This window comes from Lactuca saligna, chromosome 7, assembly GCF_052625555.1.
Source record: "Lactuca saligna cultivar CGN05327 chromosome 7, ASM5262555v1, whole genome shotgun sequence".
Classification (NCBI taxonomy): domain Eukaryota; kingdom Viridiplantae; phylum Streptophyta; class Magnoliopsida; order Asterales; family Asteraceae; genus Lactuca; species Lactuca saligna.
Window position 1 is genome coordinate 168074065 of NC_136423.1, and position 72089 is coordinate 168146153.

The 72089-nt window shown below is 36.8% G+C and overlaps 2 protein-coding genes and 1 long non-coding RNA gene across 3 annotated transcripts in view; 1 reads left to right on the plus strand and 2 right to left on the minus strand.

Annotated features, from left to right (window-relative positions):
* LOC145006232 (uncharacterized) overlaps positions 1-959 on the plus strand; it is a 2712-nt gene extending 1753 nt beyond the window's left edge. The window contains exon 3 of the long non-coding RNA XR_013662842.1: positions 766-959. This is a non-coding gene — a long non-coding RNA (uncharacterized LOC145006232). The remainder of the gene's footprint in view (positions 1-765) is intronic.
* Positions 960-10120: 9161 nt separating this feature from the next.
* Positions 10121-13577, minus strand: LOC145007436 (uncharacterized). The gene is made up of 5 exons (XM_078966373.1): positions 12938-13577; positions 12747-12884; positions 11417-12634; positions 11027-11265; positions 10121-10954 (listed from the first exon to the last, which is right to left on the minus strand). Exons 1-5 carry the CDS (start codon positions 13575-13577, stop codon positions 10121-10123), a joined length of 3069 nt encoding a protein of 1022 aa, XP_078822499.1.
* A 28280-nt stretch (positions 13578-41857) lies between these two features.
* Positions 41858-47066, minus strand: LOC145007438 (uncharacterized). The gene is made up of 11 exons (XM_078966374.1): positions 47000-47066; positions 46755-46904; positions 46424-46555; positions 46082-46339; positions 45948-45976; positions 45595-45848; positions 44989-45410; positions 44675-44890; positions 44484-44621; positions 43162-44371; positions 41858-43019 (listed from the first exon to the last, which is right to left on the minus strand). The coding sequence occupies exons 1-11, from the start codon at positions 47064-47066 to the stop codon at positions 41858-41860; spliced, it is 4038 nt and encodes a 1345-aa protein (XP_078822500.1).
* Positions 47067-72089: the final 25023 nt, after the last annotated feature.

A 72089-nucleotide genomic window follows, 5' to 3' on the forward strand; every position in this document is an offset into this window, starting at 1 on the left:
CATTATTATTGCAATACATGTAAATAATAAGTGAATCACATATGAATTACATGTGATTCACATGCGCATTACAAATAAATTACATGTGAATTACATGTGATTCACATGTAAATCACAAGTGAAACACATATGAATTACATGTGAATTACATGTGATGCATATGCAAATCACATAATGAATTACATGTGATTCACATGTAAATCATATATGAATTACATGCGATTCACATGTAAATCACATATAATTCACATATGAATTACATGTAAACCACATATGAATTACATGTGATTCACATGTAAATCACATGTAATTCATATGTGATTTACATGTAATTCATATGTAAATTACATGTGATTTACATGTGAAACGCATGTAATTCATATATGATTTATATGTGAATCACATGTAATTCATATGTGATTTACATGTGAATTACATGTGATTCACCTTTAAATTTAAATCACATGTAAATCACATATGTAATTTATATGTGAATTACATGTAATTCATATGTGAATTACATGTGATTCACCTTTAAATCACATATAATTCACATGTAATTCATATATGAATTACATGAGATTCACATGTAAATCACATGTAATTCAAATATTAATTAAATGAGATTCACATTAAATCACGTATAATTCACATATACATCATATGTAATTCATACGTGAATTGCATGTGATTCATATCTTAATCACATAAGTATTTTCGTAAGTGTTTTTGTATCAATCAATTTTTTTTTTAATTTTCTTGTAGATTTAGAAGAAATTGTGGTGAATATTGAAGATGTGAAGATGATAAGTTGATGAAAAATATGGAAATATTGACACAAAAACATAAAAACGCTTTGAAATTTTGTACAATTTTTTTTTAATATATTTTTTTTGTATCGAATAAAATACTTATTCTATTGTGTTTATAGATTAATAAACAAAATGAGTTTTTTATAATGTACTTACGAATATTATAGTATAAAAAATATGAATATATGCATTTGAAAAAATATGCATATATGCACCTAAATTTTTTTTTTTTTTTTTTAAATTGCAGTTTTTTTATATGCAGTTTTTTTTTTTTTGAAAAAACATAACTTTATTTAAAAAACTTGCAGTTTTTTTTATTAAAAAATGCAGTTTTTCTTAAAAAAAATTGCAGTTTTTTTTTAAATGCAGTTTCTTTAAAAAAATTGCAGTATTTTTGAAAAAACAATGCAGTTTTTTTAATAAATTGCAATTTTTTTAAAAAAAATATTGTTTTCAATTTTTTTTTCAAAAATACATGTTTTATATAAAAAAAATTAAAAAATATGCATTTAAAAAAAAAAAAAAATTACTATTTTAAAAAAAATCTGAAATTTGATTTATGATGTAAATTTTTAGACATTTATATTAATATATTAAATAACACAAAAAAATTAAACATTAAATGAGATTGGTAAGATGACGATCATGTCCTTAACGAATTGCTTTTGATCAAACGCTCCACTTTTAGTTCTCGGGTTCTTGGAAAACTTTGAGTTCTCAACCGATCTCAACCCTATATATATATATACTAGGTGTAAAACCCGTGGGACCCACGGTTGATTGATTTAAATAGAATCATAATTTTGATTACATAATATACGAAGATACCATAGTTAAGAAAAAAAAAAAGATAAATACATAATAATAGTATATTTATTTTATTAAGATTGGTATTTGTAAGTATTTAAAATTTATAAATTTTAAGCAATAATGAATTTTTAATTATAAAAATTTATTTAAAGTAATGTAATTAACATGCATAAAGGAAAAACAATGAAATATTATAAGTTACTTAACATGAATAAATCAAATAGAATATATTAATATAATTTTATCAAGTTATATAATTTAATTAATTAATACTAAAAATAAATAAAAGATGATACAAAATAATTGATTATAAATTACCAAAAACTTCCTTATAAACAACATTGGAAGTTTTATTGTTTAGGTTACCATCCTTATCTAAAATTAACAATTTTAATCCCACTCTGCTTTGAACTCTAGATAAATCAACATATAATTGCCCATGTGAAAAAACAGGATCTTTGAGGTACAAGCCAACCTTGGATAACGATTGTCCTTGACTCTTATTAATAGTCATAGCAAAACATACAGCCAATGGAAACTGTCTTCTTTTGAATTTGAATGGAATTTTTTTTTCTGATGGCGTTAAAGATATTCTTGGAATAAAAGTCCGATTTCCAATATTAGTTCCAGATAAGATACGTGCCTCGATAACACGTTTGCCCAATTATATCACTTGGAGTCTTGTTCCATTACATAAGCCATTTTTTAATCAATATTTCTTAGTAACATAACCGGAACACCGATTTTAAAAACTAACTTATGATTTGGTAGACCCGAAACTTTGAGACCATTTAAAACATCAGGTGAGTATAAATCTTGTAACACCGTAAATTTCAAGGCAAAATTTTCATTTAATTAATCAAATTATTATTAAATCACTTGTTTAAAATCTCATACACATTTGAATTACAAAAACATAGTTCCATTTTCACTTAGTAGAAAACCAGGATCCTCCAGAATACAACTCTTTCTTTGGTGTGTACAATCGAGCCGGTGCCATCCCGCGTTACTGAAAGAACATGAAACAACATAACATAAAACAGTGTAAGCACGAAGCTTAGTGAGTTCCCCAATATACACCTTACGCACATACGCCTTTCCAGGCCCTGACCTTCCGGTCCACTGCACAATGCCTTCCGGCCCATGAGATAATCGCCTTCCGGCCCATAACGTGTTGCCTTCCGGCCCATAGTACATATTGCCTTCCGGCCCATAACATATTGCCTTCCGGCCCATAACATATTGCCTTTCGGCCCAAAACATATACGGCACATAATACATTTACTCTAACACATAAAGCACATATATAATATATCATACCTGACCTTTCTGTCACATAACACTTTGCCTTCCGGCCCATATAAACATGCATATCACGCGTAGCAACTAACTTTCCATTTATAGCATATATACATAACACATAACATGTTCGACCTTCCGGTCACACAATCAAACCCTTCCGGGTACAGTATAGTGAGAAGACTCACCTCGCGGATACTGGAAGTTAGCAACTCCTGAAATCCCTTGCACTTGATCCGCCGAGCTACAAGCTCCCTATAACATCATATATCTCTTATTAATACTTCTATCTTCCACGTTAACTGACCCTAAGAAATCACACAGGTCAACTCTGGTCAACGGTCCACGGTCATCTCGACTGGACTCGGCGAGTACCCTGGCGACTCGGTGAGTCTAGTCGTCCTCACAAATTCCTGGATGTTCCCTTTCTACTCGTCGAGTATCTCTCTTGACTCGACGAGTTCCTCGTGGAAGAATCGCGGGGCCACCCCGACTCCACTCGCCGAGTCTGAAGAACAACTCGGCGAGTCCCAGTGAATCTTCAAGCTACTCGCCGAGTCTGCTCATCTGACTCGGCGAGTCCATGCCATGCAGTCGATCAAACTGCTTCCTGAGATAAATATTGTCCCGAAATACACAGGCATGGGACCCTCTGGACCTCTAAAGGTCCTAATACAAGGCTATAGTCGTTTGGGAAACAAGGGTAACCATCAATCTAACCACAAAAGGGTTCCATAAACCCTAAATCCATGCACACATTCACAATACAGGAAATAATCCGAAAGGTTACCTGAATCACGTACTCTCTGTGTCCCCAAGCCTCAAAACGTGATTCCCTTGCTGTCTCATTAGCCAAAACCTTCTCCTTCTTGGACAATAACTTCTTCAAATCACCAATGATCTTCAATCCTTGCTCTGGATGCCCACAATCGATTTAGGGTTCTTCTCAGTCGGCCAAAAGACAGACAATGACGGCATAAGATCCCTTATATACGTCCCAAACTAAACGGCTAGGGTTTTCCGCTGAACAGCGTCGACTCGCCGAGTCCATAACTGGACTCGTCGAGTCCAGTCGCGAACCCGCGACCAGATCTGCGATCCTACTCGGCGAGTCAAGCTCCAACTCGCCGAGTCCCCCCTTTAAGACACCCCAAAATGTGATTTAACAATACTTTGAGATTTCGGGTTGTTACAATTCTCCCCCACTAGAATCAGACTTCGCCCTCGAAGTCTCACTCTGAAAATAGACCTGGATGCTACTCCCGCATCTCACGTTCCGGCTCCCCTAGTCACTACCGATCTCTTCCGAGGTTGCCACTGAACCAATACCAGAGGTACCTCCTTGTTCCTCGGAACCTTGATCTTCCGATCCCTGACGGCCACTGGCCTCCCAGCGTAACACATGCTCACATCCACCTAATTGTTCTCTAGTGGAACCACTGCTGACTCATCGGCTATACACTTTTTCAAATGCGACATATGAAAAGTGTCATGGATCCATCCCAATTCTGTTGGCAGCTCCAAACGGTAGGCCACCCGTCCTACCCTCGCATTTTCACTAAAAGGCCCAACATATCGGGGCCCCAATTTGCCCCTCTTCCTAAATCGAATCACCCCTTTCCAAGGAGAGACCGTCAGAAGTACGAAGTCGCCGACCTGAAACACATGCTCGTAACGGCGTCTGTCTGCATAACCTTCCTGTCAACTCTAGACGATCATTAACCTCTTATTAACCTGCTGCATCTGCACTGTCGACTAAAGCACGGTCTCAGTACTGTCCACCACTCCCTGCAACCGAGAATTACCCAAGATGCAACTTTGCTCTAAATCTCAATGATCACTCGACCCATAAGGGTTATGAAACCCTGAATCACCGGGTCCCCGATCCAAAGCCCACTATATCCATTACGGAACGAATGAGAGACCCATTCTCACTCTCAGAGCAAATCTCACGAGTTCTCCTCTTGCAATCGTATACACATGTTGCACTAGCCCCCAACATACCTTTCTCTTCCCTTACCTAGTGAAATCCGCTTGACGACCTTGTCACTACTCCATATATCGCACCCGTTCTGGATCTGCTCGCAGGGACTCTCGGGTCCATGCGTTACCTCTCCTCAGCAAATGTGGATCCGACACCACCTCCTATGCAACAGCTCAAAAGGGCGGCATACTAATGCACTAATGCTGGCTGTTGATATGGGACAACTCAACCAAGGATAATTACGTACCGCGGCTTCCTCCGAAATCTAATGCACATGCTCGAAGCATGCCTTCGAGTGTCTGGATCGTTTACTCTCTCTAAAGTGTCCTCCGATGTCATCATGGTAAGCTCATTTCCATATTCCTCTTCAAGACTGAGTACCAGATCAGCTTTTGGCTCCACGACTGAGCCCCCAACGGTCACCCATATCATGATCCAAATATCCCACTAACTTTCTCCCCGTGACCACTATCCCGACCCAGTGACACGTAAGTCACAAAATCCTCTTTTCCTCATGCGAGAAAATATAATCCAACCCAGAATCGTCTCGACTCCAATCTCTGGCTTCTGTTGCGCGTATTCCTTGCGTATCTCACCTCATCCCCCGATAGAGACGGAGACCCCATCTCGCCCCTGACCCAATATCCAAGCTCCAAAGACTCCATACCGAGGCTACCCAAACTCGAAACTCTTCCACTTCATACACTGCTCGAAAATATTCCAACATCAGAATTCTCTTGCCATCTAGTGAGTACTGCGACTCCACGCAGTATCACAACACCTTCAGAATAGTGGGTACTTCGGCTCCCCGCAGTATCACAACGCCCTCTGTCTTGTGAGTACTGCGACTCGAATACCCATCACAGACTATGTAGGCAATCAACATAACAACCGCCCATTTTGCGAAAATCCGCTCTCCCAAACAATCTCCCTGCATGCCCATACTCGAAGGCTCCCACTAGATCTGCAGATACTTGATATGCCACACGTCGATTCAATTCAGGCTTCACGAATAACTCCGAAATAAAGATATCATACCCGGATATCTCAGAATACTTCAACCGAACATCACAAGATCCTGCCCCAAGCATCATGTAGATACAATAATACATCTCCTTGGAACCCCATAAATGGATCTACATTTTTCCCACATCACAACTTTGGTGCATATAATTTCTCGATTGGAATACGAGGAAACGCTGACGCTACGAAATATGCTGATAATTCTCCGAAACCCTTCTTCCGACGCTCAAAATCCAAACAAGGATGCGCATACCGACCTACACATTCTCTATCTACTTGTAACGACACCAAACACTTGTCATGGATACATTCGTTCTCCTCCTCGAGTACTTCCCGCATTAACTCACTCTGACCCTCTTCCTCGATCACCGACACCTCTGGTCTCATGGTTTCTTATGACATATCTCTATACTTCACTTATAACCACTCTTGACAAATCCTTGCTTTCTTACATACTGCACCCGGTTCTCCCCCACTAGGGTTCGAACCATCACCAATTAGCACACACCCAACCCACAACTACTTTTCACCAGCGAAATCGTACCTGCTCCAGGAAAGTGTTACGCAACGCCCGATAATTCCCCCTTAAGAAGTCAATCAACCCCTATACTCTGAACCTCTGATGAATTCCTCAAGAACTTCTCATCACGACTGCTTCTAATCGTTCCAAATCTCATACCAATCCAACACTAAGCATCTCAACTGCTCAATAACATCCCTGGCTCATAGACTGCACCGCAATCATCGTTCCTCTCACCTCAACTCATCAACTAATGCTCCAACACCGGAATTGTCCCAAGGACAGGGACCCAATCTCAACATAGACGAAAACTCTCTGCACTGCAAAACTTGGCTGAATTCCCCGCTGCTACCACTATAACGCATCCTACTATTCTCACTTAGGTGTGGCGTGGTCTTCGACTACCTCAGTCCCAACTGACTGTCTGCTCACGATAAATCACTGCCTCGTGGCACACCTGCTACCTGATACCCTGAGGGAAAACATTGTCGATAACTACCTGCAGGGTGTACTCCCAAATCCACAACTGACACATCAAGCCCCTCCTGTATTGCTCACGAACATAAATGGCACCACCCTCCTAGAAGATGGCCTCTCCCTTATCGCCTGATTGTTTGACTCACCCGAAGTTTTCCTCTGTCTTTAACTTCTTACCAAAATACTCTGATAGACACTCGCCTTTCCCCTCGGGGAACGCCTCCCCATACTCAATCATGGTCTACAGGCCTAAAACCCATAGCGTCCGATCTCTACCTCATCGATCATGACCCGATAGCAATATAGTCACAAGCATCATCCGCTACGAACCCTGGTACTCATCCCATGACGTCCCTTCTCAATCTGTTCCGGTGTATGGTACCCGAACCATAACATTACTCCTCAATCTGCTCCAATGTATGGTACTCGAACCATAACATCTATCCTCAATCTGTTCCGATGTATGATACCCTGACCATAACATCACTCCGCAATCCGCTCCGATGTATGGTACTCGAACCACAACATCTATCCTCAATCTGTTCCGATGTATGGTACCCTGACCATAACATCACTCCGCAATCCGCTCCGATGTATGGTACTCGAACCACAACATCTATCCTCAATCTGTTCCGATGTATGGTACCCTGACCATAACATCACTCTGCATTCTGTTCCTTAGGACCTTCAGAATGCTCCTTGTATCAAGTATGGGTCCTCTGCTTTTAGTAGTACGGGCCCATACTACCTTCCACATCTACCCATACTTTCCACACGGACCATCCCAGAGTTCCTAAGTAGCTGATCGACCTACTCTTTTACCAATCCATCGTGCGTACTCGCTCCCCAGCGAAATCCTCTACTCTACCAGCGCACTCATCTAGCTAGGTTTACTCCCTAGTCCCTTCCGCTGTCCTCCCACTTCTTTTCTATCAGCTGCTGAAGAGCTCCTAATGATGCCAACCATCTACCTCCTGAGTATCGTCATACTCACTTAGTAGCTGACTCCCATTATCGAGAATTCCACAAAGCACAAAGCAAGCAGCATTCGAGCATCGAAGAATACATAGGACTCCCTATCTATGATAGCTCCACCTTCTCGGCTCATCCTCGGAAGTACCACTGAACTCTGTAGCTCTACCCCTCGTGCGTCCTAACTGGATACTCTCACTCATCACATATTCAAAAGCATAACGCACATATGACAACAAATCCTAGGCTAAGGCATCACAAATCAGGCCATTCTAGTCCTAACATATGAAATACCTAGCCTGTCTCTAGCATGCAATAATATCTCATAAAGTGCATAATAGATATTTCATAACACAAAAGAAAGGGTATTTTGGGAAATCACTGTTTGGCTCTGGCTGATTGTACACACTGCTCTTTCTTGCATTCTCTTTGAACTCTTATCCACTTTTAGAAAACTATTTATTTGAAAACTTTTTCTTATTTCCTCAGTTTGAGTCCAGATTTACCCGAAGGCGCATCCGAATCCCTCAAACCAAGGCTCTGATACCAATTTGTACCACCGTAAATTTCAAGGCAAAATTTTCATTTAATTAATCAAATTATTATTAAATCACTTGTTTAAAATCTCATACACATTTGAATTACAAAAACATAGTTCCATTTTCACTTAGTAGAAAACCAGGATCCTCCAGAATACAACTCTTTCTTTGGTGTGTACAATCGAGCCGGTGCCATCCCGCGTTACTGAAAGAACCTGAAACAACATAACATAAAACACTGTAAGCACGAAGCTTAGTGAGTTCCCCAATATACACCTTACGCACATACGCCTTTCCAGGCCCTGACCTTCCGGTCCACTTCACAATGCCTTCCGGCCCATGAGATAATCGCCTTCCGGCCCATAACGTGTTGCCTTCCGGCCCATAGTACATATTGCCTTCCGGCCCATAACATATTGCCTTCCGGCCCATAACATATTGCCTTTCGGCCCAAAACATATACGGCACATAATACATTTACTCTAACACATAAAGCACATATATCATATATCATACCTGACCTTTCTGTCACATAACACTTTGCCTTCCGGCCCATATAAACATGCATATCACGCGTAGCAACTAACTTTCCATTTATAGCATATATACATAACACATAACATGTTCGACCTTCCGGTCACACAATCAAACCCTTCCGGGTACAGTATAGTGAGAAGACTCACCTCGCGGATACTGGAAGTTAGCAACTCCTAAAATCCCTTGCACTTGATCCGCCGAGCTACAAGCTCCCTATAACATCATATATCTCTTATTAATACTTCTATCTTCCACGTTAACTGACCCTAAGAAATCACACAGGTCAACTCTGGTCAACGGTCCACGGTCATCTCGACTAGACTCGGCGAGTACCCTGGCGACTCGGCGAGTCTAGTCGTCCTCACAAATTCCTGGATGTTCCCTTTCTACTCATCGAGTATCTCTCTTGACTCGACGAGTTCCTCGTGGAAGAATCGCGGGGCCACCCCGACTCCATTCGCCAAGTCTGAAGAACAACTCGGCGTGTCCCAGTGAATCTTCAAGCTACTCGCCGAGTCTGCTCATCTGACTCGGCGAGTCCATGCCATGCAGTCGATCAAACTGCTTCCTGAGATAAATATTGTCCCGAAATACACAGGCGTGGGACCCTCTGGACCTCTAAAGGTCCTAATACAAGGCTATAGTCGTTTGGGAAACAAGGGTAACCATCAATCTAACCACAAAAGGGTTCCATAAACCCTAAATCCATGCACACATTCACAATACAGGAAATAATCCGAAAGGTTACCTGAATCACGTACTCTCTGTGTCCCCAAGCCTCAAAACGTGATTCCCTTGCTGTCCCATTAGCCAAAACCTTCTCCTTCTTGGACAATAACTTCTTCAAATCACCAATGATCTTCAATCCTTGCTCTGGATGCCCACAACCGATTTAGGGTTCTTCTCAGTCGGCCAAAAGACAGACAATGACGGCATAAGATCCCTTATATACGTCCCAAACTGAACGGCTAGGGTTTTCCGCTGAACAGCGTCGACTCGCCGAGTCTATAACTGGACTCGTCGAGTCCAGTCGCGAACCCACGACCAGATCTGCGATCCTACTCGGCGAGTCAAGCTCCAACTCGCCGAGTCCCCCCTTTAAGACACCCCAAAATGTGATTTAACAATACTTTGAGATTTCGGGCTGTTACAAATCTGCATCAAACTGATCATGGACAAATTCAGATTGGCATATACTATCTGAACTTAAATATCCAACCTCATCTCCTGGAAACTTCAATAGCAAACGGTCATTTATTTCCTGAACCACTTCATTCTTTGGAGCTAGTATTGCTCTTTCTTGAAAATAACTTGTATTGTTGTAATTATCCAAAATCGAAGGATATACAAACTCAATTAACGAACCTATAGGATCCTTTGGATCACTAATGAGAATATCATCTGGAATATCAATAACCGTTTCGCTGTCATTCTGACCACCAAGTTTTCCTTCTCCTATATCCAATAGCCATTCTGCAAAATCTTTTATTTTTTCTACAGCAGACTGATCCCTTCCAACCGTTAGCCTCATGTTTTTTGTTAACTTATGGATTTTGCAATGTTGCCATAAATATGAAGAACTTAAAGAAGCGTTAACAATGTTTTGTCTGCTACCACCCGGAATAACAGGCAAAATTTGTCTGAAATCTCCTCCAAAAACAATAACTTTCCCTCCAAATGGAATATTCAACTCGGTAGAATTTTTAGACCTCAATACATCTTTTAAACTTCGATCTAAAGCTTTAAATGCATGCTTATGGACCATAGGTGCTTCATCCCAAATTATCAAAGATGTTTTTCTCAATAAGCTAGCGAGCTCACTACTTCGATTTATTTTACATACAGAATCCTCAGTAAGTTCAAATGGAATTATAAATCGAGAGTGAGATGTTCTACCTCCGGGCAATAATAACGAAGCAATTCCACTTGAAGCAACATTTAAAACGATATGACCATCACATCTAATTGCTGCAGATATTGTCTTCCATAAAAAAGTTTTAACTGTTCCACCATAACCATAAACAAAGAAGACACCTCCTTTATTTTTTTTAACTGCACCCATGATATCAAGGAAAATGTCACGTTGATCATTTGTTAATGCAAGAAACATATGGTCAAACTCAGTCTTTACAATGGAAATGTCATAATCTAGCTCCTCGGTGATAAGTCGATTGTTTGAAGAAGAAACAGAATCAACGTCCGGGTAAGGCATGTTTTTATAATTTTTCAGAGTGTTGTTGTTACGAAGTAAAATCTGTTCTATCTCGTACAGAGTTAAGTTCATAAGCCGATCTTCACTAAGAGTTAAGCTTGGAGGACAAAATATCAAATTAATTACATATATTATTACCAATGTTTACTTATAATTAAAAATTTATCAAATGTATGTTAGAAAATAAATATTTTAATTTTTAAATAAATAATAATAATAAAATTTTAATACCTGATAACTTTAATCTCTGTCGTTGATTATAAAGAATTCCATCCGCCAAATATTCCCATGTATTTTCCCAAACAACTTCTGGTTTAGACATACTGTTACACATCAACAATGTGGCAAATAAGAATCGTAGATAAAAACCAGTTCCAGAATGACTTGCTTCTTTAATTGCATCGATGTATTCTTTGTCATCATCCAAAAGCCCAAGAGCATAACAAGCATCTCTAAAAGACAAATATTCTTCACCATTTACTGTGCGAATCTCTTCAAATGATCTCGGACCTTTCACCTTATTTAAAAGAATCCTTAAGAAATAAGCTTCCTCTAGATTAGGTGAAACCGAATGAATTCTACCAATGCACTTTCCTACTTCCCTAGGCTTCCAAAACCTATTCTTACGATTCCAAACAAACTTTGTAGGAAACTCAACATACGTAAGTTTTCGTGCATCACTTGAAATTACATTACACTCCATCCAAGATGTGAACATTGAAGTAGCAACAGAAGGTTTGTCCAAAACATCATCAATATCATCGTCTTCCCCATATACAATCTGCTGTTGACCAGGAAGATGAAAAGGTAGTCTAACCACAGAAGGATATCTGTAATGAACATCATATGTAAAAATTCTCCATGATGCTTCACATGCAGATAAATATCTACAATCGTAATATTCATTTATTTCATCGACAGCATCATGATTATCACAATCATTGTTGCTTCGTACAACGGCAATTGTAGCTCTATCTGGTCCTTTGTTTATGTATTTGAATAAATACTTTATAGATGATCCCTGATTGCACCATTCAACATTAATATGTGTCTGATATCTTTTCAATAGATATTTGTTGTAGGGGACAACATTTCTATTATCCAACTTGACACCTGATTTTTCAACAAAATGACCATTGTTTCTTCTCCTATATAAGGGAAAACCATCCTGATCAACAGATGTATGATTGCAGAATTGCTTTGGAAAGTTTTTAGAGCACTTTTTGTCCACCATGCATGGGCAATTGATATTTTCAGCTCCACATGGACCATGAATCATGAACTCATTCACAAGTGAATACAATTCAGGATCTTCATCTTTGTTTGGTATTTCGGCGGATATTATGGGATTGATTAATTCAACAGTGGGTAGCTTGTAGTCAGAATGCATGAATAGACATATATGACTATGTGGCAAACCTCTTTTTTGAAATTCAATTATATAAACAACTGCAAAATATTTTGCACAAAAAAATATGGTTAGACCATAAGCAAAATGTTAAAAATATGAAATAAAAAGCATTTAATCTCATGAATTATGAAATAAGTTAATTTTAAATACCTGCTTGAACTATGCCGAAGATATGATTCTTCCTTAAGTCTTTAATAAATGCATCAAGCTTGATCTTGAACAACCTACATAGTATATCAGGTCTGTCTTCTGGTTGAAGTGAAGTATCCTTAAGAAACCTTTTCACCTCTGGCCATTTGGGATTACACGTAAAGGTTATGAAGAAATCAGGATATCCATACCTTTACATAACGACATGGCATCCAAATAGTTTTGAAGCATATAGCGTGCACCACCAGTAAATGATGAAGGTAATATCACACGTTGTCCGACGTTGGAGATACTTGTAGCTCCTTGAGCTTTTTGCTTACGTAAATTCTCATAAGACTCGTATCTAAGAACATGTTGTTTTCTGCGTATGTAATGCAATCTCTCACTTTCAATCATAGTATACGCATCTACCATAAATTGTTGAAACAACCTTTTTGAATTAAGAATCAGTGAGAACGAATGATCCCTGTCTTGAATTCTAAAAGCAAAAAATTCTCTCATTGTACATGTCGCCCGCTTGCTGTTGGTTGTATCTGTAATTCCTCTATGAAGAATGTCAACACTATAACCATCATCCCTATATGGAAATAGTAGTGGATATTGGAGAGGAAGGTAAGAAGGATGCAATTCACTGATACGTTGTAGAAAACCCGATTTTGTTTGAACAACGATATCCCTATTTTCAATCGAATCTGAAATGTCACCTACAATTAAATCTGCAACCTCAGAAGCAGTTGGTAGGTTATATGTTCTTCCATCACGATTCCTTTTCCCGATAATTCTTAACTTCATATCAACGTGAGGATTTTTCTGAAAAGCATCTCTTACCATTCTATAAGAGCTAACCAAGACTTTATTTGAATCTAGCATGACCTTCAATTCTTCAATAATTTCATTATCAAATGATGTAGATTGTTGGTTTTCCCCACTATATGAAAGGAAAATATAAATAACATCAGCAATATATATATATATATATATATATATATATATATATATATATATATATATATTAAAATAGAGTATGAATAAGAAAAATGAAAATTTACCGAAAACATCTCTGCCTATATGAATTTTTAATTATCAGTATCATAAATGTATAACCGAGAGACTTTTGCTGGTAAAGGACTTCCAATACTATGATAATTTTGGCCACCAAGTCTGAAAATGTATGGAGCATTTCCTTTGTTGATTGAAGTATCAATCTTACCACCCATCGATGTAAAAGAAAACATTGAATTGTAACGTCGTATATTTTTCCTGAAGTTTTTGCTTTTACAATCGTTTGATTGAAACATTCTTTCATAAGTTGGTGGTGCCTTTTTTAAATCTGGTAGTTGAACCTTGCCATAACCACAACATAATGAAAAATTTGTGCTCTTTTTTTGTTTGCCTCTAATGGATTCATTTGTCCATAACTTTGCACGACATGTTTGGCATACAACAATCTGATCACCATGATCCAAATATTCTGTAAAAAAATTAAGTGTTATTAATATAATACTAACTTTATAAATATATACCATATAGGAATTGATTTGTAAAAAATAATAAAAATGGATATATTTTTGTTTACCTTTGGAAATACCAACGATTAAGTTTTCAGATACGACCTCATGTATATTTTCTACATCTGCTGTCAGGTCAATTAATGGAATAGGAGATAAATGTTTCGATTTCCTTTTTAATTTATGACATCCTGGATTTAACATGATCGATGATGAAGATTGACATATTGTAGATGCAGTTCTGGATGTCATATCTTTTGAAAGCACAGAGTAGTTACTTTTATTTGCTAACGTTGAAGTGGGGTAATTATTGAAACCAATGTTAGCTGAAACAAATAATAGTATATTAAAAAAAGATTATAAATTTATTAGAGAATGCATCATAGTAAATTTAAAAAGAAAATTATTACCATGTGTAATGTTAGATAACGGAGTTCTAACATTTATGTATAAAGGAGAAAATTGTAAGGGCGTATTTTCATTTCCTCGAGATCTATATGAATGAACATTTTCATTTTGAAGACCAACGCTCTTAAATTGATCTGCAAAAAAATATATTATAAAAAATTGAAGACATGACGTAAAAAACAAAATAAGAAGGTAAAATTATATAAGATTATAGGTAAGAAGGTAAAATTATATAAGATTATAGGGTAATAACATAAAAAGATGAGAATTTATGTATTGTATTTTTCAGTTAAAAGAAGTGTAAAACGTGGTTGATTTTAATAAGAAAATTACAGCTATCCATGTTTTTAAAGACATGTGGAGTTGATGGATTTAGAATGCTGAATCTTATATTTGTTGTCTTCAATCGCTTATTATCCAAATATAATTTTCTCCGTCTTCTATTCTCTTTTGCTTGCAAGTAGTAGATATGGTTGTTTTTTTCTGCATAAGAAATATAAGCATATGATATAAAGTTAACAATAGGTAGATAATTGTATTGATATAGAATATTAATAATAGTGAAGAAATAAATGTACCTTTGTAACCTTTGTTAAAAAATATTCCAGATGATGAAGATTCAACGTACAACAAAGCAGATAACATATTTGTTTTTTCTTGTCATGTTAATACGGGTTGGTGTCATAATAGTACATATTTTTATGTTATTAAAAAATATACAAAGAACTTAAAAAATATGTAAAAATAAAATTAAAAAATGGTAAATGATAAACATACCGTTGTTAATTGAAGAAAGAACATTAGTAGCGGTTGAAGATTGTTGGATTGATGTAGCAGACAAATTAACGTGTTGTCTATTTTCTAAGTAAAAAGTATTTAATTTTCTAGTCTTTTTAGAATTAACCGACTTCATGATCTGCTTGCGTTCTGAACAATTAACACAATTCAGTTAAAAAAATAAATGCTATGCACATAATTCATAAAACAACACAACCGGATTTATTATTTAAAATTAGACAAAAGTCATTGAAAAAATAAATAAAGTAAATATAATATAAGTGGGACCGTAGTTGTAATGTAGTTACAATCTAATATTTTTATGTCAATAAAACCTAAATATAAAATAATGACAATACCACTAAATCATTTGTCTTAAAAATGATTTGTACATCAATATTATATACATCAATACCACTAATTTTTTTTTTAAATTATAAATTGTAATATAGAAATGCAGTTTAGTATTGTCATTATAGTCATAGATTTATTATAGGTTAATAATTTTTTTACTTTATACACTTTGAAATGTATAATTTATCATTAATATCCCCTATTTTCAAAAATTGGCAGCCACGTATGAAACATCCCTAACCTCCCAAACCTAACATACGAATCTACATTTCTCCATTTCCAGGTATTCGAAAAAGAAAGAAATGACGAATGGATGGGTACAATTAAACGTAGCCCTAAACATATCTATCCAATTGACTACAAATCTCGTTTGTGGCGTACAAAAAATGAAATGGAGCTATCATTCAGAATGTGTATGTAGGTCAGAACCTTGACGATTAAACAACATAGAACGATTTGTGTCGATATTCTCGAAAATCAGGAAATGAGAAGGATGCGATTAGTTACATATTATCGGGTGTTTTGAAATGGAATGTGGAACGATTCGGAAGAGGATATCGTCACTAGAGACTTACATCAATTAATAGTCGATGAAGGAAGTGACGAAGGTAAGAGATGTGGAAGAGAAACTTACAACCAAAGTCGATGTCGAACTTAGAGACTTACATCAATAAATAGTCGATGTCGAACTCAGAGACTGAAGAAACGAAAAATTGGGGGTTGAAGACAGCAAGATTGAAGGTAAGAGATGGTCAATAGTTTGTGAATCTTAGGTTTTATTAATAGAACATACATTATTGGGAAGAAATTTACCTGGTTTTGTTTTTGCAGAACTCTTGTTTATAAAGATATTAGCGAAAACTGAAGAACTTCAAAAGAATACCTCAAAATCGATTAAGAATGGAAACACAATCAGGTATTTTTCAATTTGCTAAAAGTTTTGAATTTCGTATTGTGTGAGTATTATTTTAAAATTTTGAAATTTGAATTTTCTAAACATTAGGCTTAATTTTGTGCAAAATTATTCACTGATTTATATTAATACGAGTAAATAAAAAAATACCTTGAAGTTTCATTTTTTGTGATATTTGTTAATATTATTTAATTTAGATTGGATTTTAAAATTTTATTTGTACAAAAATAATTTCATATTAAAAAAAAAACCACCGTGTGTTGAAAACAATATTTATATTTAGTATTATGCATAATTCTTGTATTTGGAAACTAAAACTTATTAATTTGTTTATTGTACCTTGCATTTTCTTATTTAGTCAAAACAAAAGAAACTAAAAAACTATTTATTATGTTATCATATTTGATTAAAAAGTAGATAAGATATCTGAAAAGTAATTATATGATTGATAAAGATTACAAACCATTGACCTGATGTTTCTCTTAGATGGATTGTTTTGCCCTTTTGGTTTTGCTATAAGTTGGAATGTTTTTCCCTTTTGTGTTGGGTGGCTTCATTTATGTTGTTTACTATTTCAATTTGTTGTCTTTTTCTTGCTAGACCCTGGTATACTTGGTTTGGGATGTCTGCTGATTCTTGCTTCCTTCATATGAGGTTTATTGGCCTTTTTGCCCTTGTTGATGCTCCTGGTATGTTTTATGTCGCTTTATAGTTGATTGCCTTTTTTTTTTGGTTCATTCCTATTAGTCCGTTGCCCTTTATGTGGCTTTATATGAGAAGTAGGCCGCTATATTATGAAATAAGTTATTTGGTAAAACGGTCCATATATAAGGGCAGAATTGTCGTTTTCTATTAAAAATAAATAATGATAGTTTTTTAGTATACGACATAAACAGAAAAACAAACAATGATAGGAACAAGGCAAGATTAATAGGAAAGGGCATAATTGTTGGATTAGTGTCTAAGTCCATAACTATTTTGGTATGTACTTGACCCGATGGTGCATGGTCCTTTTGGGTTGCCTTCACCAAAGCAACTTGATAGGATGATTTATGGAGAGTAAGGATTAAATATGATTTATTAATATATTATGGGAATAATATATTAAAGGAGAAATCATATTGTTTAATTAATATTAGTCAATAGTTAATTGGTAATTAGTTTTGTGACTAAAAGAGATTAATTAAACTTAAGGGACTGGAATTGTAATTATAGGATAATTGCAATTTGGGCCATGGATTGCCTTGCATTAAGGGATGGACGAATTCTAATGGGAAACCCATAAAGAAATCGTCCATAGGCTTGATAAAAGGAGTCTATGGGTTGCTTAGGGCTTAAGCATCCAAATTAAGGTTTCCTTGTTAGATAACCCTAATAGCCCAACTATATATAAAGACCCCTTAAGGCTAAAAAACGTAGCTAAGGTTCTTGTAAGGGTTTACACACATTTTTGGGAGCCTCCAACCTCTCTCCTCTTCATCCTCTTGCTTATGGTGTTTGTGAACCATTAGAGGAGTGACACTTGTGACTCTAAGCATTCCAAAGTCAATACAAGGAGATTTGGGATTGTTATTGCTACATAACAATCAAGGTAACACTATAAACTTATTCTCATGTTAATATGATTATATGTATGCTAGAATTAGTGTTTATAGTCTTGGATTCAAAGCATGTACAATAGAGAAACCTAGATCCAAGCATTAGGGTTTGTATGAGCACATAGGATGTCTTATGACCAAAACCCATCAGTGGTATCAGAGCCTAGATTGGTTTCAATTGTATTGATGCATTGTATAACTGAAAAATTTGATTTTTTGGATTCTAGAGGCTGGACTCGCCGAGTCCATGGCTGAACTCGCCGAGTCCATGGCTGAACTCGCCGAGTCCATGCAGACTCGACGAGTCCATGCCTGACTCGACGAGTCAACTCGTCAGATAATGTTTATCTCGGGATTTCTTGCTGTTTTTGCATATGGATAGTTACCTTATCATGTTAGATCAATATAAATCCGATTTTATGATATATATGACTATATTCTTGATCAAATTAAAGATAATTATCAATTAATAAGATAATTGTTTCCTTATAAGATAATTGATTAATTATTTTGCAAGAAATCATTAAATAAATCAAATATGGATAATTATGTGATTAAATGTTAATTTAAAATTATTTGTTATTTGATCCTTGTTGTTATGAAAGGTTTCATATTTTCCCCTTTAGGTTTTATAGTTTAAATTTGAACCCAAAAGTTTTGGATTTTTTGAAATTTAAATAGTTAAAACCCAAATGTTTTGAAAAAAGGTTTCAAAACTTGCCCTCAAGTTTTGGAATTTAAAAGTTGATTAAAAGGTTTAATTAGAAATGTTAAATTCTAAAAACTCTAGTAATGTTTTGAAAAGTTCAAATCACACCCTTATGGTTTTATTAATTAATTAAGGAGTATAATTAAAAGAGGTTTAATAAATCCATGAAAGTTTAGGTTAACCTTTTAATTGAATTAAAAGTGTAATTGTTAAAGTTAACCATATAGTATTTTAAAAGTATAAAATACACTCTATACTATATATAACATTAAAAGTCTAACATTATATATATGTATGAGTAAAAGTCAGTCTTGCCGTTAGTAGGCCTCATTCACGAAACTGGTCTATAAGGGGTGTTTAAGGAAATTGCCTATAAAATGGCGATTGAATGGGTATCCACTCTTACCCACCGCACTCTTGACTAGTGGAGGGTCGTTAGCCGAACGGGTAGGATAGGACGAAACCTTCCATTATAAGTATAATGAAATACAAAGTAACTAAATGTTTTTCAAATTCCCAATCTTAGTTACTTAGGCAAAAGTGAATTGATGCAATTCCATGAAATTACACTTTGTGCCCTTGCGAAGACGTTAGTGGAGCGTGTGTGGTTTACCGGCATACTAAATGGTTCTAAGCAAAGGTAGCAAAGGGTGACTCAATGTTTGTCATAGTTCGGTGGAGCGTGTGTGGTTTACCGGCACATCGAATAGGTGATTGTAACATGTGAGGGCACCATGTAATTTGCATGGTTATTCACACCCGCTTTGTGATCCTCGGCATCCCAGTCACAAACAAGAGGGGCATATCGAGATTTAAACATGCCATTGAAATGTTCAATGAATCTCAAAGGATCTAGGAGTTTTCATAGATTTAAAACTTAAATTTCTTTTTCGTTTTTCATGGTGGAAATTAGTGAATCATCATTCACTTACCTTCAAATGTTCTGCAATTTGGGTTACGGCATCCCTCTCCCGAGTTGTAGGATATTGTGTTGGGTCCTAGCCTTGGAATTTCATTTGGGTGATTTACCAGGGACTCAATCAATCAGCCTTGAATTCGTTTTTCTCCCGATGTCAAAGTTCGACAACTATGGTCTTCTCAAATCCCGTGGAACAAGCTTTCCACATGAAGATGATATTCCACGATTCGATCGAGGAAAGAGAAATCATGCTTCACTTCCTCCTCCTCCAATTATTCTCCCTAACCCACAAGATTGTAAAATTGAAAGGTTCAATATCACTCATGCCCTTTTGGCAAGTAAACGTAATAAGGGAAAGTCCGTGTGTGCACACGTCCTAGGGATGAAGTCACACATTGATAGGTTAAGAATGATGGGATCCGTTGTCGTTGAAAAGATGGCTGTTGATTGGGTTCTTCAATCACTTCCTAACTCATATAGTGAGTTCGTAAGAGAGTACTATATGATGAACCGCGATGTGACCCTTATAGATCTCACCTATATGCTTATTGCTGCTGAATCAGCAATGGTTTGGCGCAACAGAAAAGCAAAGTTGATTGGTGAATCTGCCTTCGAGACCTCTATGGATATAGACAATGGCAATGAAAGACATGCAATGATCGAAAAGTTTGATCGTAAGAGAAAGGCGATGTCTGAAGTAGTTCCATGTGTTGTTCCAAAAGGAGTCAATTTGCTTTTATTGCCAAGAGAAAGGGCATTGGAGACGAAGCTGCCCTATTTACCTAAGAGATCTAAGAGATGGGAGAGTCGAAACGTATGGCTCTAATTTAGGTAAAATCCATTGACTAACTCTTTTAAGCTTCATTCTAGATTCTGAATACATAATGTGATAAGATTACAATTGATGTTTAGAAGGATCAAAGAAAAGAAAAGAAGCTTAAGGGAAGAAGTGAGCAGAATCTAACCGTGAAGGAATGGATTTCGATTGCGTTTCTCGAAGATTAGATTCTTGAGCTACTACTTAGAGTTAGAATTAGATTGCTAAGAAAGATGTATTCGCATAAGTTTTTCAATGAGTTGCATTGTGAAGGACAAATTTTTCCGCAATAAAATAAATTTTGATTTTAAATTTTATTTATTTATCCTTACAATGACGTGTATGAAAAATTGATGTTAAAATTATTAGCAATAATGGATTTGTTTGTTATTGTGTTATGGAAAGTCAAGAATTTACCAAATAGGGAGAGTTTCTCATCGCCCAAGTTTCAATTGGACAGAAACTTGGAATCATGCAACTTCGTTGCATGATGAATGAGAAATTTCATATTTGATAATTAGACTAATTCGTTGACAAAGTGTCAAGTGAAGGACTAGGAGATCGAGTACACAAAGTTGTGTGTTGATCAAGTTCACCATAAGAGTAACAAAGATATTCGTCATGATTTACTAAAGGTTTAGTAAATATGATTATACTTATAAGATTAAGTGTAATTTTGAATTGATTAAAGGGTTTAGATCAATAGCAAAACGAATAAGAAGAATCAAGTAGGCAGAAAGATAAGAGTTTCTCCATTCTAAGAAGAAGGGAGAGTAGCTTTTATGCTTTATGATAGGTCTCAATGATTAATAACCATATCTCAATTGATCCTCTAAGTGAGTCTTGGTACAATTGTATGTCCAAGAAGAGGAATCAAAGATTGAAGAAATGGTCAAATCAAGAAGTCAATCATACTTCATTCCAAAACAAGTCTTAAAGTCAAGATTGTGACATTGAGTGAATAGTATTAAGAAGGTTTATAACATTCATCAATTGTGGAAAGTTGTGATGTCTTGAATAAGAAAAAAGACCAACTAGGACCAATTTGTGAAGTGTTTTGATAAAAACTACACTAACTCTTGAATATTTGTTTGTCAAGAAATGTTTATTGACAAAAGAATCTTATATGTCAAGGAGTCAGTGGGAGTCTTAATGGTCTTGAAAAGTTTCAAGAACAAATCAAATAAACCTTATCGATCATCACTAGCGCACGAGTTGAGGTTTACAACTTATCGTGAAGACATTATTTTGTTTCTGTACCAATCCAATCGAGTTAATTATGCATGTGAGTCCTATGAGTTCTCATTTGAATGCGTAAAAGGCAAGGACCTTGATCAATGAAAGGTACATTGATAGGAAAAAGGTAAGATGCTTAACTACTTGGAAGACGTGGTGGGCAGCTGTGCTTCCATAAGGCAAGAAATCAAGATTAAGAAAGTTCGATCCATATGAGTTTGAATTTTTCGTAAACTTTGGTTTTAACAAATTCGCATGGATAGGAACACATACACCGTTTAAATCTAAGTGTCATAAGATTTCCTCCTTCATGAAAATGATTGTGAGAAAATGCTTTCACTAAGAAAGATTTTAAAAGATAGTGATTGTAAAATTGCATTCTCAAATTCGATCATGGTTACGGCATCCCTTTCCATAATTTGAATTGTGAGGTTTGGCAATTAGTCTTAATTGTTAAGACACACATATGAACTATCTAAGGCAAAGGTGTATAAGTTCAAGAAGCCTTGATAAAAGATTATCAAAGCACTAAGTATTAGAAACATGAACTTAAGAAATTCAATAAGTATTGTTTTTCTGAAAGTTAAGATGTTTATGAATACATGTCGCAGCTAGTGGGAGCATAAGTGTTATGTTTTATAATAATCATCATGATAGTGGGAGCATAAATGTTATGATTGTATGATTATTAAGGCACGTATTGCATAGTTGGCAATATTAATTATAGAAAACAAGAGTCATACTTTGCAAAGTTGTAAGAGTTGAAAGGTTGTTTTGCTATAATTAAGGGAGAGAATATTATGCTTCATTTCAAATCTAAAGGATTAGGTTGCGAAATGTTGATAAATTTAGTCAAAGGTACATAGTGTGTTCTTAAAATTTCGATTGTGATTACGGCATTCCTCTTCGCAATTCTAATTTTGAGAACATAGCAAATAAAACATTGTGCGTCGTGTCCCATACGCTTCGGGTATAGGATCGATTGCAAATGCTTGACCATTCTAAAATTTTCCAAATGTCTAGTGCATTTAGAGGGAAAAGGGACTAGAATTGGTTTTGACTAAAATAATTAAACAACTATCAAAGGACAATCCAAAGTTCGACGAGGATTGGTCGCTTGTGAGTAGTTGGAAGTATAGTATTGGAAATTATGGAAGTGTTTCCATATTGGATGGACAATATCGACATCATTACGAATAGATAAGATTCTATTAAGAATGAGTTGTCATATGGAAAATATGGAAGTGTGTCCATGTTAGGAAGTAAATATTGAAAATCTATGTCTAGATTAGAAACTTTTATGCAAAAGGATGTTCAAAGGAATGTACTTTGAGTGAGAGACATCATATCTAAGGAATTGTCTTGTAACAATCTCCGATAGAGGAATTTGTAATATCATTGGCAATTGTCTTTGTGACTTTGGTGCAGTGACATTACAAAAGGATCGTTGCATAAAGTGTTAGAATCTAGTATGTTCTATAAGTAACAAGAATTTGATATTCTTACACTTAAGAAAATGGATTTGGAGTTGTAAAATGAGAATGATTGGAAATGTGTTCAATTTGTCTATTTCACAAAAGTAAGAAGCATAGGTAAACATTGTGTGCATGCTAGGAGCATGGGACAAGTGTTGGAATTCAAATGCGAAGCTGATTACCCGAAACGACAAATAATGAGTAATCGATATGGTGATAAATAAAACGTGTTTTGTTTATACTCAAAGGTTTGAGGCCATATGGGATTAGTATTATTCTTGTGTTTCACCTTGCATGTTTCGACTTCCAGAATAATTGAGTTTATTAAGAATAATCGAATTATTCAAACGGGCCACAGTCGTTCATATGCTGGAAGTAGATATGAATGAAGATTGTCGTGAATTGGTGTGTGGATTGTCTAAAAGAGTATTAGACATAAGCAAATGTTTGCTGCAACGTTCATGAGTGCTTACGAATATGATTTGAGCATTGGATTAAACCCACGCTCACTTGGATCACTCCATGAATTGTATTACGAGTGATTAGTGAGACGATAACATCTTATATTCTTGAAACCGAGATGTGTGAGTTGTATCTTGCGAATCGGTTGCACATTGATAATATGTAAATGCACCAGTAACTTGGTGTTATAAAACATATTGTTGTGTGTGATTTGGTTAGTGAGTGCAAGCGAGCATTGTATCAAAGTTTATCCGTTCCTTTTATCCAAAGTAGGATAAAAGCGATATATTTGGTCCCCTCGATGGTTTAGTGATGACATACGTAAATGCTCGGCCGGGCTAGGGCTAATTTGATTTGTTCAATTAGTCTGTCGTCATAAATCAGAAATCGAGAAGTAGTACAAAGAGAATGATTAAAAATCATACGATATCTAGAATGGAGGAATATATGATCCCTTATCTAAGGACACGCGTATCTGATATGATCAGAGTTGACAGCGGCTTTGGAAAGCTACGATTGCAGATCAGGATCTGAAGTCATACGCAGAATAGTTGTTAGACGTATCCAAGTGGGAGACTGTTGGATTAGTGTCTAAGTCCATAACTATTTTAGTATGTACTTGACCCGATGGTGCATGGTCCTTTTGGGTTGCCTTCACCAAAGCAACTTGATAGGATGATTTATGGAGAGTAAGGATTAAATATGATTTATTAATATATTATGGGAATAATATATTAAAGGAGAAATCATATTGTTTAATTAATATTAGTCAATAGTTAATTGGTAATTAGTTTTGTGACTAAAAGAGACTAATTAAACTTAAGGGACTGGAATTGTAATTATAGGATAATTGAAATTTGGGCCATGGATTGCCTTGCATTAAGGGATGGACGAATTCTAATGGGAAACCCATAAAGAAATCGTCCATAGGCTTGATAAAAGGAGTCTATGGGTTGCTTAGGGCTTAAGCATCCAAATTAAGGTTTCCTTGTTAGATAACCCTAATAGCCCAACTATATATAAAGACTCCTTAAGGCTCAAAAACGTAGCTAAGGTTCTTGTAAGGGTTTACACACGTTTTTGGGAGCCTCCAACCTCTCTCCTCTTCATCCTCTTGCTTATGGTGTTTGTGAACCATTAGAGGAGTGACACTTGTGACTCTAAGCATTCCAAAGTCAATACAAGGAGATTTGGGATTGTTATTGCTACATAACAATCAAGGTAACACTATAAACTTATTCTCATGTTAATATGATTATATGTATGCTAGAATTAGGGTTTATAGTCTTGGATTCAAAGCATGTACAATAGAGAAACCTAGATCCAAGCATTAGGGTTTGTATGAGCACATAGGATGTCTTATGACCAAAACCCATCAATAATTACACTTTTCTATTAAATACAAAGAATAACAGATTATTATTTTTCTTTTTATATTTTATACGAATTTGAAGTTTTTGCCATTTAGCTAAAAAACTGCAATAATGAAAAGTAAATAGCTATGGAATAGGAAAATTGTTTTAATCATGAATTTTTCCAAATTATGATCAAATACCAGAAAGGGAGATCCAAAACTCTTAGCAAATTCCTTCTTTCTGGACATGGTCACCTGATGCAAATTGCAATAAATAACAATGTTCTTACAAAAATATAATTACCATTTTAAGTCATTTTCCCATATTTAAAATATTTATTTACCTCAAAAAATATTTGTATTCATATAATAGTTTTGTTAGTTTGTCATATAATATTTTCTTTAAAAAACATTTGATAAAAGAAAAAAAAATGTTAAGCGCTTATTTTAGAAAAAATGACAAGTTTTTGTTTGTTTGATATATCTTCAAGCTGCATACCCAATAGATGGATGGACCTGAGTTGCTGCATTATCTCATGTACAGTGTGAGGTACTAATACACCTTCCAAAGCTGCTTAACTTGAAGAACCTTTCCAAAACTATGTTATAGCTACCAATATAAACCCTATCCTTCATGAAGTAAGAAAAAATTGAATGTGAGTATAATTAAGTTTATCTTCTTAACATATGCTAATTTTATTTTGTCTAACTATAGGCTTATTATAACTGGGATATGACCATATGTTATACAACAAAACTATATGGTGGCACAAAGGAAGTTGAGGAAATATAGAAATTAGCAACATATAATGCTTTTTTCTTCAAAAAAGTTTCACACATTTTGGTTTTGCTTGTGTAAAATACTATCTTATTGTTACGTCTATTTTCTTTTTTATTTTTTCTTAATTAAGCATTATATTACTATTGCTATCGGTAGTCTATCCAAATTTTTAGAAGTCTTTGATTAGTGATTACAATATTTAATTATCAATATTTTATTCTTACCCGTGGTTTCCACAAATAATAACAGATTTTTATTTTTATTTTTATATTGTATACGAATTTGAAGTTTTGCCATTTGGCTAAAAAACTGCAATAATGATGTTTCTGTTAGATGGACTGTTTTGCCCTTTTGGTTCATTCCTATAAGTTGGAATGTTTTTCCCTTTTGTGTTGGATGGCTTCATTTATGTTGTTTACTACTTGATTTTGTTGTCTTTTTCTTGCTAGACCCTGGTATACTTGGTTTCGGATGAATCTTGCTTCCTTCATATGAGGTTTATTGGCCTTTTTGCCCTTGTTGATGCTCCTGGTATGTTTTATGTCGCTTTATAGTTGATTGCCTTTTTTTTGGTTCATTCCTATTGGTCCATTGCCCTTTATGTCGCTTTTTATGAAAAGTAGGGCGCTATATTATGATATAAGTTATTTGGTAAAACGGTCCATATATAAGGGCAAAATTGTCCTTTTCTATTAAAAAGAAATAATGATAGTTTTTTTAGTATACGACATAAACAGAAAAACAAACAATTGCAATGTAAAAACTATTCGTTATGCCCTTGTACAAAAGTACATTGCTTGTTGTGAATTTAAATTTAACTATTTTTAAACATATTATTTTCCAAGATTAATTTTAGTGTAATTGTGATACAAACAAATTTTAAAGCGAAAGTGTCAAATAAGTAAAAATGTACTGTTAAACCACTTCAAATAAACAAAACAAACGTATAAAAACAAACGAAAGTCCCCAAAATACCTGAACGAAACAACGAAATAGTCTTTAAAACAAAACCAAACTTAATAATTGTTTTTAAAAATCATAATCAACTCAGTTCTCCACTTTTGGCACCCAAACTGGAGTATCTTCACCAAAAGATTCTGTATTTGATTTTATAGAATTTGCATCACCATCATCTTCTAGATCATAAACGTCATCACCATAACAACTCACTTTTCCACTTTTGGAACTAAAAGTGGGTTTACCTCTCCCATTGATTTTCTTTTAGATTTTATTGAACTCAAATCACCTCGACCATCAACATCATAAATGTCATGGAGGTTGCGCTTCAAATCACCTGATATTTTCAATGGACTTGTTGCGGATGATTTATCAATTGTTGAGGGAGTAAAATTCTCATCCGTTTGTGATATGACATCCTAAATTAAAAAAACATAAGTTGACAAGCGATCTAATTAAATATAAATAAAAGTTAATATGAGAATATAACATACCTTTTGAACATTTTGAACGACCTCATCTGATTCCAGGGGTACTTCATTTAAGGACACTGGTTGAACACTCTAGAAAATAATATGGAAATATGTAAAACGTTATGTATGTAAATAAAAAATAAATATAAATATTGAACATTAAAACATTATTTACCATAAGTTCTAGTTTACTTTCCAATTCTAAAACAACGGACTCATCTTCTGTAAGTTTGACAACGGTATAGATATTGTTATAGTTGGTGACATTGTAGGATGTAACATCTACAAGAAACGCAAATTTGCGGTTTTTCAAGACGTTCATATGATTTGGATATAGTTCCAAACTGTCACCAGCCTGTAAGAAGATTGTTTAATATATTAAAACAAATAAAATGTTATTTGATAGAAAAATATGAATAAAAAACTATACCTCTTCATGTATTTTTTTCAACTTGAGTGCACTTATATCCAACAATCTTTTTGCTTCCCTATCAAAAAGAGTGGATCCGACGGTGCCAGTATGATCTTGTACGTTGATTGGAATTATATACCTAAAAAATATTAGATTAGTTTATTATTTTTGTTGAATGATTGAAATGATCAATATAAATGGAGGTATGTGTATACTTTATAACAGTATGAAAATTCGAATCGTTGCAAGCTGCATTTTTACACTTAATTACAACACTATCTTCCATCTTGCCGGGGGCGGTTGTCACACCCCGAAAACCGAAGGCGGAAACATTTTCGGGGTTGACTCCATGTTGAGTATCAAATCCAATGCACATAGTAAGTAAAGTAGAACAACCATTACATTACATATAGAAAAGTTTTACAATTGTTTCAAAAGTAAAGTGTACAGTTGTGATACATAGTATATATATATATATATATATATATATATATATATATATATATATATATATATATATATGAACAAAATGAAACCGGTCTTCTGAGCACTCCGTCTTCGAGCAAAAAGGATCTTCGGTACCTGTTCTAACGTTGACCTGAGAACACAAGCGGTTTGAAAATCAGCATAACGCTGGTGAGTTCATAAGCGGTTTTTGTTTTGTGAAAATGTTTGTAATCCTTTCTGTTTCTGAAAAAGTTACGCACACCAAGAAAATCCCATATTTTCATAAAATAGTTGATTGTTGTTTCATAATATGTAAAGTAAAGTTATACACTGAAAACATGTTTACCCTTGTGAAAATGTACATTTATCTTATCTGTTTTCTTATACTGTTCTGGTTATGTACCAATGGATTCCCAGGAAAGTCCCATACTTTCCTGTTTGTATATTACCAATTGTAAAAGATGTAAGGTTAACCCGTTTGTTACACTTTTCTAGTTATGTATATGTTCCCCAGGAAAGCCCCATGCTTTCCTGAATGTTGGTTACCATTGTAAAAGATGTATACTGAAATCTGGTTATCTTGTGAAGTGTATAAAGCTGTTCATTATTACTATAAGTAAATCTTTATTATCCTAATTGCGAGTTCCATAACCATACGATAGACTAAACCTGTGGCAATAAGTAGTCCAAATCCTTATGACTTTCGTCACCCTTGAACCATTTCGGTTCGGCTGTAGCTAGCAGCCAGGTGTGGGGTAGTCAGCCCCGTATAGATCTATACACTCAAGTCACGCTCTCTAAATCCCAGAGATTCTGGTTACGGGTGTGTCCTCCACTCGCATATCTTTGTGGAGTGTTCGCCGAGGACGTGTCTCCAATCATACAGGAATAACAAATTTACTAGTAATAATATTATAATCCTCCACTCGCGTATCTGTGTGGAGTGTTACCGAGGATAAGACAGTGTACAAGTTTTATATTCATATGTTCTAATGTCATGATTTTAACTGATAAAATGTGGAAAACCATTTGTGAAATATATCAAACATAATAGTTTATAAACCCATTTCACAAATAATATGTTTACGTGAGCTGCATGTTCAAACGGTTATCAGTTGTACCAATCAGTGTTAAAAGCATATAATATGTACAACACACATATGAAAACAAGTTTTGGAGTACAAGTAATCGCTTGTACTTTGCTTGTGTTCCCCCTGAAAACAGTGAAAACAGTGAAAAATGGTAGGGGTATGAACTCACCAGACTCGGGAATGCGATGGTTTCGGACACTAGACGTTGGTTCGGTGCTTGATTACTCGTGATGTCCCTATGTAAAATGTAATAATGTCCATATATAACTAATTAGATTTACAATCACTAATCTTATGGAACATTACACTCCAACGAGGTTAAACACCTCAAAACGAGTGTTTGGAGTGACCCGGGTGACATCTACGGACGTGTATTGGTACTAGGGACTTGGGATTTGAGTTTACTCCCCAAGAGTAAACATTTAATGGAGTTTACAGACACAAAACACACACATACTTGAGTTTACGGCCGTAAACTCATGTTGGTGTGATTTTGAGTGTTTAATGGTTTATTTGGACATGGGGATTGTTGGAATGGATTTCTAAAATGCCTTGGAATTGATTAAATGAACTTATACCATTTAAAAGGGAGTTTATGACCCTAAACTTGGAGTTTACGGCCATAAACTCTACTATGGTCAAGAATAATTCATTTGAGGTACAAAGAACAATCACATGTGATTCTAGTTAATTTTCCAAGCCTTGTTATGAATTTAGGGCACTATTCAACATATTTTTAGGAGTTTACGGCCCATAAGTGTTCTATGGCCGTAAACTCTCATATGTAGGGTATTTGATGTGTTTAAGGTCCCCAAACTATTTTTAGATGGTCCTAGGATTTACCACAAGGCTATTGGTTAAGTTTCAAGGCATTCTAACATGTAAAAATGAGTTTATCCCCCATGTTTGAGGAGTTTACGGCCCAAGCACATGTCTTGGCCTTAAACTCTTGTTTTTCCCTCAAAATGTATGTTTAGGGTGTTCCATGTCCAGGTTTGTAAGCCTCAAAGTCATATCTAAGTCCCAACAATGATTTGGAAGGGTTAAATGGCTCAAAAACCCCATTATTGTGTGTTTACGGCCCAAGCTTATTCCTTGGCCATAAACACATGTTCCAGGTCCTAATTCTCATTTTAATTCCGGATTTGAAGGCCTAAGAGGTTGAATAACAAGCTAGGAAGGTTACCTCTATGATTTGGAGCCTTAAATCTTTGATTTTGGACCTTAATTTAGAGTGAGGAGAGAGGTTAGAGAGAGAGTAGTGAGATGAAGCCAAAAGCTTCAAATGAAGGCTTAGAACACATTATATAGTGTCGAAGTTTTGGACACGGAGGAATTCTACCCGATACCGGCATAAGGCGAGGATTGTGGTCGTACCCGATTGAGTTGCCGTAATCCGATGTGATTGATTCTAGAAATATTCCGATTACTAATATGGGGTGTTAAAATGATTCTTAATTGTATTAAGACACCCATTAAGTCATTTTAGATACGTACAAGTTAATGACTTAATTAAATAAGAAAATCGGAATCGAATTTGAAAACGACGATTGGTTGCTTGAATTGAACTACGAAAGAGTTACAAGAAGTGGTACAGAAATTTCAGGTTGTTACATTATCCCCTGTTAGGGGGAATTTCGTCCCGAAATTCAAGACAAGATACAAGCCAAATACAAATCATGGATCTAGAAAGAGTTGTGGATACTTCTGTCTCATCGAATCTTCCCTCTCCCAAGTGAACTCCGGTCCTCGCTTGGCATTCCAGCGAACCTTCACTAAGGGGATGCGACTTTGTTTTGTATGTTTAACTTCTCGATCCATGATTTCAATCGGGTCCTCCACAAAGTTGAGCTTTTCATCGATCTCGATCTCGTCTAACGGAATCACTAGGGTTTCATCGGATAGGCACTTCTTGTGATTTGAAACATGGAAGACGAGATGGATGTTGCTGAGCTCGTGAGGTAAACGAAGTTTATAGGCTACCGGACCAATCCTGGCGAGGATCTCGAAAGGTCCAATGTACCTTGGATTAAGTTTCCCACGCTTACCAAAGCGTACAGTGCCTTTCCAGGGCGAGACCTTCAATAGGACATGGTCTCCAACCTGGAATTCCAGTGGTTTCCGACAGTTATCAGCGTAACTCTTCTGGCGATCGCGTGAGGCTTTCAGTCGTTCTCGGATTTGGATGATCTTCTCGGTGGTTTCACGGATGATCTCAGGACCAGTGAGAGCACTGTCGGGGACTCGAATCTTGGCTAACTGTGTATCCCCCACCTCGGCCTAGCACAGAGGGGATCTGCACTTGCGACCGTATAGGGCTTCAAACGGGGCAGCCGTAATGCTGGTGTGATAACTGTTGTTGTACGAGAATTCGATCAAGGATAGATGTGCGTCCCACGACTTTCCAAAGTTAATGACACATGCCCTAAGCATGTCCTCCAGAGTTTGGATTGTTCTTTCACTTTGTCCATCTGTCTGAGGATGATATGCCGTGCTCATATCTAGTTTGGTTCCAAGAGCTTTCTGAAGAGACTGCCAAAATCGGGAGGTAAACCTGCTATCTCGATCAGAGATAATGGATGCAGGTACACTGTGCAGTCGGACTACCTCTTGGATATAAATCCGCGTGAGTCTTTCCATCTTGTATGATTCTTGGATTGGAACGAAGTGAGCTGAATTTGTCAAACGATCGACAATCATCCAAATAGTATCGTATCCACTCGAGCACTTGGGTAGTTTGGTGATGAAATCCATGGTAATCATCTCCCATTTCCATTTGGGTATCTCGAGTTGCTGGAGCAGACCCGAGGGTTTCTGGTGTTCAACTTTTACCTTGGCACAAGTCAGACATTTGCCCACAAACATAGCTATTTCAGCCTTCATGTTTGGCCACCAATATTGTTTCTTGAGATCTAAGTACATCTTGTCAGAGCCCGGGTGAACAGAGTATCTGGTTCTGTGCGCTTCCTCCATAACTATCTCTTTGAATCCTCCGAACTTGGGAATCCAGATTCGATCCATGAAACAGTGGACTCCGTCACCTCTGATCTCAAGTTTCTTTTCTATTCCTCTTAAGGCTTCAATTGACATGTTCTCGGGTTTGAGGGCTTCTAGCTGGGCTTCTCGGATTTGTATGGGTAGTTTGGAATGAATGGTCATCGTCTGGTTCTTCACTTTACGGCCTGCATTCTCCTTTCGGCTAAGGGCATCTGCTACTACATTGGCCTTGCTAGGATGGTAACGGATTTCACACTCATAATCACTGAGTAGTTCTACCCATCGCTGTTGTCTCATGTTCAAGTCTTTCTGATCAAAGATGTGTTGCAGGCTCTTGTGATCAGTGAAGATCGTGCACTTGGTTCCGTAGAGGTAATGTCTCCAAATCTTCAATGCAAAGACTACGGCTCTTAGTTCCAAGTCGTGTGTGGTATAGTTGACCTCGTGTGCTTGCAACTATCTAGAAGCATAAGCAATTACTTTACCCCTTTGCATAAGCACACAGCCTAAGCCTTGATTAGACGCATCGCAGTAGACAACGAGGTCGTCTGTCCCTTCGTGTAGGGACAGACCAGGCGCGTTGCACAAGGCTTTCTTCAGCGTATGAAATCAGATTTGGTCAAAAAAGGAGTTTTAGATATTTATTTGGAAATAAATCCTTCATGAACATATTTGAAAGCTTTTAACAACATACTTTGATGATCTAGCATCTAAGCTTGAAGATCATCACATGCATGTTGGTTTAAAGATCATGCATGAGTTTGAAATGTTCAAAAATCATTTTTGATCAAACGCTCCACTTTTAGTTCTCGGGTTCTTGGAAAACTTTGAGTTCTCAACCGATCTCAACCCTATATATATATACTAGGTGTAAAACCCGTGGGACCCACGGTTGATTGATTTAAATAGAATCATAATTTTGATTACATAATATACGAAGATACCATAGTTAAGAAAAAAAAAAGATAAATACATAATAATAGTATATTTATTTTATTAAGATTGGTATTTGTAAGTATTTAAAATTTATAAATTTTAAGCAATAATGAATTTTTAATTATAAAAATTTATTTAAAGTAATGTAATTAACATGCATAAAGGAAAAACAATGAAATATTATAAGTTACTTAACATGAATAAATCAAATAGAATATATTAATATAATTTTATCAAGTTATATAATTTAATTAATTAATACTAAAAATAAATAAAAGATGATACAAAATAATTGATTATAAATTACCAAAAACTTCCTTATAAACAACATTGGAAGTTTTATTGTTTAGGTTACCATCCTTATCTAAAATTAACAATTTTAATCCCACTCTGCTTTGAACTCTAGATAAATCAACATATAATTGCCCATGTGAAAAAACAGGATCTTTGAGGTACAAGCCAACCTTGGATAACGATTGTCCTTGACTCTTATTAATAGTCATAGCAAAACATACAGCCAATGGAAACTGTCTTCTTTTGAATTTGAATGGAATTTTTTTTTCTGATGGCGTTAAAGATATTCTTGGAATAAAAGTCCGATTTCCAATATTAGTTCCAGATAAGATACGTGCCTCGATAACACGTTTGCCCAATTATATCACTTGGAGTCTTGTTCCATTACATAAGCCATTTTTTAATCAATATTTCTTAGTAACATAACCGGAACACCGATTTTTAAAACTAACTTATGATTTGGTAGACCCGAAACTTTGAGACCATTTAAAACATCAGGTGAGTATAAATCTTGTAACACCGTAAATTTCAAGGCAAAATTTTCATTTAATTAATCAAATTATTATTAAATCACTTGTTTAAAATCTCATACACATTTGAATTACAAAAACATAGTTCCATTTTCACTTAGTAGAAAACCAGGATCCTCCAGAATACAACTCTTTCTTTGGTGTGTACAATCGAGCCGGTGCCATCCCGCGTTACTGAAAGAACATGAAACAACATAACATAAAACAGTGTAAGCACGAAGCTTAGTGAGTTCCCCAATATACACCTTACGCACATACGCCTTTCCAGGCCCTGACCTTCCGGTCCACTGCACAATGCCTTCCGGCCCATGAGATAATCGCCTTCCGGCCCATAACGTGTTGCCTTCCGGCCCATAGTACATATTGCCTTCCGGCCCATAACATATTGCCTTCCGGCCCATAACATATTGCCTTTCGGCCCAAAACATATACGACACATAATACATTTACTCTAACACATAAAGCACATATATCATATATCATACCTGACCTTTCTGTCACATAACACTTTGCCTTCCGGCCCATATAAACATGCATATCACGCGTAGCAACTAACTTTCCATTTATAGCATATATACATAACACATAACATGTTCGACCTTCCGGTCACACAATCAAACCCTTCCGGGTACAGTATAGTGAGAAGACTCACCTCGCGGATACTGGAAGTTAGCAACTCCTGAAATCCCTTGCACTTGATCCGCCGAGCTACAAGCTCCCTATAACATCATATATCTCTTATTAATACTTCTATCTTCCACGTTAACTGACCCTAAGAAATCACACAGGTCAACTCTGGTCAACGGTCCACGGTCATCTCGACTGGACTCGGCGAGTACCCTGGCGACTCGGTGAGTCTAGTCGTCCTCACAAATTCCTGGATGTTCCCTTTCTACTCGTCGAGTATCTCTCTTGACTCGACGAGTTCCTCGTGGAAGAATCGCGGGGCCACCCCGACTCCACTCGTCGAGTCTGAAGAACAACTCGGCGAGTCCCAGTGAATCTTCAAGCTACTCGCCGAGTCTGCTCATCTGACTCGGCGAGTCCATGCCATGCAGTCGATCAAACTGCTTCCTGAGATAAATATTGTCCCGAAATACACAGGCATGGGACCCTCTGGACCTCTAAAGGTCCTAATACAAGGCTATAGTCGTTTGGGAAACAAGGGTAACCATCAATCTAACCACAAAAGGGTTCCATAAACCCTAAATCCATGCACACATTCACAATACAGGAAATAATCCGAAAGGTTACCTGAATCACGTACTCTCTGTGTCCCCAAGCCTCAAAACGTGATTCCCTTGCTGTCTCATTAGCCAAAACCTTCTCCTTCTTGGACAATAACTTCTTCAAATCACCAATGATCTTCAATCCTTGCTCTGGATGCCCACAACCGATTTAGGGTTCTTCTCAGTCGGCCAAAAGACAGACAATGACGGCATAAGATCCCTTATATACGTCCCAAACTAAACGGCTAGGGTTTTCCGCTGAACAGCGTCGACTGGCCGAGTCCATAACTGGACTCGTCGAGTCCAGTCGCGAACCCGCGACCAGATCTGCGATCCTACTCGGCGAGTCAAGCTCCAACTCGCCGAGTCCCCCCTTTAAGACACCCCAAAATGTGATTTAACAATACTTTGAGATTTCGGGTTGTTACAATTCTCCCCCACTAGAATCAGACTTCGCCCTCGAAGTCTCACTCTGAAAATAGACTTGGATGCTACTCCCGCATCTCACGTTCCGGCTCCCCTAGTCACTACCGATCTCTTCCGAGGTTGCCACTGAACCAATACCAGAGGTACCTCCTTGTTCCTCAGAACCTTGATCTTCCGATCCCTGACGGCCACTGGCCTCCCAGCGTAACACATGCTCACATCCACCTAATTGTTCTCTAGTGGAACCACTGCTGACTCATCGGCTATACACTTTTTCCAATGCGACATATGAAAAGTGTCATGGATCCATCCCAATTCTGTTGGCAGCTCCAAACGGTAGGCCACCCGTCCTACCCTCGCATTTTCACTAAAAGGCCCAACATATCGGGGCCCCAATTTGCCCCTCTTCCTAAATCGAATCACCCCTTTCCAAGGAGAGACCGTCAGAAGTACGAAGTCGCCGACCTGAAACACATGCTCGTAACGGCGTCTGTCTGCATAACCTTCCTGTCAACTCTAGACGATCATTAACCTCTTATTAACCTGCTGCATCTGCACTGTCGACTAAAGCACGGTCTCAGTACTGTCCACCACTCCCTGCAACCGAGAATTACCCAAGATGCAACTTTGCTCTAAATCTCAATGATCACTTGACCCATAAGGGTTATGAAACCCTGAATCACCGGGTCCCCGATCCAAAGCCCACTATATCCATTACGGAACGAATGAGAGACCCATTCTCACTCTCAGAGCAACTCTCACGAGTTCTCCTCTTGCAATCGTATACACATGTTGCACTAGCCCCCAACATACCTTTCTCTTCCCTTACCTAGTGAAATCCGCTTGACGACCTTGTCACTACTCCATATATCGCACCCGTTCTGGATCTGCTCGCAGGGACTCTCGGGTCCATGCGTTACCTCTCCTCAGCAAATGTGGATCCGACACCACCTCCTATGCAACAGCTCAAAAGGGCGGCATACTAATGCACTAATGCTGGCTGTTGATATGGGACAACTCAACCAAGGATAATTACGTACCGCGGCTTCCTCCGAAATCTAATGCACATGCCCGAAGCATGCCTTCGAGTGTCTGGATCGTTTACTCTCTCTAAAGTGTCCTCCGATGTCATCATGGTAAGCTCATTTCCATATTCCTCTTCAAGACTGAGTACCAGATCAGCTTTTGGCTCCACGACTGAGCCCCCAACGGTCACCCATATCATGATCCAAATATCCCACTAACTTTCTCCCCGTGACCACTATCCCGACCCAGTGACACGTAAGTCACAAAATCCTCTTTTCCTCATGCGAGAAAATATAATCCAACCCAGAATCGTCTCGACTCCAATCTCTGGCTTCTGTTGCGCGTATTCCTTGCGTATCTCACCTCATCCCCCGATAGAGACGGAGACCCCATCTCGCCCCTGACCCAATATCCAAGCTCCAAAGACTCCATACCGAGGCTACCCAAACTCGAAACTCTTCCACTTCATACACTGCTCGAAAATATTCCAACATCAGAATTCTCTTGCCATCTAGTGAGTACTGCGACTCCACGCAGTATCACAACACCTTCATAATAGTGGGTACTTCGGCTCCCCGCAGTATCACAACGCCCTCTGTCTTGTGAGTACTGCGACTCGAATACCCATCACAGACTATGTAGGCAATCAACATAACAACCGCCCATTTTGCGAAAATCCGCTCTCCCAAACAATCTCCCTGCATGCCCATACTCGAAGGCTCTCACTAGATCCGCAGATACTTGATATGCCACACGTCGATTCAATTCAGGCTTCACGAATAACTCCGAAATAAAGATATCATACCCAGATATCTCAGAATACTTCAACCGAACATCACAAGATCCTGCCCCAAGCATCATGTAGATACAATAATACATCTCCTTGGAACCCCATAAATGGATCTACATTTTTCCCACATCACAACTTCGGTGCATATAATTTCTCGATTGGAATACGAGGAAACGCTGACGCTACGAAATATGCTGATAATTCTCCGAAACCCTTCTTCCGACGCTCAAAATCCAAACAAGGATGCGCATACCGACCTACACATTCTCTATCTACTTGTAACGACACCAAACACTTGTCATGGATACATTCGTTCTCCTCCTCGAGTACTTCCCGCATTAACTCACTCTGACCCTCTTCCTCGATCACCGACACCTCTGGTCTCATGGTTTCTTACGACATATCTCTATACTTCACTTATAACCACTCTTGACAAATCCTTGCTTTCTTACATACTGCACCCGGTTCTCCCCCACTAGGGTTCGAACCATCACCAATTAGCACACACCCAACCCACAACTACTTTTCACCAGCGAAATCGTACCTGCTCCAGGAAAGTGTTACGCAACGCCCGATAATTCCCCCTTAAGAAGTCAATCAACCCCTATACTCTGAACCTCTGATGAATTCCTCAAGAACTTCTCATCACGACTGCTTCTAATCGTTCCAAATCTCATACCAATCCAACACTAAGCATCTCAACTGCTCAATAACATCCCTGGCTCATAGACTGCACCGCAATCATCGTTCCTCTCACCTCAACTCATCAACTAATGCTCCAACACCGGAATTTTCCCAAGGACAGGGACCCAATCTCAACATAGACGAAAACTCTCTGCACTGCAAAACTTGGCTGAATTCCCCGCTGCTACCACTATAACGCATCCTACTATTCTCACTTAGGTGTGGCGTGGTCTTCGACTACCTCAGTCCCAACTGACTGTCTGCTCACGATAAATCACTGCCTCGTGGCACACCTGCTACCTGATACCCTGAGGGAAAACATTGTCGATAACTACCTGCAGGGTGTACTCCCAAATCCACAACTGACACATCAAGCCCCTCCTGTATTGCTCACGAACATAAATGGCACCACCCTCCTAGAAGATGGCCTCTCCCTTATCGCCTGATTGTTTGACTCACCCGAAGTTTTCCTCTGTCTTTAACTTCTTACCAAAATACTCTGATAGACACTCGCCTTTCCCCTCGGGGAATGCCTCCCCATACTCAATCATGGTCTACAGGCCTAAAACCCATAGCGTCCGATCTCTACCTCATCGATCATGACCCGATAGCAAGATAGTCACAAGCATCATCCGCTACGAACCCTGGTACTCATCCCATGACGTCCCTTCTCAATCTGTTCCGGTGTATGGTACCCGAACCATAACATTACTCCTCAATCTGCTCCAATGTATGGTACTCGAACCATAACATCTATCCTCAATCTGTTCCGATGTATGATACCCTGACCATAACATCACTCCGCAATCCGCTCCGATGTATGGTACTCGAACCACAACATCTATCCTCAATCTGTTCCGATGTATGGTACCCTAACCATAACATCACTCCGCAATCCGCTCCGATGTATGGTACTCGAACCACAACATCTATCCTCAATCTGTTCCGATGTATGGTACCCTGACCATAACATCACTCCGCATTCCGTTCCTTAGGACCTTCAGAATGCTCCTTGTATCAAGTATGGGTCCTCTGCTTTCAGTAGTACGGGCCCATACTACCTTCCACATCTACCCATACTTTCCACACGGACCATCCCAGAGTTCCTAAGTAGCTGATCGACCTACTCTTTTACCAATCCATCGTGCGTACTCGCTCCCCAGCGAAATCCTCTACTCTACCAGCGCACTCATCTGGCTAGGTTTACTCCCTAGTCCCTTCCGCTGTCCTCCCACTTCTTTGCTATCAGCTGCTGAAGAGCTCCTAATGATGCCAACCATCTACCTCCTGAGTATCGTCATACTCACTTAGTAGCTGACTCCCATTATCGAGAATTCCACAAAGCACAAAGCAAGCAGCATTCGAGCATCGAAGAATACATAGGACTCCCTATATGTGATAGCTCCACCTTCTCGGCTCATCCTCGGAAGTACCACTGAACTCTGTAGCTCTACCCCTCGTGCGTCCTAACTGGATACTCTCGCTCATCACATATTCAAAAGCATAACGCACATATGACAACAAATCCTAGGCTAAGGCATCACAAATCAGGCCATTCTAGTCCTAACATATGAAATACCTAGCCTGTCTCTAGCATGCAATAATATCTCATAAAGTGCATAATAGATATTTCATAACACAAAAGAAAGGGTATTTTGGGAAATCACTGTTTGGCTCTGGCTGATTGTACACACTGCTCTTTCTTGCATTCTCTTTGAACTCTTATCCACTTTTAGAAAACTATTTATTTGAAAACTTTTTCTTATTTCCTCAGTTTGAGTCCAGATTTACCCGAAGGCGCATCCGAATCCCTCAAACCAAGGCTCTGATACCAATTTGTACCACCGTAAATTTCAAGGCAAAATTTTCATTTAATTAATCAAATTATTATTAAATCACTTGTTTAAAATCTCATACACATTTGAATTACAAAAACATAGATCCATTTTCACTTAGTAGAAAACCAGGATCCTCCAGAATACAACTCTTTCTTTGGTGTGTACAATCGAGCCGGTGCCATCCCGCGTTACTGAAAGAACCTGAAACAACATAACATAAAACACTGTAAGCACGAAGCTTAGTGAGTTCCCCAATATACACCTTACGCACATACGCCTTTCCAGGCCCTGACCTTCCGGTCCACTTCACAATGCCTTCCGGCCCATGAGATAATCGCCTTCCGGCCCATAACGTGTTGCCTTCCGGCCCATAGTACATATTGCCTTCTGGCCCATAACATATTGCCTTCTGGCCCATAACATATTGCCTTTCGGCCCAAAACATATACGGCACATAATACATTTACTCTAACACATAAAGCACATATATCATATATCATACCCGACCTTTCTGTCACATAACACTTTGCCTTCCGGCCCATATAAACATGCATATCACGCGTAGCAACTAACTTTCCATTTATAGCATATATACATAACACATAACATGTTCGACCTTCCGGTCACACAATCAAACCCTTCCGGGTACAGTATAGTGAGAAGACTCACCTCGCGGATACTGGAAGTTAGCAACTCCTAAAATCCCTTGCACTTGATCCGCCGAGCTACAAGCTCCCTATAACATCATATATCTCTTATTAATACTTCTATCTTCCATGTTAACTGACCCTAAGAAATCACACAGGTCAACTCTGGTCAACGGTCCACGGTCATCTCGACTAGACTCGACGAGTACCCTGGCGACTCGGCGAGTCTAGTCGTCCTCACAAATTCCTAGATGTTCCCTTTCTACTCGTCGAGTATCTCTCTTGACTCGACGAGTTCCTCGTGGAAGAATCGCGGGGCCACCCCGACTCCATTCGCCAAGTCTGAAGAACAACTCGGCGTGTCCCAGTGAATCTTCAAGCTACTCGCCGAGTCTGCTCATCTGACTCGGTGAGTCCATGCCATGCAGTCGATCAAACTGCTTCCTGAGATAAATATTGTCCCGAAATACACAGGTATGGGACCGTCTGGACCTCTAAAGGTCCTAATACAAGGCTATAGTCGTTTGGGAAACAAGGGTAACCATCAATCTAACCACAAAAGGGTTCCATAAACCCTAAATCCATGCACACATTCACAATACAGGAAATAATCCGAAAGGTTACCTGAATCACGTACTCTCTGTGTCCCCAAGCCTCAAAACGTGATTCCCTTGCTGTCCCATTAGCCAAAACCTTCTCCTTCTTGGACAATAACTTCTTCAAATCACCAATGATCTTCAATCCTTGCTCTGGATGCCCACAACCGATTTAGGGTTCTTCTCAGTCGGCCAAAAGACAGACAATGACGGCATAAGATCCCTTATATACGTCCCAAACTGAACGGATAGGGTTTTCCGCTGAACAGCGTCGACTCGCCGAGTCTATAACTGGACTCGTCGAGTCCAGTCGCGAACCCACGACCAGATCTGCGATCCTACTCGGCGAGTCAAGCTCCAACTCGCCGAGTCCCCCCTTTAAGACACCCCAAAATGTGATTTAACAATACTTTGAGATTTCGGGCTGTTACAAATCTGCATCAAACTGATCATGGACAAATTCAGATTGGCATATACTATCTGAACTTAAATATCCAACCTCATCTCCTGGAAACTTCAATAGCAAACGGTCATTTATTTCCTGAACCACTTCATTCTTTGGAGCTAGTATTGCTCTTTCTTGAAAATAACTTGTATTGTTGTAATTATCCAAAATCGAAGGATATACAAACTCAATTAACGAACCTATAGGATCCTTTGGATCACTAATGAGAATATCATCTGGAATATCAATAACCGTTTCGCTGTCATTCTGACCACCAAGTTTTCCTTCTCCTATATCCAATAGCCATTCTGCAAAATCTTTTATTTTTTCTACAGCAGACTGATCCCTTCCAACCGTTAGCCTCATGTTTTTTGTTAACTTATGGATTTTGCAATGTTGCCATAAATATGAAGAACTTAAAGAAGCGTTAACAATGTTTTGTCTGCTACCACCCGGAATAACAGGCAAAATTTGTCTGAAATCTCCTCCAAAAACAATAACTTTCCCTCCAAATGGAATATTCAACTCGGTAGAATTTTTAGACCTCAATACATCTTTTAAACTTCGATCTAAAGCTTTAAATGCATGCTTATGGACCATAGGTGCTTCATCCCAAATTATCAAAGATGTTTTTCTCAATAAGCTAGTGAGCTCACTACTTCGATTTATTTTACATACAGAATCCTCAGTAAGTTCAAATGGAATTATAAATCGAGAGTGAGATGTTCTACCTCCGGGCAATAATAACGAAGCAATTCCACTTGAAGCAACATTTAAAACGATATGACCATCACATCTAATTGCTGCAGATATTGTCTTCCATAAAAAAGTTTTAACTGATCCACCATAACCATAAACAAAGAAGACACCTCCTTTATTTTTTTTAACTGCACCCATGATATCAAGGAAAATGTCACGTTGATCATTTGTTAATGCAAGAAACATATGGTCAAACTCAGTCTTTACAATGGAAATGTCATAATCTAGCTCCTCGGTGATAAGTCGATTGTTTGAAGAAGAAACAGAATCAACGTCCGGGTAAGGCATGTTTTTATAATTTTTCAGAGTGTTGTTGTTACGAAGTAAAATCTGTTCTATCTCGTACAGAGTTAAGTTCATAAGCCGATCTTCACTAAGAGTTAAGCTTGGAGGACAAAATATCAAATTAATTACATATATTATTACCAATGTTTACTTATAATTAAAAATTTATCAAATGTATGTTAGAAAATAAATATTTTAATTTTTAAATAAATAATAATAATAAAATTTTAATACCTGATAACTTTAATCTCTGTCGTTGATTATAAAGAATTCCATCCGCCAAATATTCCCATGTATTTTCCCAAACAACTTCTGGTTTAGACATACTGTTACACATCAACAATGTGGCAAATAAGAATCGTAGATAAAAACCAGTTCCAGAATGACTTGCTTCTTTAATTGCATCGATGTATTCTTTGTCATCATCCAAAAGCCCAAGAGCATAACAAGCATCTCTAAAAGACAAATATTCTTCACCATTTACTGTGCGAATCTCTTCAAATGATCTCGGACCTTTCACCTTATTTAAAAGAATCCTTAAGAAATAAGCTTCCTCTAGATTAGGTGAAACCGAATGAATTCTACCAATGCACTTTCCTACTTCCCTAGGCTTCCAAAACCTATTCTTACAATTCCAAACCAACTTTGTAGGAAACTCAACATACGTAAGTTTTCGTGCATCACTTGAAATTACATTACACTCCATCCAAGATGTGAACATTGAAGTAGCAACAGAAGGTTTGTCCAAAACATCATCAATATCATCGTCTTCCCCATATACAATCTGCTGTTGACCAGGAAGATGAAAAGGTAGTCTAACCACAGAAGGATATCTGTAATGAACATCATATGTAAAAATTCTCCATGATGCTTCACATGCAGATAAATATCTACAATCGTAATATTCCTTTATTTCATCGACAGCATCATGATTATCACAATCATTGTTGCTTCGTACAACGGCAATTGTAGCTCTATCTGGTCCTTTGTTTATGTATTTGAATAAATACTTTATAGATGATCCCTGATTGCACCATTCAACATTAATATGTGTCTGATATCTTTTCAATAGATATTTGTTGTAGGGGACAACATTTCTATTATCCAACTTGACACCTGATTTTTCAACAAAATGACCATTGTTTCTTCTCCTATATAAGGGAAAACCATCCTGATCAACAGATGTATGATTGCAGAATTGCTTTGGAAAGTTTTTAGAGCACTTTTTGTCCACCATGCATGGGCAATTGATATTTTCAGCTCCACATGGACCATGAATCATGAACTCATTCACAAGTGAATACAATTCAGGATCTTCATCTTTGTTTGGTATTTCGGCGGATATTATGGGATTGATTAATTCAACAGTGGGTAGCTTGTAGTCAGAATGCATGAATAGACATATATGACTATGTGGCAAACCTCTTTTTTGAAATTCAATTATATAAACAACTGCAAAATATTTTGCACAAAAAAATATGGTTAGACCATAAGCAAAATGTTAAAAATATGAAATAAAAAGCATTTAATCTCATGAATTATGAAATAAGTTAATTTTAAATACCTGCTTGAACTATGCCGAAGATATGATTCTTCCTTAAGTCTTTAATAAATGCATCAAGCTTGATCTTGAACAACCTACATAGTATATCAGGTCTGTCTTCTGGTTGAAGTGAAGTATCCTTAAGAAACCTTTTCACCTCTGGCCATTTGGGATTACACGTAAAGGTTATGAAGAAATCAGGATATCCATACCTTTACATAACGACATGGCATCCAAATAGTTTTGAAGCATATAGCGTGCACCACCAGTAAATGATGAAGGTAATATCACACGTTGTCCGACGTTGGAGATACTTGTAGCTCCTTGAGCTTTTTGCTTACGTAAATTCTCATAAGACTCGTATCTAAGAACATGTTGTTTTCTGCGTATGTAATGCAATCTCTCACTTTCAATCATAGTATACGCATCTACCATAAATTGTTGAAACAACCTTTTGAATTAAGAATCAGTGAGAACGAATGATCCCTGTCTTGAATTCTAAAAGCAAAAAATTCTCTCATTGTACATGTCGCCCGCTTGCTGTTGGTTGTATCTGTAATTCCTCTATGAAGAATGTCAACACTATAACCATCATCCCTATATGGAAATAGTAGTGGATATTGGAGAGGAAGGTAAGAAGGATGCAATTCACTGATACGTTGTAGAAAACCCGATTTTGTTTGAACAACGATATCCCTATTTTCAATCGAATCTGAAATGTCACCTACAATTAAATCTGCAACCTCAGAAGCAGTTGGTAGGTTATATGTTCTTCCATCACAATTCCTTTTCCCGATAATTCTTAACTTCATATCAACGTGAGGATTTTTCTGAAAAGCATCTCTTACCATTCTATAAGAGCTAACCAAGACTTTATTTGAATCTAGCATGACCTTCAATTCTTCAATAATTTCATTATCAAATGATGTAGATTGTTGGTTTTCCCCACTATATGAAAGGAAAATATAAATAACATCAGCAATATATATATATATATATATATATATATATATATATATATATATATATATATATATATATTAAAATAGAGTATGAATAAGAAAAATGAAAATTTACCGAAAACATCTCTGCCTATATGAATTTTTAATTATCAGTATCATAAATGTATAACCGAGAGAATTTTGGTTGCGATCCTTTTGCTGGTAAAGGACTTCCAATACTATGATAATTTTGGCCACCAAGTCTGAAAATGTATGGAGCATTTCCTTTGTTGATTGAAGTATCAATCTTACCACCCATCGATGTAAAAGAAAACATTGAATTGTAACGTCGTATATTTTTCCTGAAGTTTTTGCTTTTACAATCGTTTGATTGAAACATTCTTTCATAAGTTGGTGGTGCCTTTTTTAAATCTGGTAGTTGAACCTTGCCATAACCACAACATAATGAAAAATTTGTGCTCTTTTTTTGTTTGCCTCTAATGGATTCATTTGTCTATAACTTTGCACGACATGTTTGGCATACAACAATCTGATCACCATGATCCAAATATTCTGTAAAAAAATTAAGTGTTATTAATATAATACTAACTTTATAAATATATACCATATAGGAATTGATTTGTAAAAAATAATAAAAATGGATATATTTTTGTTTACCTTTGGAAATACCAACGATTAAGTTTTCAGATACGACCTCATGTATATTTTCTACATCTGCTGTCAGGTCAATTAATGGAATAGGAGATAAATGTTTCGATTTCCTTTTTAATTTATGACATCCTGGATTTAACATGATCGATGATGAAGATTGACATATTGTAGATGCAGTTCTGGATGTCATATCTTTTGAAAGCACAGAGTAGTTACTTTTATTTGCTAACGTTGAAGTGGGGTAATTATTGAAACCAATGTTAGCTGAAACAAATAATAGTATATTAAAAAAAGATTATAAATTTATTAGAGAATGCATCATAGTAAATTTAAAAAGAAAATTATTACCATGTGTAATGTTAGATAACGGAGTTCTAACATTTATGTATAAAGGAGAAAATTGTAAGGGCGTATTTTCATTTCCTCGAGATCTATATGAATGAACATTTTCATTTTGAAGACCAACGCTCTTAAATTGATCTGCAAAAAAATATATTATAAAAAATTGAAGACATGACGTAAAAAACAAAATAAGAAGGTAAAATTATATAAGATTATAGGTAAGAAGGTAAAATTATATAAGATTATAGGGTAATAACATAAAAAGATGAGAATTTATGTATTGTATTTTTCAGTTAAAAGAAGTGTAAAACGTGGTTGATTTTAATAAGAAAATTACAGCTATCCATGTTTTTAAAGACATGTGGAGTTGATGGATTTAGAATGCTGAATCTTATATTTGTTGTCTTCAATCGCTTATTATCCAAATATAATTTTCTCCGTCTTCTATTCTCTTTTGCTTGCAAGTAGTAGATATGGTTGTTTTTTTCTGCATAAGAAATATAAGCATATGATATAAAGTTAACAATAGGTAGATAATTGTATTGATATAGAATATTAATAATAGTGAAGAAATAAATGTACCTTTGTAACCTTTGTTAAAAAATATTCCAGATGATGAAGATTCAACGTACAACAAAGCAGATAACATATTTGTTTTTTCTTGTCATGTTAATACGGGTTGGTGTCATAATAGTACATATTTTTATGTTATTAAAAAATATACAAAGAACTTAAAAAATATGTAAAAATAAAATTAAAAAATGGTAAATGATAAACATACCGTTGTTAATTGAAGAAAGAACATTAGTAGCGGTTGAAGATTGTTGGATTGATGTAGCAGACAAATTAACGTGTTGTCTATTTTCTAAGTAAAAAGTATTTAATTTTCTAGTCTTTTTAGAATTAACCGACTTCATGATCTGCTTGCGTTCTGAACAATTAACACAATTCAGTTAAAAAAATAAATGCTATGCACATAATTCATAAAACAACACAACCGGATTTATTATTTAAAATTAGACAAAAGTCATTGAAAAAATAAATAAAGTAAATATAATATAAGTGGGACCGTAGTTGTAATGTAGTTACAATCTAATATTTTTATGTCAATAAAACCTAAATATAAAATAATGACAATACCACTAAATCATTTGTCTTAAAAATGATTTGTACATCAATATTATATACATCAATACCACTAATTTTTTTTTTAAATTATAAATTGTAATATAGAAATGCAGTTTAGTATTGTCATTATAGTCATAGATTTATTATAGGTTAATAATTTTTTTACTTTATACACTTTGAAATGTATAATTTATCATTAATATCCCCTATTTTCAAAAATTGGCAGCCACGTATGAAACATCCCTAACCTCCCAAACCTAACATACGAATCTACATTTCTCCATTTCCAGGTATTCGAAAAAGAAAGAAATGACGAATGGATGGGTACAATTAAACGTAGCCCTAAACATATCTATCCAATTGACTACAAATCTCGTTTGTGGCGTACAAAAAATGAAATGGAGCTATCATTCAGAATGTGTATGTAGGTCAGAACCTTGACGATTAAACAACATAGAACGATTTGTGTCGATATTCTCGAAAATCAGGAAATGAGAAGGATGCGATTAGTTACATATTATCGGGTGTTTTGAAATGGAATGTGGAACGATTCGGAAGAGGATATCGTCACTAGAGACTTACATCAATTAATAGTCGATGAAGGAAGTGACGAAGGTAAGAGATGTGGAAGAGAAACTTACAACCAAAGTCGATGTCGAACTTAGAGACTTACATCAATAAATAGTCGATGTCGAACTCAGAGACTGAAGAAACGAAAAATTGGGGGTTGAAGACAGCAAGATTGAAGGTAAGAGATGGTCAATAGTTTGTGAATCTTAGGTTTTATTAATAGAACATACATTATTGGGAAGAAATTTACCTGGTTTTGTTTTTGCAGAACTCTTGTTTATAAAGATATTAGCGAAAACTGAAGAACTTCAAAAGAATACCTCAAAATCGATTAAGAATGGAAACACAATCAGGTATTTTTCAATTTGCTAAAAGTTTTGAATTTCGTATTGTGTGAGTATTATTTTAAAATTTTGAATTTTGAATTTTCTAAACATTAGGCTTAATTTTATGCAAATTTATTCACTGATTTATATTAATACGAGTAAATAAAAAAATACCTTGAAGTTTCATTTTTTGTGATATTTGTTAATATTATTTAATTTAGATTGGATTTTAAAATTTTATTTGTACAAAAATAATTTCATATTAAAAAAACAACCACCGTGTGTTGAAAACAATATTTATATTTAGTATTATGCATAATTCTTGTATTTGGAAACTAAAACTTATTAATTTGTTTATTGTACCTTGCATTTTCTTATTTAGTCAAAACAAAAGAAACTAAAAAACTATTTATTATGTTATCATATTTGATTAAAAAGTAGATAAGATATCTGAAAAGTAATTATATGATTGATAAAGATTACAAACCATTGACCTGATGTTTCTCTTAGATGGATTGTTTTGCCCTTTTGGTTTTGCTATAAGTTGGAATGTTTTTCCCTTTTGTGTTGGGTGGCTTCATTTATGTTGTTTACTATTTCAATTTGTTGTCTTTTTCTTGCTAGACCCTGGTATACTTGGTTTGGGATGTCTGCTGATTCTTGCTTCCTTCATATGAGGTTTATTGGCCTTTTTGCCCTTGTTGATGCTCCTGGTATGTTTTATGTCGCTTTATAGTTGATTGCCTTTTTTTTTTGGTTCATTCCTATTAGTCCGTTGCCCTTTATGTGGCTTTATATGAGAAGTAGGCCGCTATATTATGAAATAAGTTATTTGGTAAAACGGTCCATATATAAGGGCAGAATTGTCGTTTTCTATTAAAAATAAATAATGATAGTTTTTTAGTATACGACATAAACAGAAAAACAAACAATGATAGGAACAAGGCAAGATTAATAGGAAAGGGCATAATTGTTGGATTAGTGTCTAAGTCCATAACTATTTTGGTATGTACTTGACCCGATGGTGCATGGTCCTTTTGGGTTGCCTTCACCAAAGCAACTTGATAGGATGATTTATGGAGAGTAAGGATTAAATATGATTTATTAATATATTATGGGAATAATATATTAAAGGAGAAATCATATTGTTTAATTAATATTAGTCAATAGTTAATTGGTAATTAGTTTTGTGACTAAAAGAGATTAATTAAACTTAAGGGACTGGAATTTTAATTATAGGATAATTGCAATTTGGGCCATGGATTGCCTTGCATTAAGGGATGGACGAATTCTAATGGGAAACCCATAAAGAAATCGTCCATAGGCTTGATAAAAGGAGTCTATGGGTTGCTTAGGGCTTAAGCATCCAAATTAAGGTTTCCTTGTTAGATAACCCTAATAGCCCAACTATATATAAAGACCCCTTAAGGCTCAAAAACGTAGCTAAGGTTCTTGTAAGGGTTTACACACATTTTTGGGAGCCTCCAACCTCTCTCCTCTTCATCCTCTTGCTTATGGTGTTTGTGAACCATTAGAGGAGTGACACTTGTGACTCTAAGCATTCCAAAGTCAATACAAGGAGATTTGGGATTGTTATTGCTACATAACAATCAAGGTAACACTATAAACTTATTCTCATGTTAATATGATTATATGTATGCTAGAATTAGGGTTTATAGTCTTGGATTCAAAGCATGTACAATAGAGAAACCTAGATCCAAGCATTAGGGTTTGTATGAGCACATAGGATGTCTTATGACCAAAACCCATCAGTGGTATCAGAGCCTAGATTGGTTTCAATTGTATTGATGCATTGTATAACTGAAAATTTTGATTTTTTGGATTCTAGAGGCTGGACTCGCCGAGTCCATGGATGAACTCGCCGAGTCCATGCAGACTCGACGAGTCCATGCCTGACTCGACGAGTCAACTCGTCAGATAATGTTTATCTCGGGATTTCTTGCTGTTTTTGCATATGGATAGTTACCTTATCATGTTAGATCAATATAAATCCGATTTTATGATATATATGACTATATTCTTGATCAAATTAAAGATAATTGTTTCCTTATAAGATAATTGATTAATTATTTTGCAAGAAATCATTAAATAAATCAAATATGGATAATTATGTGATTAAATGTTAATTTAAAATTATTTGTTATTTGATCCTTGTTGTTATGAAAGGTTTCATATTTTCCCCTTTAGGTTTTATAGTTTAAATTTGAACCCAAAAGTTTTGGATTTTTTGAAATTTAAATAGTTAAAACCCAAATGTTTTGAAAAAAGGTTTCAAAACTTGCCCTCAAGTTTTGGAATTTAAAAGTTGATTAAAAGGTTTAATTAGAAATGTTAAATTCTAAAAACTCTAGTAATGTTTTGAAAAGTTCAAATCACACCCTTATGGTTTTATTAATTAATTAAGGAGTATAATTAAAAGAGGTTTAATAAATCCATGAAAGTTTAGGTTAACCTTTTAATTGAATTAAAAGTGTAATTGTTAAAGTTAACCATATAGTATTTTAAAAGTATAAAATACACTCTATACTATATATAACATTAAAAGTCTAACATTATATATATGTATGAGTAAAAGTCAGTCTTGCCGTTAGTAGGCCTCATTCACGAAACTGGTCTATAAGGGGTGTTTAAGGAAATTGCCTATAAAATGGCGATTGAATGGGTATCCACTCTTACCCACCGCACTCTTGACTAGTGGAGGGTCGTTAGCCGAACGGGTAGGATAGGACGAAACCTTCCATTATAAGTATAATGAAATACAAAGTAACTAAATGTTTTTCAAATTCCCAATCTTAGTTACTTAGGCAAAAGTGAATTGATGCAATTCCATGAAATTACACTTTGTGCCCTTGCGAAGACGTTAGTGGAGCGTGTGTGGTTTACCGGCATACTAAATGGTTCTAAGCAAAGGTAGCAAAGGGTGACTCAATGTTTGTCATAGTTCGGTGGAGCGTGTGTGGTTTACCGGCACATCGAATAGGTGATTGTAACATGTGAGGGCACCATGTAATTTGCATGGTTATTCACACCCGCTTTGTGATCCTCGGCATCCCAGTCACAAACAAGAGGGGCATATCGAGATTTAAACATGCCATTGAAATGTTCAATGAATCTCAAAGGATCTAGGAGTTTTCATAGATTTAAAACTTAAATTTCTTTTTCGTTTTTCATGGTGGAAATTAGTGAATCATCATTCACTTACCTTCAAATGTTCTGCAATTTGGGTTACGGAATCCCTCTCCCGAGTTGTAGGATATTGTGTTGGGTCCTAGCCTTGGAATTTCATTTGGGTGATTTACCAGGGACTCAATCAATCAGCCTTGAATTCGTTTTTCTCCCGATGTCAAAGTTCGACAACTATGGTCTTCTCAAATCCCGTGTAACAAGCTTTCCACATGAAGATGATATTCCACGATTCGATCGAGGAAAGAGAAATCATGCTTCACTTCCTCCTCCTCCTCCAATTATTCTCCCTAACCCACAAGATTGTAAAATTGAAAGGTTCAATATCACTCAAGCCCTTTTGGCAAGTAAACGTAATAAGGGAAAGTCCGTGTGTGCACACGTCCTAGGGATGAAGTCACACATTGATAGGTTAAGAATGATGGGATCCGTTGTCGTTGAAAAGATGGCTGTTGATTGGGTTCTTCAATCACTTCCTAACTCATATAGTGAGTTCGTAAGAGAGTACTATATGATGAACCGCGATGTGACCCTTATAGATCTCACCTATATGCTTATTGCTGCTGAATCAGCAATGGTTTGGCGCAACAGAAAAGCAAAGTTGATTGGTGAATCTGCCTTCGAGACCTCTATGGATATAGACAATGGCAATGAAAGACATGCAATGATCGAAAAGTTTGATCATAAGAGAAAGGCGATGTCTGAAGTAGTTCCATGTGTTGTTCCAAAAGGAGTCAATTTGCTTTTATTGCCAAGAGAAAGGGCATTGGAGACGAAGCTGCCCTATTTACCTAAGAGATCTAAGAGATGGGAGAGTCGAAACGTATGGCTCTAATTTAGGTAAAATCCATTGACTAACTCTTTTAAGCTTCATTCTAGATTCTGAATACATAATGTGATAAGATTACAATTGATGTTTAGAAGGATCAAAGAAAAGAAAAGAAGCTTAAGGGAAGAAGTGAGCAGAATCTAACCGTGAAGGAATGGATTTCGATTGCATTTCTCGAAGATTAGATTCTTGAGCTACTACTTAGAGTTAGAATTAGATTGCTAAGAAAGATGTATTCGCATAAGTTTTTCAATGAGTTGCATTGTGAAGGACAAATTTTTCCGCAATAAAATAAATTTTGATTTTAAATTTTATTTATTTATCCTTACAATGACGTGTATGAAAAATTGATGTTAAAATTATTAGCAATAATGGATTTGTTTGTTATTGTGTTATGGAAAGTCAAGAATTTACCAAATAGAGAGAGTTTCTCATCGCCCAAGTTTCAATTGGACAGAAACTTGGAATCATGCAACTTCGTTGCATGATGAATGAGAAATTTCATATTTGATAATTAGACTAATTCGTTGACAAAGTGTCAAGTGAAGGACTAGGAGATCGAGTACACAAAGTTGTGTGTTGATCAAGTTCACCATAAGAGTAACAAAGATATTCGTCATGATTTACTAAAGGTTTAGTAAATATGATTATACTTATAAGATTAAGTGTAATTTTGAATTGATTAAAGGGTTTAGATCAATAGCAAAACGAATAAGAAGAATCAAGTAGGCAGAAAGATAAGAGTTTCTCCATTCTAAGAAGAAGGGAGAGTAGCTTTTATGCTTTATGATAGGTCTCAATGATTAATAACCATATCTCAATTGATCCTCTAAGTGAGTCTTGGTACAATTGTATGTCCAAGAAGAGGAATCAAAGATTGAAGAAATGGTCAAATCAAGAAGTCAATCATACTTCATTCCAAAACAAGTCTTAAAGTCAAGATTGTGACATTGAGTGAATAGTATTAAGAAGGTTTATAACATTCATCAATTGTGGAAAGTTGTGATGTCTTGAATAAGAAAAAAGACCAACTAGGACCAATTTGTGAAGTGTTTTGATAAAAACTACACTAACTCTTGAATATTTGTTTGTCAAGAAATGTTTATTGACAAAAGAATCTTATATGTCAAGGAGTCAGTGGGAGTCTTAATGGTCTTGAAAAGTTTCAAGAACAAATCAAATAAACCTTATCGATCATCACTAGCGCACGAGTTGAGGTTTACAACCTATCGTGAAGACATTATTTTGTTTCTGTACCAATCCAATCGAGTTAATTATGCATGTGAGTCCTATGAGTTCTCATTTGAATGCGTAAAAGGCAAGGACCTTGATCAATGAAAGGTACATTGATAGGAAAAAGGTAAGATGCTTAACTACTTGGAAGACGTGGTGGGCAGCTGTGCTTCCATAAGGCAAGAAATCAAGATTAAGAAAGTTCGATCCATATGAGTTTGAATTTTTCGTAAACTTTGGTTTTAACAAATTCGCATGGATAGGAACACATACACCGTTTAAATCTAAGTGTCATAAGATTTCCTCCTTCATGAAAATGATTGTGAGAAAATGCTTTCACTAAGAAAGATTTTAAAAGATAGTGATTGTAAAATTGCATTCTCAAATTCGATCATGGTTACGGCATCCCTTTCCATAATTTGAATTGTGAGGTTTGGCAATTAGTCTTAATTGGTAAGACACACATATGAACTATCTAAGGCAAAGGTGTATAAGTTCAAGAAGCCTTGATAAAAGATTATCAAAGCACTAAGTATTAGAAACATGAACTTAAGAAATTCAATAAGTATTGTTTTTCTGAAAGTTAAGATGTTTATGAATACATGTCGAAGCTAGTGGGAGCATAAGTGTTATGTTTTATAATAATCATCATGATAGTGGGAGCATAAATGTTATGATTGTATGATTATTAAGGCACGTATTGCATAGTTGGCAATATTAATTATAGAAAACAAGAGTCATACTTTGCAAAGTTGTAAGAGTTGAAAGGTTGTTTTGCTATAATTAAGGGAGAGAATATTATGCTTCATTTCAAATCTAAAGGATTAGGTTGCGAAATGTTGATAAATTTAGTCAAAGGTACATAGTGTGTTCTTAAAATTTCGATTGTGATTACGGCATTCCTTTTCGCAATTCTAATTTTGAGAACATAGCAAATAAAACATTGTGCGTCGTGTCCCATACGCTTCGGGTATAGGATCGATTGCAAATGCTTGACCATTCTAAAATTTTCCAAACGTCTAGTGCATTTAGAGGGAAAAGGGACTAGAATTGGTTTTGACTAAAATAATTAAACAACTATCAAAGGACAATCCAAAGTTCGACGAGGATTGGTCGCTTGTGAGTAGTTGGAAGTATAGTATTGGAAATTATGGAAGTGTTTCCATATTGGACGGACAATATCGACATCATTACGAATAGATAAGATTCTATTAAGAATGAGTTGTCATATGGAAAATATGGAAGTGTGTCCATGTTAGGAAGTAAATATTGAAAATCTATGTCTAGATTAGAAACTTTTATGCAAAAGGATGTTCAAAGGAATGTACTTTGAGTGAGAGACATCATATCTAAGGAATTGTCTTGTAACAATCTCCGATAGAGGAATTTGTAATATCATTGGCAATTGTCTTTGTGACTTTGGTGCAGTGACATTACAAAAGGATCGTTGCATAAAGTGTTAGAATCTAGTATATTCTATAAGTAACAAGAATTTGATATTCTTACACTTAAGAAAATGGATTTGGAGTTGTAAAATGAGAATGATTGGAAATGTGTTCAATTTGTCTATTTCACAAAAGTAAGAACCATAGGTAAACATTGTGTGCATGCTAGGAGCATGGGACAAGTGTTGGAATTCAAATGCGAAGCTGATTACCCGAAACGACAAATAATGAGTAATCGATATGGTGATAAATAAAACGTGTTTTGTTTATACTCAAAGGTTTGAGGCCATATGGGATTAGTATTATTCTTGTGTTTCACCTTGCATGTTTCGACTTCCAGAATAATTGAGTTTATTAAGAATAATCGAATTATTCAAACGGGCCACAGTCGTTCATATGCTGGAAGTAGATATGAATGAAGATTGTCGTGAATTGGTGTGTGGATTGTCTAAAAGAGTATTAGACATAAGCAAATGTTTGCTGCAACGTTCATGAGTGCTTACGAATATGATTTGAGCATTGGATTAAACCCACGCTCACTTGGATCACTCCATGAATTGTATTACGAGTGATTAGTGAGACGATAACATCTTATATTCTTGAAACCGAGATGTGTGAGTTGTATCTTGCGAATCGGTTGCACATTGATAATATGTAAACGCACCAGTAACTTGGTGTTATAAAACATATTGTTGTGTGTGATTTGGTTAGTGAGTGCAAGCGAGCATTGTATCAAAGTTTATCCGTTCCTTTTATCCAAAGTAGGATAAAAGCGATATCTTTGGTCCCCTCGATGGTTTAGTGATGACATACGTAAATGCTCGGCCGGGCTAGGGCTAATTTGATTTGTTCAATTAGTCTATCGTCATAAATCAGAAATCGAGAAGTAGTACAAAGAGAATGATTAAAAATCATACAATATCTAGAATGGAGGAATATATGATCCCTTATCTAAGGACACGCGTATCTGATATGATCAGAGTTGACAGCGGCTTTGGAAAGCTACGATTGCAGATCAGGATCTGAAGTCATACGCAGAATAGTTGTTAGACGTATCCAAGTGGGAGACTGTTGGATTAGTGTCTAAGTCCATAACTATTTTAGTATGTACTTGACCCGATGGTGCATGGTCCTTTTGGGTTGCCTTCACCAAAGCAACTTGATAGGATGATTTATGGAGAGTAAGGATTAAATATGATTTATTAATATATTATGGGAATAATATATTAAAGGAGAAATCATATTGTTTAATTAATATTAGTCAATAGTTAATTGGTAATTAGTTTTGTGACTAAAAGAGACTAATTAAAATTAAGGGACTGGAATTGTAATTATAGGATAATTGAAATTTGGGCCATGGCTTGCCTTGCATTAAGGGATGGACGAATTCTAATGGGAAACCCATAAAAAAATCGTCCATAGGCTTGATAAAAGGAGTCTATGGGTTGCTTAGGGCTTAAGCATCCAAATTAAGGTTTCCTTGTTAGATAACCCTAATAGCCCAACTATATATAAAGACTCCTTAAGGCTAAAAAACGTAGCTAAGGTTCTTGTAAGGGTTTACACACGTTTTTGGGAGCCTCCAACCTCTCTCCTCTTCATCCTCTTGCTTATGGTGTTTGTGAACCATTAGAGGAGTGACACTTGTGACTCTAAGCATTCCAAAGTCAATACAAGGAGATTTGGGATTGTTATTGCTACATAACAATCAAGGTAACACTATAAACTTATTCTCATGTTAATATGATTATATGTATGCTAGAATTAGGGTTTATAGTCTTGGATTCAAAGCATGTACAATAGAGAAACCTAGATCCAAGCATTAGGGTTTGTATGAGCACATAGGATGTCTTATGACCAAAACCCATCAATAATTACACTTTTCTATTAAATACAAAGAATAACAGATTATTATTTTTCTTTTTATATTTTATACGAATTTGAAGTTTTTGCCATTTAGCTAAAAAACTGCAATAATGAAAAGTAAATAGCTATGGAATAGGAAAATTGTTTTAATCATGAATTTTTCCAAATTATGATCAAATACCAGAAAGGGAGATCCAAAACTCTTAGCAAATTCCTTCTTTCTGGACATGGTCACCTGATGCAAATTGCAATAAATAACAATGTTCTTACAAAAATATAATTACCATTTTAAGTCATTTTCCCATATTTAAAATATTTATTTACCTCAAAAAATATTTGTATTCATATAATAGTTTTGTTAGTTTGTCATATAATATTTTCTTTAAAAAACATTTGATAAAAGAAAAAAAAATGTTAAGCGCTTATTTTAGAAAAAATGACAAGTTTTTGTTTGTTTGATATATCTTCAAGCTGCATACCCAATAGATGGATGGACCTGAGTTGCTGCATTATCTCATGTACAGTGTGAGGTACTAATACACCTTCCAAAGCTGCTTAACTTGAAGAACCTTTCCAAAACTATGTTATAGCTACCAATATAAACCCTATCCTTCATGAAGTAAGAAAAAATTGAATGTGAGTATAATTAAGTTTATCTTCTTAACATATGCTAATTTTATTTTGTCTAACTATAGGCTTATTATAACTGGGATATGACCATATGTTATACAACAAAACTATATGGTGGCACAAAGGAAGTTGAGGAAATATAGAAATTAGCAACATATAATGCTTTTTTCTTCAAAAAAGTTTCACACATTTTGGTTTTGCTTGTGTAAAATACTATCTTATTGTTACGTCTATTTTCTTTTTTATTTTTTCTTAATTAAGCATTATATTACTATTGCTATCGGTAGTCTATCCAAATTTTTAGAAGTCTTTGATTAGTGATTACAATATTTAATTATCAATATTTTATTCTTACCCGTGGTTTCCACAAATAATAACAGATTTTTATTTTTATTTTTATATTGTATACGAATTTGAAGTTTTGCCATTTGGCTAAAAAACTGCAATAATGATGTTTCTGTTAGATGGACTGTTTTGCCCTTTTGGTTCATTCCTATAAGTTGGAATGTTTTTCCCTTTTGTGTTGGATGGCTTCATTTATGTTGTTTACTACTTGATTTTGTTGTCTTTTTCTTGCTAGACCCTGGTATACTTGGTTTCGGATGAATCTTGCTTCCTTCATATGAGGTTTATTGGCCTTTTTGCCCTTGTTGATGCTCCTGGTATGTTTTATGTCGCTTTATAGTTGATTGCCTTTTTTTTGGTTCATTCCTATTGGTCCATTGCCCTTTATGTCGCTTTTTATGAAAAGTAGGGCGCTATATTATGAAATAAGTTATTTGGTAAAACGGTCCATATATAAGGGCAAAATTGTCCTTTTCTATTAAAAAGAAATAATGATAGTTTTTTTAGTATACGACATAAACAGAAAAACAAACAATTGCAATGTAAAAACTATTCGTTATGCCCTTGTACACAAGTACATTGCTTGTTGTGAATTTAAATTTAACTGTTTTTAAACATATTATTTTCCAAGATTAATTTTAGTGTAATTGTGATACAAACAAATTTTAAAGCGAAAGTGTCAAATAAGTAAAAATGTACTGTTAAACCACTTCAAATAAACAAAACAAACGTATAAAAACAAACGAAAGTCCCCAAAATACTTGAACGAAACAACGAAATAGTCTTTAAAACAAAACCAAACTTAATAATTGTTTTTAAAAATCATAATCAACTCAGTTCTCCACTTTTGGCACCCAAACTGGAGTATCTTCACCAAAAGATTCTGTATTTGATTTTATAGAATTTGCATCACCATCATCTTCTAGATCATAAACGTCATCACCATAACAACTCACTTTTCCACTTTTGGAACTAAAAGTGGGTTTACCTCTCCCATTGATTTTCTTTTAGATTTTATTGAACTCAAATCACCTCGACCATCAACATCATAAATGTCATGGAGGTTGCGCTTCAAATCACCTGATATTTTCAATGGACTTGTTGCGGATGATTTATCAATTGTTGAGGGAGTAAAATTCTCATCCGTTTGTGATATGACATCCTAAATTAAAAAAACATAAGTTGACAAGCGATCTAATTAAATATAAATAAAAGTTAATATGAGAATATAACATACCTTTTGAACATTTTGAACGACCTCATCTGATTCCAGGGGTACTTCATTTAAGGACACTGGTTGAACACTCTAGAAAATAATATGGAAATATGTAAAACGTTATGTATGTAAATAAAAAATAAATATAAATATTGAACATTAAAACATTATTTACCATAAGTTCTAGTTTACTTTCCAATTCTAAAACAACAGACTCATCTTCTGTAAGTTTGACAACGGTATAGATATTGTTATAGTTGGTGACATTGTAGGATGTAACATCTACAAGAAACGCAAATTTGCGGTTTTTCAAGACGTTCATATGATTTGGATATAGTTCCAAACTGTCACCAGCCTGTAAGAAGATTGTTTAATATATTAAAACAAATAAAATGTTATTTGATAGAAAAATATGAATAAAAAACTATACCTCTTCATGTATTTTTTTCAACTTGAGTGCACTTATATCCAACAATCTTTTTGCTTCCCTATCAAAAAGAGTGGATCCGACGGTGCCAGTATGATCTTGTACGTTGATTGGAATTATATACCTAAAAAATATTAGATTAGTTTATTATTTTTGTTGAATGATTGAAATGATCAATATAAATGGAGGTATGTGTATACTTTATAACAGTATGAAAATTCGAATCGTTGCAAGCTGCATTTTTACACTTAATTACAACACTATCTTCCATCTTGCTGGGGGCGGTTGTCACACCCCGAAAACCGAAGGCGGAAACATTTTCGGGGTTGACTCCATGTTGAGTATCAAATCCAATGCACATAGTAAGTAAAGTAGAACAACCATTACATTACATATAGAAAAGTTTTACAATTGTTTCAAAAGTAAAGTGTACAGTTGTGATACATAGTATATATATATATATATATATATATATATATATATATATATATATATATATATATATATATATGAACAAAATGAAACCGGTCTTCTGAGCACTCCGTCTTCGAGCAAAAAGGATCTTCGGTACCTGTTCTAACGTTGACCTGAGAACACAAGCGGTTTGAAAATCAGCATAACGCTGGTGAGTTCATAAGCGGTTTTTGTTTTGTGAAAATGTTTGTAATCCTTTCTGTTTCTGAAAAAGTTACGCACACCAAGAAAATCCCATATTTTCTTAAAATAGTTGATTGTTGTTTCATAATATGTAAAGTAAAGTTATACACTGAAAACATGTTTACCCTTGTGAAAATGTACATTTATCTTATCTGTTTTCTTATACTGTTCTGGTTATGTACCAATGGATTCCCAGGAAAGTCCCATACTTTCCTGTTTGTATATTACCAATTGTAAAAGATGTAAGGTTAACCCGTTTGTTACACTTTTCTAGTTATGTATATGTTCCCCAGGAAAGCCCCATGCTTTCCTGAATGTTGGTTACCATTGTAAAAGATGTATACTGAAATCTGGTTATCTTGTGAAGTGTATAAAGCTGTTCATTATTACTATAAGTAAATCTTTATTATCCTAATTGCGAGTTCCATAACCATACGATAGACTAAACCTGTGGCAATAAGTAGTCCAAATCCTTATGACTTTCGTCACCCTTGAACCATTTCGGTTCGGCTGTAGCTAGCAGCCAGGTGTGGGGTAGTCAGCCCCGTATAGATCTATACACTCAAGTCACGCTCTCTAAATCCCAGAGATTCTGGTTACGGGTGTGTCCTCCACTCGCATATCTTTGTGGAGTGTTCGCCGAGGACGTGTCTCCAATCATACAGGAATAACAAATTTACTAGTAATAATATTATAATCCTCCACTCGCGTATCTGTGTGGAGTGTTACCGAGGATAAGACAGTGTACAAGTTTTATATTCATATGTTCTAATGTCATGATTTTAACTGATAAAATGTGGAAAACCATTTGTGAAATATATCAAACATAATAGTTTATAAACCCATTTCACAAATAATATGTTTACGTGAGCTGCATGTTCAAACGGTTATCAGTTGTACCAATCAGTGTTAAAAGCATATAATATGTACAACACACATATGAAAACAAGTTTTAGAGTACAAGTAATCGCTTGTACTTTGCTTGTGTTCCCCCTGAAAACAGTGAAAACAGTGAAAAATGGTAGGGGTATGAACTCACCAGACTCGGGAATGCGATGGTTTCGGACACTAGACGTTGGTTTGGTGCTTGATTACTCATGATGTCCCTATGTAAAATGTAATAATGTCCATATATAACTAATTAGATTTACAATCACTAATCTTATGGAACATTACACTCCAACGAGGTTAAACACCTCAAAACGAGTGTTTGGAGTGACCCGGATGACATCTACGGACGTGTATTGGTACTAGGGACTTGGGATTTGAGTTTACTCCCCAAGAGTAAACATTTAATGGAGTTTACAGACACAAAACACACACATACTTGAGTTTACGGCCGTAAACTCATGTTGGTGTGATTTTGAGTGTTTAATGGTTTATTTGGACATGGGGATTGTTGGAATGGATTTCTAAAATGCCTTGGAATTGATTAAATGAACTTATACCATTTAAAAGGGAGTTTACGACCCTAAACTTGGAGTTTACGGCCATAAACTCTACTATGGTCAAGAATAATTCATTTGAGGTACAAAGAACAATCACATGTGATTCTAGTTAATTTTCCAAGCCTTGTTATGAATTTAGGGCACTATTCAACATATTTTTAGGAGTTTACGGCCCATAAGTGTTCTATGGCCGTAAACTCTCATATGTAGGGTATTTGATGTGTTTAAGGTCCCCAAACTATTTTTAGATGGTCCTAGGATTTACCACAAGGCTATTGGTTAAGTTTCAAGGCATTCTAACATGTAAAAATGAGTTTATCCCCCATGTTTGAGGAGTTTACGGCCCAAGCACATGTCTTGGCCTTAAACTCTTGTTTTTCCCTCAAAATGTATGTTTAGGGTGTTCCATGTCCAGGTTTGTAAGCCTCAAAGTCATATCTAAGTTCCAACAATGATTTGGAAGGGTTAAATGGCTCAAAAACCCCATTATTGTGTGTTTACGGCCCAAGCTTATTCCTTGGCCATAAACACATGTTCCAAGTCCTAATTCTCATTTTAATTCCGGATTTGAAGGCCTAAGAGGTTGAATAACAAGCTAGGAAGGTTACCTCTATGATTTGGAGCCCTAAATCTTTGATTTTGGACCTTAATTTAGAGTGAGGAGAGAGGTTAGAGAGAGAGTAGTGAGATGAAGCCAAAAGCTTCAAATGAAGGCTTAGAACACATTATATAGTGTCGAAGTTTTGGACACGGAGGAATTCTACCCGATACCGGCATAAGGCGAGGATTGTGGTCGTACCCGATTGAGTTGCCGTAATCCGATGTGATTGATTCTAGAAATATTCCGATTACTAATATGGGGTGTTAAAATGATTCTTAATTGTATTAAGACACCCATTAAGTCATTTTAGATACGTACAAGTTAATGACTTAATTAAATAAGAAAATCGGAATCGAATTTGAAAACGACGATTGGTTGCTTGAATTGAACTACGAAAGAGTTACAAGAAGTGGTACAGAAATTTCAGGTTGTTACATTATCCCCTGTTAGGGGGAATTTCGTCCCGAAATTCAAGACAAGATACAAGCCAAATACAAATCATGGATCTAGAAAGAGTTGTGGATACTTCTGTCTCATCGAATCTTCCCTCTCCCAAGTGAACTCCGGTCCTCGCTTGGCATTCCAGCGAACCTTCACTAAGGGGATGCGACTTTGTTTTGTATGTTTAACTTCTCGATCCATGATTTCAATCGGTTCCTCCACAAAGTTGAGCTTTTCATCGATCTCGATCTCGTCTAACGGAATCACTAGGGTTTCATCGGATAGGCACTTCTTGTGATTTGAAACATGGAAGACGAGATGGATGTTGCTGAGCTCGTGAGGTAAACGAAGTTTATAGGCTACCGAACCAATCCTGGCGAGGATCTCGAAAGGTCCAATGTACCTTGGATTAAGTTTCCCACGCTTACCAAAGCGTACAGTGCCTTTCCAGGGCGAGACCTTCAACAGGACATGGTCTCCAACCTGGAATTCCAGTGGTTTCCGACAGTTATCAGCGTAACTCTTCTGGCGATCGCGTGAGGCTTTCAGTCGTTCTCGGATTTGGATGATCTTCTCGGTGGTTTCACGGATGATCTCAGGACCAGTGAGAGCACTGTCGGGGACTCGAATCTTGGCTAACTGTGTATCCCCCACCTCGGCCTAGCACAGAGGGGATCTGCACTTGCGACCGTATAGGGCTTCAAACGGGGCAGCCGTAATGCTGGTGTGATAACTGTTGTTGTACGAGAATTCGATCAAGGATAGATGTGCGTCCCACGACTTTCCAAAGTTAATGACACATGCCCTAAGCATGTCCTCCAGAGTTTGGATTGTTCTTTCACTTTGTCCATCTGTCTGAGGATGATATGCCGTGCTCATATCTAGTTTGGTTCCAAGAGCTTTCTGAAGAGACTGCCAAAATCGGGAGGTAAACCTGCTATCTCGATCAGAGATAATGGATGCAGGTACACTGTGTAGTCGGACTACCTCTTGGATATAAATCCGCGTGAGTCTTTCCATCTTGTATGATTCTTGGATTGGAACGAAGTGAGCTGAATTTGTCAAACGATCGACAATCACCCAAATAGTATCGTATCCACTCGAGCACTTGGGTAGTTTGGTGATGAAATCCATGGTAATCATCTCCCATTTCCATTTGGGTATCTCGAGTTGCTGGAGCAGACCTGAGGGTTTCTGGTGTTCAACTTTTACCTTGGCACAAGTCAGACATTTGCCCACAAACATAGCTATTTTAGCCTTCATGTTTGGCCACCAATATTGTTTCTTGAGATCTAAGTACATCTTGTCAGAGCCCGGGTGAACAGAGTATCTGGTTCTGTGCGCTTCCTCCATAACTATCTCTTTGAATCCTCCGAACTTGGGAATCCAGATTCGATCCATGAAACAGTGGACTCCGTCACCTCTGATCTCAAGTTTCTTTTCTATTCCTCTTAAGGCTTCAATTGACATGTTCTCGGGTTTGAGGGCTTCTAGCTGGGCTTCTCGGATTTGTATGGGTAGTTTGGAATGAATGGTCATCGTCTGGTTCTTCACTTTACGGCCTGCATTCTCCTTTCGGCTAAGGGCATCTGCTACTACATTGGCCTTGCCAGGATGGTAACGGATTTCACACTCATAATCACTGAGTAGTTCTACCCATCGCTGTTGTCTCATGTTCAAGTCTTTTTGATCAAAGATGTGTTGCAGGCTCTTGTGATCAGTGAAGATCGTGCACTTGGTTCCGTAGAGGTAATGTCTCCAAATCTTCAATGCAAAGACTACGGCTCTTAGTTCCAAGTCGTGTGTGGTATAGTTGACCTCGTGTGCTTGCAACTATCTAGAAGCATAAGCAATTACTTTACCCCTTTGCATAAGCACACAGCCTAAGCCTTGATTAGACGCATCGCAGTAGACAACGAGGTCCTCTGTCCCTTCGTGTAGGGACAGACCAGGCGCGTTGCACAAGGCTTTCTTTAGCGTCTGGAATGCAGTTTCTTGTTTATCACTCCAACAAAAGGGTACACCTTTCTGTGTTAGAGTGGTTAAAGGTTTGGCGATTATGGAAAAGTTCTGGATGAATCTTCGATAATAGCCAGCGAGACCCAAGAATTGTCGGATTTTTGTGGGTGTCTTCGGTGCTGACCAATTCTCTATTGCCTTTATCTTGGAAGGATCTACATGAATACCTTCCTCGCTTACCACGTGACCAAGGAAAGTTACCTTCCGAATCCAGAACTCGCATTTGGAAAATTTTGTGTACAACTTCTTGGATCGAAGGGTTTACAACACTAGTCTCAAGTATTGTTTGTGATCTTCTTCGCTTCTGGAGAAGACAAGTATGTCGTCAATGAACACAATTACGAACTTGTCCAGATAAGGACGACACACCCGGTTCATCAGGTCCATGAACACCGCCGGTGTGTTGGTTAGGCCAAAGGGCATCACTACGAACTCGTAGTGTCCATATCGAGTCCTGAAAGCTGTTTTAGATACATCACTTTCATGAACTCGTAACTGATGGTACCCTAACCGAAGGTCTATCATGGAGAAATAACTGGCTCCCTGAAGTTGATCAAAGAGGTCATCTATTCGCGGAAGAGGATATCAGTTTTTGACAGTCAACTTGTTCAGCTCGCGATAATCGATACACATTCGAAAGGATTCATCTTTCTTCTTGACAAACAGAATCGGAGCTCCCCAGGGAGAGAAACTCGATCTAATGAATCCTTTACTGAGCAACTCATTGAGTTGACTGGATAACTCCTGCATCTCTGCTGGAGCTAAGCGATACGGAAACTTCTTTACGGGAGTAGCTCCAGGAATTAGGTGAATACGGAACTCAACCTGACGCTCGGGAGGGATTCCTGGAAGCTCTTCGGGAAACACATCAGGAAAGTTACAGACTTCGGGGATGCTCGCGAGGTCTTTAACTTCCTATTTCTCGTTGATTACATGGGCCAAGAATGCAATGCACTCCTTTCACAGGAGTTTCTGAGCTTTGATGCAGGAAATGATATGAAGGTTGCAACTAAGTTTGTCGCCATAGATTACGAGAGTTTGACTCGAAGGAAGGTTGAGACGGATGGCTTTTTCAAAACAAAGGATATCCGCATGATTGGGACTCAACAAATCCATGCCAATGATGACATCAAAGCTCTTTATGGATACCGACATGAGATCGATAAGAAACGACGTCACACCCCGAAAACCAGAGGCGGAAACGTCTCCGGGGTTGACGACCACGTTGTGTATCAAATCCAATGTACATAGTATTCACAGTAAACAAACATTACATTACATATATATGAAAGTTTACATGTGTTTCAAAAGTAAGGTTATACAAATATACATATGCATCATATTAACAAAAGTTGAGACGAGTATTCTACGCACTCCGTCTTCGCCAAAAGGGATCATCGGGTACCTGTCTAACTTGGACCTGAGAATACAAGTGGTTTGAAAATCAGCATAAAGCTGGTGAGTTCATAAGCGGTTTTGTTTTATGAAAGTATATCGGTTTCCTTTAGTTTCCGAAAAGATTTGTTATCCAAGAAAATCCCATATTTTCTTATGTGAAGTTGGTTAAGTTATCATTTGTTACCAATTCGGTTATGTATTGTATTTACCCCAGGAAAATCCCATATTTTCCTAATTGTAAGATCAATGGTATATCACAAAGTATAGTTTAGCACACAAAACTATATAATGAAAATCTTGGGATCACTATCCCGAAAGACATATAAGTTAGTTTGAGATATTCGAAAGTACGGATCAAGATCATGGGACTATCATCCCGAACTAACACGAGATAAGTTAATGTATGTATGTATTATAGATTTGAAACCATGGGATCACTATCCCGAATAAGATACAAATTTTAGAAACCATGGGATCACTATCCCGTATACGACATAGATTCAGAAACCATAGGATCACTGTCCCGTATAGATATAGATTTAGAAAACCATGGGATCACTATCCCGAATAGATATAAATTTAGAAAGTCATGGGATCACTATCCCGAATAGATATAGATTTAGAAAGCCATGGGATCACTATCCCAAATAGATATAGATTTAGAAAACCTTGGGATTACTATCTCGAATATTTCATAGATTTAGAACACCTTGGGATCACTATCCCGAATAGATATAGAAAACCATGGGATCACTATCCCGTATAAGACATAGAAAACCATGGGATCACTATCCTGTATAAGATATAGTTAAAGATCATGGGGAAGAACATCCCGTATAGATAGTAGATGTAAAACCATGGGATCACTATCCCGAAAGAGATACCAATTAGTTTAGTTAATACCATGGGATCACTATCCCGAAAGAAATATAAGAATAAACCATGGGATCATTATCCCGAATAGGACATAGAAACAGTACCATGGGATCACTATCCCGAAAGAGACATAGAATATAGATACAAAACCATGGGATCACCATCCCGAACGAAATAAAGATCCTGAACCCAATCTGTGAATAAGCTGGTATTAATACATATTGTGAGTCGGGTAACCATACTGATAGGACAATGTGACCTCCTTGATGTTTGTCAGACGTCGAACGATATCCTGGGATTTGTCACCCTAGGCGTGCCCGCCTAACTGTAGCTAGCAGTTAAGGTGTGGGATTGTCAGTCCCGAATAGATCTATTCACAAATTCCGCGCTCTCCCTCCAGGAGACTCTGGTTACACTTCCGGAGAGGATTTACTGATCATCCATAAAGGGTAGTGACTATCTCACAAGCTAGTACTAAACTATTCACAGGGTTCTTGAAAGATATTGACATACAGTAAGTTATGAAACATAGTACAATAAACTATAGATACATACATGAAATCATCGGATACATATTCAAATGATACGGAGATAAACTGAACAGACATAGTTTATCTAATATTTTAGTATAGATATCAGTATACGATAGAAAGAACAGTGAAGACCCCCAAATTATTCCCATAATAATTTGATTAGTTTGATTGTTTCTTAACTAAAATCCATTTAGTTGAAATCGAGTAGTCATTCCTTATGCTCAGCATAATACATAAGGAGTAAAAGAGTTTATAGATTTGTCAAATGTTGTTCACAACACATCAGTGTTGTGATTTGGAAAACAGTTATGGTTTGCTTGTATTCCCCCCCTGAAAACATTGAAAACAGTGAAAAAGCCGTAGGGGTATGAACTCACCGAACGAGGTACGAGACGGTTTGGATGCTAAGAGTTAAGTCAGGACTTGTAAACGCACGAGGTTCCTAATTATGAAGTAAAGATACACATTTGTATCTAATTAGGACTTAGATTGATTGTCGGATAGGGACAATTGTTTCAGGTCGCGATAACACTCCGATACAAGTGTTTGGAGTGACCCGGGTGGCGTTTAGGGACATGAATGGCACAAGGGACTTGGGAAATGAGTTGGGACATCAAAGGAACACTCCCATTAAGGGATTTTACGGCCAAAACACCCTTCCCCATGAGTTTACGGCTGTAAACTCATGATGGGTGTTTTATGGTGCCTTTTGGACTTCCAACACTTAAGGAATGATTTCTAGACTTGGTTTAAGGACTTGGAATGATTCAAAACATCAATTTGACCCCCTTTAAGGGAGTTTACGGCCTAGCATAGCTCCATGGCCGTAAACTCTTGTTTGTCCAAGAAAATGATGTTTAATGATGTTAGAACAAATCACATGTGATTGGTAAAATTGATTCAAGGCCTAACATGAGTTTGCATGTGATTTTTGAGTGGTTTGTGGAGTTTACGGCCAATGAAACCCCCTTCATGGCCGTAAACTCTAGTTTGTGGTGTTCCAAGGTGTTTCAAGGTCTAGAACATGCATGAATGGACTTCTAAAATTCATCTAAGGGCCTTAGGGGTGTGTAGTTTGCATTCTAATACCAAAAATTTTGGAGTTTACGGCCCAAGAACATGTATTGGCCGTAAACCCTTAGAAACCCCATAAATGTTGTGTTTTTGGCCCTCAAAGTATTTTTGGTTGGTCCCTTGATTTATTCCAAGGCTTTTGGTGGTGTTGGATGGCTTTCTAACACCTTAGAATGAGATTTATGCCAAGTTTTGGGGAGTTTACGGCCCAAGAACTCTCCTTGGCCGTAAACTCTTCTAAGTCCCCCAAAGTTCATGTTTCAAGTGTCCAAATGCAAGAATCAAAGTCCCATAATTCATATCTAAGCTGTAGGGGTGATTTGGAAGGGTTTAAGGGCATAAAAACCCTCATTATATGAGTTTACGGCCCAAGAACTCTCCTTGGCCGTAAACTCCTCTAAACCTCACAAAATGCAAGTTTTACATGTTTACATTACATATTTTAAAGTCTCATAGCCATATCCAAGGTCCAAACTAGTCAAGGAAGGGTTTAAAGGCTCAAAACCCATCATTTTGGGTGTTCACGGCCTAAGCACCTTCTTAGGCCGTAAACTCATGTGTTTTGTCCAATTTCATGTTTAAGTGTCCAATTTGGAAGCTAAACATGCTATAGATTAAGGCTAGGAAGGTACCTTAAGGATTTGAAGCCTTAAAAATGAGTTTTGGACACTTAATCTTTGGATTTTGGAGAGAGGTTAGAGAGAGAGTAGTGAGAGAAGGAAAAAGCTTCAAATGAAGGCTGAAACATGTTTATATAGTTCCCAAAATTTGCACACGGTGGAATTCTACCCGATACCGACGCTAACCGCGACTTTTGGTCGCACCCGATTGAGTTTCCGTCACCCGATGGGAACATTTTTAAAACTTATGAAATAATTGTTTTTGGGCAACTAGTATAAGTTCCTGAGTGATTTAGACACTCATTAGGATAAAATAAACATATAATTTATACAAATAAATTTCCAAAGAGAAATCGGAACGAATCCGATAACGGTGACTTTTTCCGGGTAGAACGGGTTTTGGCGACGAACAAATTTCGGGTTGTTAGATTATCCCCCCGTTAGAGGGAATTTCGTCCCGAAATTCAAAGAATAGGATATAGATCATGAGTTTGAAACGAACTCGAATGGATTCGATATTTTGGATCATCACTTTCTCAAGTGGAATCGGGTCTCTACGAAGACTTCGAAACATACGATATGGAGTTAATCTTTAGATGTTCGAATGAAATTCCCGGAAACACTTCGGGACAGACATTTAGTAGAAAGACCTACTAACTTCTCGTTTCTAAATGACCACAGAAACGAGGAATGCGGAAATTTGTACCAGGAAAATTCTGGAGTTGTAAAGCATGACAAAATACGAAAGCTTGATGCCGAAAATCATGAGAGTTAGGTCGAGGAAAGAGATATAGACATGCGACCCTCTCGAAACCAGGATAACAGCATGAATGGAACTCCATCATTCCATGTTAAACTTAGCATCAAGGTATTATCGCGAAAGGTTTCTCAATTAACTAAACAGAATAGAATAGTCCTCCGGACCGAGGATTCATTCTATAGGTACGAAGTTAGTGTTCTCCATCTCATTGGTTAGTCGTCTCAATGACGCACATCTCGATCACACACGAGGAATCGGGCTTAGAAAACATTCGAATAGATGGATAACAGGTTTCCCTTCAATCACGGTAATCGGAAAGAGTTGCAGGTATAAGATTTATCAAAGAGAAGTATACCTGCGACGACAGAGGGATCAGTGGTGGTAGTTGTCTTGGGGCAATTCCTCTTGAAGTGCCCTGCTTCACCACAATTGTAGCAGGCTGGACTGATTCCTGCTCCCGTTGATTGGTTCGTTGACTTGGCCGGTTTCCTGCAGGTTCGAGACAGATGGCCCTTCTTGCCACAGTTGTCGCAGCTCTTTTCGCGACATGGACCAGGGATGCGGTGATAGTAATTACACTTACCACACCAAGGAAGATTGCCAGTGTATCCACTGGTGGGAGTTTGGGCTGTAGAACCGACAGCTGAGACAGCAATAGGGGTAGTAGCAGCATGGACTGCTACCGTTTGGTGTTTCTTGGAAGACCCCCTCGTACTCTGGGCCTTCCGCTTGTTCCGAGATTTCTTTCTACTTTCACCTCCACTTGTGTCTGACTCAGGAGTGGTAGTTTCTTCATCATAGTTGTCTTCGTGATCGATCAAGATTTTCGCAAGGCATTTAGCACTGTCGTACGTGTCTGGCTTCGCAGCCAAGACATTCCCCTTGGTTGGCTGGGTCAATCCCCAGATGAATCTTTCGATCTTTTTACTCTCCGGGGTAACCATTCCCGGACAGAGTAAAGCCAGGTCATCGAATCTTGAAGTATAAGCAGCTATGTTGGAACCCTTCATCTTAAGGTTCCAGAGTTCGTGTTCCAGTTTCTGGATTTCGCCCCGAGGGCAATACTCTGCGAGAAGAAGCTCCTTCATAGCTTCCCAACCCATGGCATTCGCTACAGGTAGAGTTAAGGATTTGACTCGGCCGTTCCACCAAGTCAAGGCTTTATCAAGGAAGGTACAGGCAGCAAACTTGACTTTATCAGACTCCGAACAGGCACATATTTCGAAGATTGACTCGATTTTCTCAAACCACCAAGTCAGGGAAATGACACCTCCAGTGCCATCAAAGTTTGTGGGTTTCACATTCATGAAGTCTTTGTAGGAACCCCCTCTTCGGTGTTCCTGGCTGCCTTCTGGGTTTTGAGTTTGGGGACCACCTCCGGAGCCACCGGGATTCATTTGAGACATAGCTGCCACCATTGCAGCAGTCAGAACTGTTTGAAGTGATGCTAGATCAAATTGAGGAGAAGGTGGTGGCGGAGGAGGATTATCGTTGTTCTTCGAGCTGGGTCTCTTTCTCGGAGGCATCTTGATCTAAAAAGATCAGGAAAGAGAGGATTATAAGTCCTCTGAATTGAATCAAGAGATATTGAACAGGGGATATCTCATCAAGACAGATACAGCATCATACTAAGCGATAAAGCAGGAAGGAGTTATCAAGATAGAACATTTTATCGCTAGCGAAAGGATCAAGTAACATCGCGTATACAAGGATTTTCTACGAAGGATCGGCTCGAGGAATACTCCCATAGTATTTCATGGTTGCGCTGCAGCGGCAATTCGTTGTTTGAGACATTAGGTAAGTTTTAGCCATGCTGCGTACCACAGTCACTCCCAAGCACATGTTGGTCGTGTCTCGAATGAATATAGTTGGCCAGGCTATATTGACCCTAGACACAACTACATAACTGCCCAGGTTTAACCGCAGTGTACAACACCCATTTACTTATGTTTTGTTCTACTTGAAGTTACGGATTTCGACGGTTCGGTATACTTGTATACTTTTGAAAATACTTGTAGTTTTGAAG

Coding starts and splice junctions, on each gene's coding strand:
- LOC145007438 (XM_078966374.1), bottom strand. CDS start 47,066: ATGTTATCTGCTTTGTTGTACGTTGAATCTTCATCATCTGGAATATTT. Junction 45,411..45,594: donor TCGCAACCAAAATTCTCTCG/GTTATACATTTA, acceptor CCTTTCATATAG/TGGGGAAAACCAACAATCTA. Junction 44,891..44,988: donor CAACAGCAAGCGGGCGACAT/GTACAATGAGAG, acceptor AATTTATGGTAG/ATGCGTATACTATGATTGAA.
- LOC145007436 (XM_078966373.1), bottom strand. CDS start 13,577: ATGGTAAGAGATGCTTTTCAGAAAAATCCTCACGTTGATATGAAGTTA. Junction 12,885..12,937: donor TGCCATGTCGTTATGTAAAG/GTATGGATATCC, acceptor CCAAATGGCCAG/AGGTGAAAAGGTTTCTTAAG. Junction 12,635..12,746: donor CTTCGGCATAGTTCAAGCAG/GTATTTAAAATT, acceptor AATATTTTGCAG/TTGTTTATATAATTGAATTT.